At 51.6% G+C, this 56,409-nt stretch overlaps 1 protein-coding gene across 1 annotated transcript; it reads right to left on the reverse strand.

The window, feature by feature from the left end:
* Positions 1 to 6,983: 6,983 nt before the first annotated feature.
* Positions 6,984 to 49,264, reverse strand: RBBP8NL (RBBP8 N-terminal like). Its single transcript, XM_080403667.1, has 14 exons — positions 32,150 to 49,264; positions 22,780 to 26,576; positions 21,434 to 21,476; positions 20,824 to 20,919; positions 20,349 to 20,461; positions 19,155 to 19,227; positions 17,508 to 17,674; positions 16,938 to 17,020; positions 15,336 to 15,499; positions 13,454 to 14,273; positions 12,930 to 13,038; positions 10,758 to 10,819; positions 10,311 to 10,437; positions 6,984 to 9,122 (listed from the first exon to the last, which is right to left on the reverse strand). The coding sequence occupies exons 2-14, from the start codon at positions 22,844 to 22,846 to the stop codon at positions 9,004 to 9,006; spliced, it is 2,043 nt and encodes a 680-aa protein (XP_080259793.1). The 5' UTR covers positions 22,847 to 26,576; positions 32,150 to 49,264; the 3' UTR covers positions 6,984 to 9,003.
* Positions 49,265 to 56,409: the final 7,145 nt, after the last annotated feature.

The following is a 56,409-nucleotide window of genomic DNA, read 5'->3' on the forward strand; positions in this document are numbered from 1 at the left end:
GCATGGATCCCCACACATGGCCCTGAGACTCACCGGCAGCCCCTGAAACCCGTGCGGAGGGCTGAATCCCCATGCCTCCCAGCCGCTGAAGCAAAGCCGAGGCAGCACTGATCGTGGGCCGTATATGGGAAGACAGACCCGGATCTGGGAAAGCATAAACTTAGTATTTATCTCCACAAAGTGACTCAAGGCATTTCTGCGCAGCATGCTGCTTCCCAGGCTGGTTTGTTTATGCTGCACAGAATAAACATACCCCTTAGGCACTTGAACCAATGTCTGCTGCATCCCGGGATGATGCTCTGACTGCTTGCCAAGTAAGAAAGCTCTGCCCTTTCCATCATCCTCGGAAGATGCTGATGTGCACTGACGATGTCCGTACCACTGGGTCTGGCAGAAGAAGTTTGGGAGCTTTGCTGGGTGTGATGAAGCCTCTGGCACTGGGGACAGCAGCGTGTGGGTGCTGGTGGCCTCTGTGTTCCTCTGAAACAGAAATGGCCCTTGCAGACCCCCCTGCTTCCCACCTCATATGCTTGGAAGCATCTTGTGCTCCCAAGCAGGATTTTGCCCATAGACATGGACATATCAGTATGCTATTAATGAGAGACTACCAAGATATTTATAATTAAGCAGGTATTCATGTATTAGCAACAGTGGAGCCATAGAATGGTAAATGCTTTTGCTAAATACGTCCAAAGAAGCTACATGACAACTCTTAATATTGCTTGCAGCTTGTACCAGCAATGAAACTGATGTCTGATGACATGACCTGAGATAGGGGCACTGAATAAAAGGTAGATTATGAAACTGTCCTAACACATACAGGTTCTATGTCTTTTCATATGGCTTTTTCATAAGACACTTTTTGGTATACTGTTGCAAGTGGGACATCAACTCTTGTCTTACAGTATTAATCGTATTTAATAAAAATAATAATAGGATTAGGATAGAAATCATAAGACAATGATTTCTTGTAGGCTTCCATTAAAAAGCCTACAGTGAAATATAAACTCTTCCCTTAAAAACCCAAGAACAACCTCAGTATCTTATGCTATTCAATATAGGTCAGATTTTGAGTCTAAATGATTTGGCAGAATCATCTCATATCACAGCTGTGGAAAAAATAATTTGGGATAAAAAGGAATGAAAATCTTTCCTGCTGGCAAGCTCATCAAATAAGCCAAAGGATAGATGGGCACAGAAACCTAGCTAGGCTTGCTGCAAACAATTCTCTAGAACCCAAGATTGGATCTTCAAAAATATATTTTTTTTAATCCTTTCCTTGTAAAAACAGCTGCAGGATGTCTATCGTCCCACTGAGTCAGTGCAGGATGAAGCAGAACGACTCCAGCCTCCATTGCTTAGTGGGTTGCTAACTTCAAAGCTGAATTTAGCGGTTTGAATGTTGCTGCTGTTAATGCTGGGGAGCTTTCATCTACCTCTGACAAGTGAACTGGCTCACACTGCATGAGTACAGTGGGCAGATTGCTGTGTTTCAAGAAATCTGCCACTAAAACAGATGGGTGGCACATCAGCATTGTTTCCACAAATGGCAGCAACTGGGTACAAACACAAGCAACCTTTTCTCCCTGATTCCTGCAATGAGGGAACCCCCGCAGCGGGGGGGCAGAGGGAGCCTGAGCTCTGTTTTGACTGGAGATGCTCCTAATTCCTGCACAGGGATGCTGTTTTGGAGAAAGGCTGGACTCATCGTGGTGCTGCTGCGCAGCAGCTTCAGGTTCTGGGCTGAAGCATGCTCCAGTCTTAACCACTGCAAAACCTCTGGGCAAACAGGAATGCAGGTAGTTTTGCATTTACAACAGCTTTATTGCACAAATGTAAAGTCTTACTGTGAATCTCCAACGCTCAACTCAAGCTCATTATGCTCCTGAAGCTCCTGCTCTACCTTGAAGGAAGCCCTGGGCTGTGTGGATACATGTCTGAGCAGTCAGAGCTTGCTGGGATAAGAGCTTGTGTGGAGCCAGCCAAACCTGCAAATCCTTATTCCAATATTATATGGGGAGTAGAGTCACCAAAGTCACCAGGATTTTTCTACATGCAAGAACTGCAGAATTTGGTCTAAGCATCTGATATGAGGCAGCATTTTAAAGTACATACGTGGGCTGGGTGTTACATTTTTTGCAAAATCATGGCCCAAAATCAAGCAAAGATAAACAGGTCATAAATATATTCAGGCTGGGAACCACAAGAACAGCCTTCCAGTTGGAGGAACTGCTAGCATTGAGATAAGGCACCAGAAATTTCTATACCCATCTTTGCAGTCTAAGCAGGGTGTGGATGGGGATCCAAGAATCCTCATAGGGGACCAGGGTGGTCTCTGGAAGCCTGAGAGAATGATGTGTAAGTGCAGTGTGCATCCTGAGTTTACCATTCCCTCTCTCTTGAACAGGCTGTAATCCAAGGACCTTGCCCCAAGCATGCTATCACAGTTCACCCCTTTTAAATCCTTTTTTAAAATCAACTTACCCAGGGGGACCAGTGCTCCTTGGAGCTAAGCTTCACACTCACCACATCCATCTCAAGATCAGCCACTCTGTTTTTGGGATTATGTATTCTCCTGAGCTCGTCTTCCCCCTCCTATTTAGTATGTGTCAGAAAATGCCCAGAGGTACCATTCCCCACGTTATGTATGCCAGAAATTATGAAACCCTTCCTAACCGCCATCACATGTTGGACCACTCGTGCTCTCTGCTAACACATCTATCTCCATCGCTCTCCTCCCGCATCCCAAACCCATAAGCTGGGTTTGACTCAAGCTTTTGGCCCCACCAGTACATTAGCTGTGCGACTGACAATGGTTTTAATCTGCCTCCATTCCATTCCATTTGGGACTCCTGGTTCCCCTTGGCTGCTGCTGGAGTGGAGTAGCTGTGTCACCTGGATTTCTGGGTGCTCACCCACAGCGGGTGATGCAATCCTCTGCTCTCACTACAGATTTCCAGTTACAGCAAAATAACATGCCGAGCCTCAGGAGGCAAACGTTGCCAACAGACCTCTGGGCTGATAGCTGTGTGCCTGGGAAAATGACTCAGGCTCTCCTGTGAAGTATTATACACAAAGTACTCAAAAAACACGGAGCTGATTGATCAAATCATATAGCTTTGCACTCAGGAGGGCTGTGTGCTTGAGTCATGAAAAATGTATGTGGTGTTTACATGAGGATTTGTGAATGAATCAAACCCTCTCCCCTGAACCATGTGGTGCTGCACTACATGCTGTTATTAATAGATCAATAATTTTCATGGGAGGGTCTTGCAAAATGTTTTCTGTAGAGGTCCCACTGGAGATCAGCATATCTGGCAGCAAGTTTGGTAAGAACAGGGTGTGCAGCAGAGCCCTGCCAGAGCTGGGCAACTCTCGAAGGGTTGATGACACTGTTCAAGGCAGAGCAGAAAGCCATGATGCTCAAGGGATGCAGGAGGAACATGCACTTTGGCTCAAAAATTCCTACAGTAAACTTTGCTTGAGATAAAGGAGCAAAGAAACTCTCCAAATCTCCCTTCCAGGAGCCATCACTGCATGCTGGGTGTGCTAAACCTGCACAACTTCACAGCCTCCTTTCAAAAGTGCAAATGCTTGCCCTTGTGCTCGGTTCTGAACACCTGAGTTGTTACTGTCCCCTCTGAGCTGCCAGCTATGCACCGCAGGGCTGCATGCAAGGCTGCTTGGGTGCATGCTGCCTTCTTCACACATGCAGGGTGCATCTGACCTTGGGAAGGACCTACACAAAATACCCACTTATATCCCCAAAATAGGACTTAAGCAAGACTTCAGTAATGCCTAGAATGAGTTTTCCTGCAGGGAACTGAGAAGTAAAGCTGTGTTTCCAAAGCCAGCGCTGTAAATGGGCATTACTTACTGATCAGACCTAGGTTAAAAGCATTTCACTACAGAAAAGGTGGTACTCAGTCTCATGAAAAGGGCATGAATTAAGTCACCTTCAAAATATCTATTCCCATGGAGGCAATGCCATCGCAGAAGATTATAAGGGGGAAGAATTTGACATGCATTTCTCTATATTTGGTGCTTTTGGTTCCTGCATTGCAGCCAGCTGTGTTCCCAGCACAGTTCCCTTTTGCTTCAAGCTCGTTGGACTTCCTACTTCCCTGCCCAGCACCGTCTCCATTACACACGCAACAGAGGAACCTTTGTGTGGTGGCAATTTTTGTTTTTGTTTTTGTTTTTTTTTTTTTTTCCGAGCTGGAGATTTACGCTCACAGCTAGACTTGGACAAACTTATTTCTTATGAAATTTTACAAATGAAGTCTAGAGAGTAGCTGAAAATGTCAGTTTGCTGCTGAGTTTAGTGGGAGGCTGATGCACAGGGAGGACCAGGGGGGATCTGCAAGCTGAGAGCAGCGATCTGTGCTGCGAGAATGATTCAGCATGTACAGATGGTTAAGGATCAGGAAGCAAAAGAGTTGTGATGGTGTGTTATTGGAATTGTTTTGCATGACGGGCAGTAAGGGAACCAGTTGTTGCTATTTTGGATGGACTAAAAGCGAACAGAAATGCTTACACTGTTGCTCTTTCAGATTTGTGTGCAATTTCAAACCCAGCCCCTGACCTGAGCGAACCCAAGCTGTGCTCTGAACCCGTTCCTCTGGGAAACCAGTTCACTGGCCCAGCTGTCCTACCTACATTGCGTCACCGATGACATCAGAGCTATAATTTGTCTGAACAAAACAAACATGAGCTGCTGGTCTCCAGGAAGGACTGATCTGTTCATGGGACAGCCTCTCTTCTGCTTGATTGCTCTGTGGGTTGTAACTCTGAGGGTAATTTCAGTGGCTTTTTGGAGATCATTGTGTAAAACGCTCTTCTTGTGCTGAGCGGAAATGTGGCAACAAAAATAGTTTAACTCCACAAAAAGCATAGATTGCTGGGTCTGGTACACAGATGCCCCTTGGAGCCATTAGCCCAGCTCCAGTGAACTTATTAAAAGGCTGCCGGGCTCTCAGGAAGGCAGGATCAGCCTGGTGGGCTGAACGCTGCCCAGTGTGTTCCTGAAAACACGTTACCTGGAGCAGAGCTGGACCCAGGCACAGCAAACCTCTGCAAAGCTCCAGGGTTCCTTGCAGGGCTCAGATTTCTTCCTTACAGCAGAATAGTTCAAGTTTGAGTCTGCCTGCATGTCACCAAATCAATACATACATTTATCTGTCAGGAATGACTGGAACAGAAGACTGACAAGCATAATTATGAGAATTAATGGCCTTCAGCAGTTATCCATGTTTCTGCAAGGTGGTGGTGGGGTAACAGCAAGCCAGGGGCTGGGTAGGAGCGGAGTTTCCAGGGCTGGATCAAGTGCAGCATATAAAGTTTATTTCACTTCAGCTGCTTGCTCAGGGGAGCACTGCTCGGAGCTGACAAAACTGTTTTTTGTTTTTATGGTTATGGGATTGCCCTAACTATGAAATGTGTGTCCCTGCCAGTCCCTCAAACACACCCTGCATGGGGATATGGGGCATCAGCTGAAAATGACTGCTGGAAAAAGGCAGGAAGCAACATAAAAGAAAATAAAAGTCCAACAAATGAAGGTGAACTCTGTGGTGGTCTTGTGCAATGGGAGGAAAAAAGTCTCTGTAGAAAAAAAAAAAAAGAAATTGAGGAGTTCATTATTTTTGGCAGGTCTTCTACACATTGTGCTTATCAAGGGTTCGTCATAGGGAGGGGATTATTTTATAGTCCCATAAAAGTTCCCTCCCTCCTTCAGTTCTCTGGAACCCAGGCTGCCCCCCTGCAGTCTGAGGGGCCTCTTTATGGGATCACATTTCGACGACTTTTTTTTTTTTCCCCTGGATGGAGTATTTTTAAAAGACAGATTTATCCAGTCCACCAGGCATGTTCAGTGCTGCTCTGGGTATTGCTGCCCCCTGCAAGTCAGTCCGAGCAAGGGGCAAACACAACACTGGCTGCCCAGGACTGAAAGGGGAAGGTGAGGTGTCACTTGTGGCCCTGATCCACTTTCCGTGGCCATGATCTGATGAATCCTTTGAGCTGGGATAAATCAGCCCTGCACCCCTGCACCCCCCACCTGCCCATCCCCTCCTTGCGCCAGCTCCTGTGTGCTGTGGCCATATCACAGCACTGAGATGCAAAATGAGAGATGGATGTTACCTGGGCTGAGCTGGTCCCCAGGAGAAGGTGCTGTGCAAGAAGGTGCTGTGCGAGCTGGGGTCTGCCCATCAGGTGTCTGTGCCATGAGAGCCCTGGGCTCCCTCCTGCGCTGCCTGGAGCCTGGGGACACGGGGCTTCGCTGGTGCAGCTGGTGCTGGGGATGGAGGTGCTGTTTTCTCCATTAAACCATCACAACCTGGATGTCTCAAGCATTTCCAAGCACAGACCTCCAGGACATCAGTTCCCAGAATATCCACTGCCAATGGATAACTCAGAAGCTGGGAGTTTGCTCCTTGGTGCAGAGCACGACTAAAGGGTTGAGCCTAAAGGTGGTTCTCCGGCCGAGCACAGCCTCTACTGCATGGAGGTGTTTTTTGGGGGGAAGCAGTTGCCACAGCAGTGCCAGTGACACCCACGTTCCTGCCGTCCCCCAACCTGCCAACCCTCACTCTGTTTTTCGGGGTCTGGCCTGGTGGTAAGCAGAAGCTGCTGACAGTTGTGATTTAATGTGAAGAGGAAAACCCCATCAGGGACGTGATCTCTGGCAGAGGGATGTTGCCTGCCGGGGGGACGGGGAGGGTAGGAGCGTTAACCCACATGCTCTGCACAAGGTGCAACACCCCGTGCTCTGTCGAGGGTTGTCTGGGGGCTGCTGCGGGTACCCCGTGGCATCCAACAAGCTCTGCCGAACTGCGGAGCTGAGAGGAGGGTGAAAGCCGTCTAAATGCATTTTTCAGCTTGGGAGGTTTAACTGCTTTGCAGTATTCTGGCAGCAACAGCCCCCTCGGCCCGCCCCCCCCGTCCCCCGTCCCCCGCACGCTTCCTGCTCCTTCCCCGGTGCCGAAGCTAGCGGGGACCCCCGGTCCCCTCTCACTGGCTCCGCAGCAACCAGCAGCCCAGCCCGGGGCAAAGCCCGCGGCCCCCCCGCGGCCTGAGCCGGGAGCAGCCCCGGAGCGACGCAGCCCAGCAGGCGGCACTGCCCGCCCGCCGCACCGACTGCGCTGCCCGCGCTGCCCGCACTGCCCGTCCGCCGCACCGACTGCGCTGCCCGCACCGACTGCGCTGCCCGCACTGCCCGTCCGCCGCACCGACTGCGCTGCCCGCACTGCACGCCCGCCGCACCGACTGCGCTGCCCGCACTGCCCGCACTGTCCTCACTGCCCGCACTGCCCGTCCGCCGCACCGACTGCGCTGCCCGCACTGCTCGTACCGCCTTCACCGCTGCCGCTCCGGTGGGGCCGAGCCTGTCTCCCTCGGGAAAAACAGAATCACAGAATCCTTTAGGTTGGAAAAGACCCTTAAGATCACCGAGCCCAACCGTTAACCCGGCGCCGCCAAGCCCACCACCAACCCACGTCCCTGAGCGCCACATCTACGTGTCCTTTAACCCCCCCAGGGCTGGTGACTCCACCACGTCCCTGGGCAGCCTGTCCCAGTGCTGGGCCACCCTCTGGGGAAGGAATTTTCCCTAATATCCAACCTAAACCTCCCCTGGCGCAACTGGAGGCCGTGTCCTCTTGTCCTCAAACACCCTCTTCCCTCTTGGGGGCGTGGGGGGGCTGACAGCCCCCCACGCAGCAGCTGCCCGGGTCGAGGCTGAGCCCAGCTGCCCACCCCAGCTCCCTCACAGCGGGGGACCCTGGGGTGGCTTTCCTGCTGCCTGCTTGCCCTGGGGAGGTGGGAACGGGCTGTGGGGTGTGCAGAAGGGATGCTCTTGACAGGCTGGGTGCTGCGCTTGCTGCACTTTGCCCTTTATTCTTGTGAATGGGCAAACCAACCCACATTTAAATAGAAATAACTGCAGGTAAAGAAAATGATGGTGCACTAGGTGGGGCAGGCACCGTCTCTGGCACTTCTCCTCTGGTCTCCCTCCCTTTTGGCCCTGTTCTCCACATGTGTGCTAGGAAAATCCCAGCCTGACTCCCAGTGCACTGTTGTGGCTGCAGGGATGCTCATTGCAGCCTTTCTCATCCTATCCCAGGCTAGAATTGCTGCTTCATCACTGAATTAATCACTTCATGCTGAAGGAAAACTTCCCCATGCTCAATGCATCAGAAAAAAGTTGTTTAAGAACAGTTTACAGTTTATCCACATGAAAAGAAGATCCCAGCAATCCCACCAAGGTCAGTGTGAACTGCTGAGCTGTTGCTCTGCTGTGAGCCACAGCTGGGTCTCTCACACACACACCCCTGCCCCCCCACACCCTTTTCCAGGCATGCAGGACACCGTGGGGAGAAGGAGCACACAAGTCCTCCCTTCCAATGCTCTTCTCCCTGCCCTCTCCAGGGACATGTCCCACCTGCCTGCCCACATGCTGGCTCCTCACTTAACTAGAAAAGAAAACGTCAAACAAGATCCACACGTGTATGAAACCTGGGTAGGGATTTAATCAAAGCAGGTTTGTGCATGGGGCCCTGCGGCATCCAGCTTGGTCACCATCTTTCGGCCAGCCGCAGGGACATCGTACGTGGGGAGCAGGATCTGTTCTCCTTGCATGAAATCCCGGGGAAGAACATGGTCTTGACCCAGGGTGAGTGCTGTAAAGAGGGCATCTCCTCTTCCTCACAACCAGCCTGAGAGTCTGCTCTGGCACAGGGCTGGGGGTCACCGAGTGTGCTGCTCTACCAGCAGTGACCTGGCTGCTCCAGGTATCACCTGCACAGCTCTTCCTTGCCTAGGCTCTCCTGGGGCACTGAGTGAGGATTTGCAGGGTGCTCTACTCATTAATGAGTCCTTGTCAACTTCCCACTGCCTGGCCCAGCACAGCAGGAGGAGTTGCTCTCCCAGGCTGGGTGGGACACTGAGGTCTCCGAGCCCTCTCCTTCGACTTGCAGTGTCTGTGTTGCTTCTCATCCTGCCCTGCTGTTAGCTCTCTTCAGAGGTATCGTTGTGGGAAGTGGAGCAGTTCTCCGGTTCCTTCGTGAGCACTGCTGAGCACTGCTCTGCTTTGACTTTCTTTTTTCCTCTCACTGACTTCTTGGCTCCTGCAAACGGGAAGATGCCCGCAGGAGTTAACCATAGAGCAATGGATTTACATGTACAAGGTCAGCATGGGACAGCACAGGAGGAAGCAAAGCTCAGCAAAGGAAAGGTGAAGAGAAACCCGGGGCGGGGGGGGGGGGGGGGGCTGTTGTGACCCTGGAAACAGAAACAACTTGTGAAGCAGAAGTAGGCGAAGAACTGACCTGGGGCAGGAGTGTACCTGAGGGTACCCAGACCAGCAGGATGCACTTCTTGGATTTCTCCCCTTTCCAGTATGTTACATGGCACACACCACATGCTGAGAGAGGGGCTCTGCCTCTCCATCCCCCCATTCCTGCCACAGCTGCACCCAGCCCTCACTCGGGACATCCCCATGCAGCCCCAGAGGGTTGGATGCTCTCTGCCCTGGGCAGCGCAAGGACAGCTTCCTCCCTGTTGATCCCAGCAGCTGGTTTTGTAGAGCAAATCCTCTTCTCACTCAGCTGCAGCGGTGTCCCCTGAGTGAGCAGGCACCTCCGCAGGCTGGGCACAGCGCAAGGGGCCCTGATCGCCTCTGGAACAAGCTCCCTTCATGCTCAAGCAACAGCCGTCTCTGTGCTTGTAACTGGGTTAACACTTCCCTGTCTTTCCTGACGGTGCAAAGGGGGTTGCACGGGGTATTTCTGACAGAGCACTTGTTAAGGCTCGACAGCCACGCTGTCTTACCCTTGCCCTTATCAGGAGCAGTTTGATGCTCATTCACCTGTAGGAAACATGGGTACGACACGTTCCTTGGTCAGCAGGGAAACCTCCACAGCTGCACTGGAAGATCAACAGAGCTGGCAGAAACCTTTCTCTGAGTGTCAATAACTCACCCCTGGGAATTTGGCCTTCTCCAATCACCACCTCTCTGACTGGCTAAGCAAACACGAGGAACTTCGCCCTGTTATCTTAGGTGCTTGGGAGTGCTCCCCCAGCCACCATGTCCAGGCTCCCCTGGCTAACCATTAGCAGGGGCTCCTCTGGCTGGAGACACGACCGTTGCCAAAACATGGCACAGCGTGGCAGGGACTCAGCGGAGGATCACCCTGCTCTCTGCTGCAGGGAAGGCAGCTGGTGCCCTCAGGTGTTTCTCACAGGAGCCTCTCAGGAAGCAGCAGAAGTTGTAGCCCTGAGCTCATGCCATGAGGAATCCAGGAGGACCTCCCTACCTTTTGTCCAGGGATCCTGTCCTCTTTTTCTCTTCTTCTGCAGTGTGTGAGCTTTGTCTTTGATGCAAAAGTATTTCCCATCAGCCTGGGCTTCTTGTAGGATATCATCTTCATATGGGGCAGCCACCTGCCTCAATGAGAAAAGCAGTCAGTCTACAAACAACTGGCTTTCCCAGGGAGCTGATGGCCCGGCTGCACTGCTGGGGACCTTTGTGACCATTGCTATGGAGTGGTGACAGCTGCTGTTTTTCATAAACCCTCTTGACTAGTTGGAAAGGGTGATGTCTCTGACCCTCAGCAACGGGTTGGGTAACAGTGCGGGAATGAGGTTTGGCACCTCATGTAGGAAGAGCCATCACCTTCCGGAATGAGCTCGGGCAGGGACAACCTGTCTTACGCTTCTTGGACCTGACAGCCTAAGTTAATGGCTGAGGAGAGCAAACAAACCTCGCTGTCCGTCGTGTCTGGCTCATCGGATTCCTGCTTCCCAGAGTCAGCATCATTGTCATCTAAGGAGACACAAGAGGAAGGGGTTTTGGCTGGTGGGAGGCCCCACAAGCTCACGAGCAGATGCCACCAGCCCAGGCTCTGAGAGCCAGAGGCAAAGAACAGGTTCAGCACTGAATTGTGTGGCAAAGCAGAGGCACTGTGAGATCCGTGACCTGAAGTGAATGTTTATGGGAGATCCAGTGGGACTCTGTGGGGAAACAACCTCCCAATAAGGCTGTCTCTGTAGGACTTTGCTACCCTGCGGTCGCAAGCGCTGCCCCAAAGTCTGGCTACATGCAGGCTGAGAAACTGTGGGGTATTTACACCCCTAGACTGCACCCGCCCGGTTGAGACCCAGGTGGGGAGAAGCGTGTCTGGGAAAAGAGGCCAGAATGGGCAATCCTCAAGCGTGCTGCCGGAGCCAGTCAGCGGCTCTTGGCAGGGAACGTGCTGAGGAGCAGAGGAAGGAAAGGCAGGGGAGCTGTTTCCCTGCCCAGCAAAAGGACTTTGCTGCACACAGGCCCCAAGGCTACACAACCTCAGACACGTACCTGCACGCACCAGACACGCACCCGACCTTTGCACGGAGCAAAGCTGCCCAGGCCAGGGCCCGAGCCTTGCTGGCGGTGGCATCACCCCATCTGCACCCACAGCGGCACACCCCTGCTGGCCATGGAGGGGCAGAGAGGGCTGGGGATGGAGCTGAGCCCTCTTCCGAGGGGCAGGGGTGTTCCAGGACCTCAACACTTCTTGCTTCTGACTGACACCCAGGTCTAGCTGGGGTGGGACTGTTGGCAGGGCAGCCTCCCTTGCTGCCCCTGCCTGGGTAGGAGAGCAGACGGCGCTGCTTTTGGGCACTCCTGGAGCCCTTGTAGCCTGATCCCGTCCTCACTGTATCCTTCCGCAGGTTAAGGTTCGCTAGAAAGTGCAGAAGTATTTGTGTATTGTTTCCTGGGCTTTGTGTCAACCTTAAGGTGAGAACTGAAGAAAGTCCTGTATTCCCACACCCAGAATGTAATCAGCTGAAATTCTTCTGCTATGATGGTATCTCCTTAGTATGTAAATCACAGAGGACTTCCCCCCCCCCCCCCCCTTTTTTTTTTTCCACCCTGCAAAATCCTGCTCCAGTGTTCCCAAACCACTCCGACACGCCCAGACCAACTAATCCAGGTGAGCTCAACTTTCTGGCCAAGCCAGTAAGGCTGGTACGAAGCAGCTCTCTGTAGACGTGCTTCCTGCTCCACTCCCCATGGCTGCTGCCTCCCACCTGCCCGGGCAAACCGGGCACCCATGTCCTGAGGTGGTCAGGCAGGGAGAAAGCACCGCATGTCCCCAGACTAAGGACACTGCTGGTTTTGGGAATGGAAAGAACTCTTATGGGGGATGGAGCAGGGAAAGGGAGAAGAGCATCCTGTCCTACCTGCTGCTGGTACCAGCATCCCTCACTCCATGCTCAACCCTATGTGCTGTGACAGCACGGGGCATGCTTTGGAGCAAGGGGGCACACAGAGGGATGCTTTTTCCCCATGTAGTCCTGCAAACCTCTTGCATTTTTCCCATCTCTGCTGGGGCAACTTCTGAGCTTCTGCTTCCCTGAGAAGGGCAGGTAATGCTGGAGCAGCAACATTGTCTTGTCATGGCTCACCGTGGAGTGAGTTTTGTTAATGGGTCGGTGCTAAACTGACCTTTAGCTCCTGGAGAGCTCCATGGCACCCAGCAGCTGAGTTCAGGGTGCAGGGTGCGCTGCAGGGTGTGCAAGAGCACCCCATGGGTGGCACCTGGTTTGCACTGGGAGGTCAGACACTGACCTCTTCTCTGTAACAGCTGGGGTTATTTACTCCCTAGAGATACGGAGTCTGAATTTTGAGCATCCCTAGGGTTGAAAATTGAGCCTTCGAGGATGGAAATGTGAAACCTGAAGTGTCCCTGATGACCCAAAACTGCTGACAGCTGCAAGCACCTGGGTCCCTGGAAGGGTGTCCTGTGATGGTTAGTGACTGCTTTGCTCGGTGGGGAACGCAGGTGTGTGCAGAGCCCAGCACAGAGAGCTCCTGGATGTAAGATACTGTCACCAAAATGCACCTTTTGCTCTTGCCTTCTCAAATGTCATGTTTGCCTGCGGCTTTTTACCTGCTTCTCCCTTCTGTGCACTGACATCCAGTCTCACCCCGGTCTCTGGAAGGGCCTCTGGGTCGCTCAGCGTGGAGGTGTTTGTTGGATGTGCTCGTGAGAGCGTGAGCTGTAGGATGCAAGGAGCACAAATGCTGCTTTCACCAGGCAGGAGGAAAGGGCTGTCCCCAGCCCCTACACGGTGACCATGACACTCATGGGGAGCATTGCAGAGGCATTTCTATGCACTGGTGGTGCGTTGCAGGAAGCCCAGCACACCTCCTGCACCAACCTGCAGGACGGGGCACAGGCACTGCCTGTCCTTGGACATGGACAGAGACCCCGTGGGCACTGGAGAGGAGGGGAGGTGGGGAACGACAGCCAGGGCTGAGTAGCTGTGGCTTTGCCCTGTGTAAAGATGTCCCCATTGGCTTCAGATGCAGCAAAGCCATCCTCCCATGGGACATTAATGGTAGTCATAATGGTGCTGGACACCCTGGGGAGGGGAAGGGGCCACGGTTGATGCCAGCATGAGCTGTACTCACCACAGCTGCATCCTCCTCCTCTTCCTCCTCCTTGACAGCACCAGGCAGTGCCCGGGTGGCATTGGGCCAGTGGTAGGGGAAGAGCAAGTCGTCCCGCTCTGCCCCATGTCTCCCACAGGGGCCACGGGCTGCCGGCACAGCTGGGCTCTCCCTGGGGCTCAGGTGTGGGCTGCTGGACCCCCGCGGCTCCCGGCAGTTGTTCCAGCCTGTTTCCCTGCCACGGCCGGAGTCTGACAGATCCAGTGGCACGTCTGCACCATCGTCCCTTGCCGCCTTCACCTTTTCCTGGAGTTTGGAGCTGTCCCAGCTCAGCCAAACCTCCTTCTCTTCCTTCCCATCTGCAGCATCCTCCAGAAAGGACCTTTCCTCCTTGCATCCTGGCATCATGCTTGGCCATGGGGAGAGGGGCCGCTCCTCGGGCGTGAGCTTTGGGTCTCCCTCTGCCCGCTGGCCTGGCTGGCACTGCTGCATGAGGAAATGCTGCAGCCGCTCCCTGTGCTTGAGGAGGTGCAGCTTCTCCTCCAGGTGCTGATCCCTCACGTACACCATGGCGGCAGGGAGCTTCAGCAAGGCTGCGCGATCTTCCCAGCCATCATGTGACCATGTCCTGCCATCGCTATCAGTGTCTTTGGTCCGGAGCAAATGGTTGGAGAGGCTGCCACTGTCCCGGTCAGCTGAGGCATAGCTGCTTGCCAGCCCCAGCTGGTGCAGGGAAAGGTGCTTGTGAAGGAGGCAGAGCTGCTCTCTTCGGGCAGTCAGTTTTAGCTTTTCATAGGATGGAGAAATCTTGGGGGAGTCTGGTTTGCTTGCTGTTAAATAACTAAAAGAAGCAGGAAAAAAGTAATCATGTGAGTTAGAGAATTTTCATGTGATTTCCCAGCTCCTGCCGGTGATGTGCATGGTCTCTTCTGCTCTTTCTGTGCCCTGTTGCAGCTCTTGGCCTGTGCATCACACTTGCCTTCGGGTGCTGTGCTGGGGAGGAGGGCTGTGACGGCCACGGGGGTCAGGCAGCTGGCAGTGGGTCTCTGTGCTGTGCACACCGCAGAGAGCCATCACTATCCCACCACCCAACAGCACTCTCCTGTCCCTGGGCCACGGCAGTTCCAGGCAGGGCTTGAGCAAGTGGCAGGGTGCAGTGACCACCCACATCAGTGCTGCTGCTGAGAAGTCACTTGTCAAACCATGCCTTACAGCCAGAAGCACCCTAACTACGCATCACTGGGCTTTCTTAGTGCCTTGGTGGGCCTGAAGACCCCCAGGACAGAGGAAGAGCCCACCCTCCCCAAATCTCACTCAATGGGAGATTTTTACAGCCATGCTTAGAAGGTTGGTACGGTGCATGAACCTGCCCTGCAAACCGAGTCCCTGCTATCACTGGCTGTTTGGCAGCCTCTGTGTGTGTGAGCTGATCCCAGGAGCGCTTGGCAGATCTACTCCCACTCTGGGAAACTCGCTGCCTTTACAGGTGAACTCACTGGCTTTGCTCAGCCCTCTGCGCTGCTGAAATCAATGGGGAGGATAAGCTGGGGAAGTGCTGAGCCCTGCAGAAAAGCCCATTAGAACAGATAAGGAGGAGCAGGGATTGCTGCCTCCCGCAAGGCAGGTCCTTCTCCTCCTGGCTGCAGGTCGGGCACCCTGTTCTCTTTATGGGTCTGTCTGATGAAGCTGGAGTAATGAGAGCTGATCTCATCAGGCTGGATTCCAGCCATATTTTGCTGGTGTAAAGTGGGAGACCCCCCCACCCCCCGCCTCGCAAGGCTTCTGGAGAAGAAGGTGGGCAGCTACAGTGGCTACCGGCCACCTTGTCACAGCCTGCGCGGTGGGACAGCTGCCACGGGCCATGGGTCAGGCCCACGCCACGACCCACAAGCAGGTAACTCACGCCTCGAGGCTGGGGCTGTGCTCGCGCTCCGGAGGGAGAGGAGTCTTCCTGGCTGGTGGGGACACTGCTGCCCCAGAAGGACTTTTTTCCAGGAGGCAGGGTCTGGATCCGGGTCTCACCAGGGCAATGGTTCCGTGCAGCTGGTTGGCAATCCTCTGGGATGCCTGTGGCAGAGGGGACACGGTCCGGGTGAGCCGTCCTGCTGTGCAGCCCGGGCAGCGCGTGGCCAAGGGAGCCCCGCTGAGCCGAGGTGCAGCTCTTCGCCAGCATGAACAAGACAGGGAGCTCCTAAATCCTCTGTTTGATAAAATTCTGGTCAACAGCTCAACCGTATTCCCAGGAAATTTCCCCTTCAGGTTTTCTAGCAGGATCTACAGTACTCTGTTTCCTGGCTGCACTGATTTGTAGCCCAGGAGGGCTTGTGCCTCCTTTCAAGTCAAGCCAAGTGGCTTAACCAAGATAAGACCCTGCAAATTCCCGGACCCCTAGTCAGGCCACTAGACTTTATTCATGCAAGCTCCTGGCATGCACAGGTTTGATGGGTGTATTTCCAGTTGAGTACCCGGCTGTGAGGCCAGGACATCATCTCCTCCATCTGCTGTCATGAAAGGCTCTCCACATGTTCTGACTTGACTTTCCCCTGCCCACCTGGAAATGTCACCAACCCTTCCTGTGTTCCCTATTAATTATCCTCACAGCCTGCCTGCAGCCTTACCAAAACCCCTTTTCACCTGCTCTTTCAAGTTTTCTGTGGAGTTCAGGTAAACAAAGCCTGTGCCAAAACAGAAGCATCTATGTGGGTGTGTATGTGGGCCTGAGTTCCCACGACCAGGATCCAGGTCCTGCAGTCTCATCCCCCAGTGCCCAACATCACCATATCACTCAGCACCCCTCAGCTGACACACACACGCTGTGTTTTAAAGGCATGACAGGCTTGCATCAATGCACAAAATGGCAACCACTGAATGCCAGGCCCTCTGAAAATACCAATATTCATTATGCTGCAGATGGAGAGACATCTGCGATGCTCTTGGGCAGGGCTGCTGCGGTGTATTTGTTCTCAGTACCCACAACTCCCACAGTTTACATGTTCTCCAGGCTTTTCCAACACTCACAATGCTCCAGCTTCTTGCTCGCCCAGATAATGGAGAGCTAGGTCTATAACTCAGGACAAGCTACACTGAAATGTGGCTCAGCACAATCTCCCCAGGGCCTTCACTCCTCACAGCTTTCCTCAACAAGACATCTGAGAGAGGAACCAGGGCGATGGGCAGAGGAGTCAAAGATGCTAGACGTGTTGTCGTGGGGGATAAACGCAGGACCAAAGATGCACGTGCTTACAGCAGAGAGAGGAGCCTGTGCCAAACTCCGAATGCTTAGCTTGCAGTGAGTGGCAGTTTCTGCAGAGAGAGTGCATCTGGCATTTGGTAGGTGCCCTCCTCGGCTCTAGCAACTGCAATCTGCCTGAGTCTGGCTAATTGCTTCACCTCCTAAGTGTCTCCTACTCTTTCCCTACCCCAGTCTACCTCTCTTGATCCAGTTCAAATGACCACAGCGGTAGGGAAAAGGCCCAAGGACATCAGGCTGCCTCCAGCAACTCACCATTTCTGAGAGGCTGACTTCTTGGAGAACAGTGCCTGGGGAAGTCCTACTGCTTGGAGAGCTGCTCTGTCCTGCAGGTTTTTCTGCAAAAGAGATGCAACCAGACACTGTGATGGTCCTGCAGAGCTGTTGCAGGCTGCCCTGCCCTGCAGCGTGCTGGAGCCTCGCAGCCTCCCAGGGATGCCACTGGCTGACACCAACCACCTCCTACTGAAGATTTTGAGCCAAAATTTTGGTCTGGCTCAAGCCAGCACTGGATCGAATGTACCCTCCATCGCATGTGTGGGTGGTGGCAAGGCAATGACATGGTGGCGGGTCCACACCTGCACAGCACTTGTTTTACAGTGAGGGCACCCAAGCGCTCTTTTGCACTAATGCAGAGCAGCGTGTTTCTCTTTTGACATGCATTTTCCCTCCAGCAGCTATTCTGCCCATGGCAGCGTCCACCTGAACTGCCCACAGCTTGGTCTTTGCTCTCTAGACCCTTTCCCACAGCAGCTTTGCACCACGGCTCAGTCACTCTTCCCAATGCCAGGTCCCTCAAGGGTAGTGGGAGCCAGCAGCACTCACCTTCTCCCAGCTTGAGGACTGGCACGTCTTGGTGGGCTTCTTCTGCTCCCCTGTGAGCTGCTTTCTCATTGCTGGTGCTCCTGCTCACTGGGGACAGTAAAGCCAAGGGGGAGCTGGGGGTGGAGCTGCTTTCCCTGGAGGTGACTCCTGGGTGCTTTGTCCTGTCCCTATTGAAAGGAGAATCATAGAATCATTTACGTTGGAAAAGTCCTTTACAATTATGTTAAGATCCTTTAAGTCCTTTTAACCCAGGACTGCCAAGTCCACCATTAAACCATGTCCCTAAGCATCACATCTACGTGTTTTTTTAAACACTTCCAGGGATGGTGATTCCACTACATCCCTGGACAGCCTTCCTGAGGACAGAAATGGATGAGAAGGGGAGGAGAAGGAAGGTTTGAGAGTCACTGTACTGGGAGCTCTGGGTTAGAGAGACCAATATATAAATATTCATATTTATATATATGTGTATGTGGCTATACCGGATCCTCAGACTCACCTTCCATTGCAGCTTATCGCTAGCTCAGCTGCAGTGCGGAGCATGGGACAGAGCCAGCATGACAGCTCAAGGTGTGACTTCCCCACCTGGCTGTGGGTACCGTCGCAGGAAGCCGTGACGCTGGGTAAGCCAAAGCACAACTGCGGCTATTGCAAAAGGCTGTGAGAACCTGTGCGGCCCTGGCTGGGCTTTCAGCCTGATGCAGGGGTGGATTCAGCAGGGGGATGTGGGGCTGTCCCCCTCCACCACAACAAGCTTGTGGTGTTGATGCTCTTAGTCACTGCGAGGGAGCCACTGAGTCTTGGAGACCCCACACCTACGTCATGGACAGAGACCTGGCCGGACCCTGATGCTGGGACATGGGGATTTGGCTGGAAATGTTCCCAGGGAAAAGCAGAGCAGAGCAGAGCAGGAGCTCTCAGCGCTCAGCAAACCCAGCCCGACACACAGCTCTGAAACCCCACAGGCCTCGGGAAGCATTAGGGAGTAAAAACGAGAGTTTCTTTTTAAGCGGGTGGTGCTTCTGTGCTCCAAAGAAAACACATTTCTAAACTAATCCCTCCGTGCTAATTCCTCTGGAGTTTAAACCCTTGAGGAATGAGCTGATTTGTATATATTGGCCAGCCTGGCAGGTTACTTGGCTTTCAGCACACAGCTCTGCTGGGGTATGAACCTGTTGGTGCAGTTCGCTTCTCCCTCTTAACCCCGTCTTGGTCCCTTGCCTGTCATTCTCCTTCCCCCAAAACACAACCTACTCCCTGCAGACCCCCTCTGGCTGCTGCAGGAGGGGAGCTGGTGCCATGGGGGACCCGTGGAAGCCCAGGCTGAGGTCTGTGGCCAAGGCGAGCAGCCCAGGGCTTTGCTTCACATGAGCGGTCCCCCATGGGGGGAGATGTTGAACACCCTTGTTCCCCGCAAACTGAATCCTTGGATGCAGGTGAACAGGGAGTGAGCAAAGGTCGACAAGGACTTATATGCCGTTTACAGGTGTTTTGCTGTCTGACATCTACAGGAATCCATAGGAATTAGATGCTAAAATACCTCGGGGGTGCTGCAGTCTGGACGTAGCCCTGCTCCATCCCCATGTGGGGGTGCCTCAGTCCTTACCAACACCCCTTATAATGAATGAAACCCAAGAGAAAGCTTACTCCAGGCTCCGGAGCCTCTTCAGTTCTTCCTTGAGAGTTTTGTTCTCTTCCCTCAGGCGGTTCGTCTCATTAGCTGCAGGGACACAAGTCATGCTGTGAATTCAGATGCTGCAAGGAGAGAGCTGATGCTCCTCAGCACTTGCTGGGGTGCACGGGGGAGGAGGAGGGAATGGTTCCAGGTTTCGGAGGGATGCTGAATTCCCTTCCTTCTCTAAAAACATGCTGGGGGCTAAGGGATAAAAGGGAACAACTTTCCCATTCAGGTTTGGTCAGGCCTGGGGGACTGCTTGCAGCCTGTTCAGCTCAGGGGGGACTGTGACCCAGACGGGTCATCGTGGCACAGCAGGATGGACATGACCAACATTCTGCCTGTGAGCACCATGGCTGCCTCTGGCAAGCGGGTGCCGAGTCAGGGTGAGGGCTGGGGGCTTCGGGGGAGAGGGGGGGAAGGCCAGAGGGAGCTGGGAGCACCCGGCAGCTGGGCACCGCAGTGAGGAGGCAGTGGGGGAGAGCAGGCAGGCTCCCGAGCAGGGAGGGCTGCCACCTCGGCTTGCTTCTGCTTGAAAGCAGCTCTCAGGGAGCAATGGCATAGCAGGGGAGATAAACAAGGGCTGCTGGCACTTCTCCGTCCCTGCTAAATGCCTTATCTCCTTTACCCTCACGACCTTCCCTGGGACAGCCAGATCCCCAGGGAAAAACACTCCAAGCTGAGCGGTGCTGGGAGCTCTGCCAAAGGCTCGGGAGAAGATCCATCACACGTGTTGCTTGATTTCCATTTACCCATGCTGAGCTGCTGCTGTGACTTTCCTGTCTTTGCCAGAGTGTTGCTTCTGCGGTGCCAAATACATCTTTTTTCCAGGCAGCTGACACTGCCTGGCCAGCCTGGGGCTGCTCTTGGCATGAGCATCTCTCAATTTCCTAGAGGTGCGGAGGGCTGCGACCCCCAAGCTCTGCTGCTTCATGTGAGCAGTTACCTCTGCTTGTGGGGAACATGGGCTGCCATCCGCAGTCCTGGTCAGATCTGATTTTTCAAGACCCCCACACTTGCGTTGGCTCTCTCCCTTCTCCCCATCCCCAAACCCCTGCAGAGTGCCTGGTCACAGGGAGGGCTCATGCGCAAATCTCTGGGAGAGGCATTAACTGATCAAAGACTCAGCCAGCCAAAGCCGAGCTCACAGCAGGCATGGTACATACTGAGGATGAAGATGTGCTGCAGGCTCTGGAAATGGGAGGTCTCATACTCATTCTGCTTCTTTTTTGCCAGCTCCTGGGTGACCATGCATCTGTCACAGAGACCTGCTCGCAGCCTGGAGGAAAACCCACAGCCGGCAGCTTGTTACCACATAGTTCCCACGGGGGAAATAAGCTCCTGCCCTCCCCACAGAGAAGCATGAACACCCAGACCATCACCCAGAATTAATGAGGGGGGTTATCACCCGTGCAGCCCAGCCCTGGCCCTTCCACTCCCCAGATCCAGCCCCATCACCATCAGCTTAGGAAAGCTCCTCTGCATGTGCCTGGGCTCTTCCAGCTCTCCCAGAAGCTGAATATGAGCAAAAAAGATGATCATCTGTTACATCCTGCTTCTGGGAAGACAGCAGACCCCAAACTCCCCTCCTGGGAGGGTGCACAGCCACTGAGCAGCACCCAATTGAAAAATAAATCTTACCTGTTTTCTAGCACCTTCACATTTTCTTTAAGGACCTTCTGTTGTTCCCTTAATTGGTGATTTTTAGCAAACAACTCTTCAATTCTCTGAGCATCACTAATTGAAGAAACGGAACAAAGAGAAGAGGTTTATTAGATTTCTCTGCTAAATTTGTACCTTTATCTGCAGTGCCCTGTCAAGGGGAAGGATTTCTGCCCTGAGCCCGCTGTGCTGCTCACACTGCTACAGCTGAATTGCTTTTGTTTGTGTGGCAAGAGGGGGAAACTGATGTGTTAGAGCCCAGAGGTGCCCTGCGACACCCACCGTTGGAGTTAGCAGCTTTGCTTTGTCCCTGTTTATTCCTTCCCAAGAGAGCAAATGCCCATCGGCGTGAGCATCACTTGCTGGTGGGAAGGCAAACCGGAGCTGGGCTGTGATCACCCCAAGCCCTGCCTGTGCTGGGAACTTGCAGGGCAAAAGTCATCAAAAGGGTTGAATTTGGCAGAGCCAGAAAGGCGAACAGTGCTCTCTGAATCAGGCAGCCTCGGAGGAGTGCCCAGGAGGTCTGAAAATGAAGCGGTGTAACCTCCCCTCCGCCCCCCTGTCCCACCGCAGACACGGCATTGCTCACCGGCACTTCTCCGTCGTCAGCTCCGTCAGCTTGTTTTGCAGTCCTGGAAAAATTAACAGGGACAGAGAGGTGGGTATTTATTGCCAACTCCCTAGCACTCCGAAACAAAATGTAATGATGGAACTTCCTCAGGGTGCCTGACTTTGCAGAAGCTCATCAATTTATAAACCTTGTTTCCAAGAAGGAATAATACATTGCCTGTGTTAGTATCACAGTTTAATATAGCTGGAAAAGTTGCGCAAAATATGAGCACATTTTGTATTTCCACTATTTAATGACTCTGCATTTCCCTCCCACCCTCAAAAAGTCTGTTTCAGTTTTGTTTCTACTTATTTCTTGTTACAGCACGTATTTCCCAGGTGGGCAGTATTTTATAACTCTCAGGCTGCAAATCATCTTGGAGAATATTTACAGCTGAACAAGAATGGCTTTCGTTGACGGATCTGCAGACATTACATCTTGTCAAATCCATTTTATGCAAAGTAGATGCAAACATGTGGTTTAAATTGCTCAACTATTTCCTCTAACTCTCACACGGCTTGAAATTATACAAGAGAAGAATGATTTCATAAGCAGGAATCCTCCAAAAGCGCTGTTGTTTTGTTCATAATATTGATACTGGGAATTATTCTAATAAGAAAACAATTGGATTTGGCATTTGGTTGCTTAACCTAATGGTTCTTATTTTAATAAAGTATGACCTGAGGAATAATTTATTCCCTAGAGGAATAAACTATCCAAGCTAAGGTTTTCTCTAATGGAGCCTTATACTCCTGCTGCTTCTGCCTTATAGATTATTGCATCTTTCCCCTTTCTGCTTGATCCCTCAGTATCCAGTCTGTGTTGCTTGGAGAAGATGCCCAGCAGGTGTGCATGCCACTTCTGCAAACCTCCCCATTCACCTATATCACCAGCTTCGGCAGCAGCAGCAGGAAAGGAGCCAAATCCCCCCTGATTCATGCCTGGAGCAAGCAGCATTCCTGCAGGGGCTGAGCAGCTCGGTGGCTTGCTCTGAAGGGACTCTTCTGCTCTTCCTCATTGTTAAAAAGGTTACTGATTTTCTCATTAAACCTCATTCTCCACTGATGAGAGACACCAAGGTGCCATCGGAGGATGTGCTCCCCCCAGGGCCAGGCTCTGACCCCACATGCCCACCCATCCCCAGGGGTGACGCTTGCTGAGCTCTAATTCCCAAAGCTCCCTAACCCGCTGCTCCTCCCTTCAGGGTATTTGAAACCCAACAGATTCAGGTGGCATCACAAAGAAATGGCAGTTTATTTACAATTACAAAAAACCTGGGTTTTTTTAATAAAACTTTTGAAATAAGACTTTTTGTGTCTTCTTACCTTGGACTTCTTTCTCATGGAATTCCTTGAGCTTATTCAGGAGCTCTGCAAAACTCTCCATGGTCATGTTCAGGGCTGTGCCTCACACCCAGATGCTTCCAGTGTGAGAATCTCCTTTCGTTTCAAATTATTCGCGTTTCAGCCTAAAATAGAAAGAAAGAGTTCAATAAAAGAGAAGTGTCTTGTGCACGTGGTGTTCTGGGAAGTCTTAGCAACAGGAGAAAGCCCAGATCTAGAAAGCGAAATAATTTGCTAAACCAATGACGTGCACAAAGCAGCAGGCTCATCTGGGGATGCATTTTTGTCCACGCTGCCTCAGCCCCGGGCTGGGGACACAGGCAAAGAAGAAAATGGGAGAACTGAAAGCCCAGTTGAAAAATCAGGCTTTTCCTCTACATTTTGAGCTGGTGAAATTGCATTTCTCTGGGACGAGGTGGGGCAGGGCATCTTCTTGAGGAAGGGACTGCAGGGCTAGTGTCGGGACCACATTGCTGGGGACTGATGATGGGAAAACTTATGGCAGCTTTGGTGCTCAGGCCTGAGGGACCCATCTCCTGCTGGGTCCTGAGATGCTCCCCATGTGGACTCACTGTCTGCTGCCTCTTTGAACCTTTGGGGAGACACCAGTGTTATTCACCCCATTTTAAAGAGAAACCTGGAGGGGCAATGTGCAGAGCTGAGCCCCTCTGGAAGCCTGGTGGGTGTAGAGCCAGTGTGGGCACAGCACCCATGGGGCTGGACGTAAGCTGGGGCACCCCGGGGTGTGCTGGCTGCCCCCAGCCCCTCCGGACTGGGAGCAGTGTCACAGCTCCTGCCCCAGGCTCAGGTCTCTGCTCCCCTTGCCCCTGTCTCAGTTTCCCCATTGAGGTTATGGGCTTATTAATGCTCCATCATGCTGGGTGCCATCACTTAGTGCTGGCAGTTGTGTTCAATAATCCCCAAGAACAGATAAAGTGCTCTGCTTTCTAAAAAACTATTGCTTTCTTCCTTTTTAGAGCTGAAAAGACTCCCAAACACAGGAGAGTTGGAGGGCAACCCACAACAGCCACAGCTCAGTAAGCTGGGAAAAGCAGGAGTTAAACAGCCTGAAATTACAATGGTTGTTTTTTTAAGAGCGTTACCCAACATTTTAAGAATTTTTAAGAGTTTTTGCCATAACTTCTAGAATTTGCCCAAGTCTCTTAAATTTTGAAATTACTAGCAGGGATGGAAAGTGGAAACTTTGGAGATGAGAACTCATTACATCAGTGATGACCTCATTCCTCCCTGGGATGCTGATGTTGGGATACTCTTACCTTCCCAGCAGTCAAAGCCTTGGGGAGTTCCGGATCCCCTGAAATAGCTGTGGGACCGGGGAGAGCATGTGTCCGAGCATCCCAGCAAAGCATGACGGAGGGTCCCCTGGGGTTTGGGCAGGAGGGGTGTGCAACCTCCCTGCTGCCCCAAGCAGGTCAGCAAAGCCCTGCCGTGTCCTCTGGGACCACCAACAGTGCACCGGGAGAAGAGGGACTTCCACGTGAGGACATCCAGCATTGCCACATGGGAGTTTCCCCCCCAAAAGCCACATCGGGTTAGAGTCACAGCCAGTAATCCTGATCTCAACAAAGCACCTGGACACTCAGCCTGCAACCATGCAGGGATGGCCAGGGACAAAACCTGTTCGAAGGTGAAAGGCCAGGCTGGGACCTGGATTTGCAGCCCCACGGCAGCACAGGGAAGTTTCTGCTGGGCTCCAGCACGCTCCCAGCCCAGCTCCTTGCCAGCAGCCCGCCTGTGCCTTTATCTGCATGCAGAGCAGAGGTGTGCCAGATTGCCTGCATATGCAAGATGTGGGCACGCAGAGCTGGAAGAAGAAACTTTCCCCTAAAGCGTCTGATTTTCAAAAGAAACGAGGCACGCGCCGGCGAGCACAAGCAGTGAGCTCAGCTTGCATGCGCTTAGCGCGCTTGGATCCACGGAACAGCTGCCTGAACACAAACCATCTCGGGGGCACTTCGTTGGCCCTTGGAGCAAATCTGGTGCAAACAGAGCAGACATCTCACTCTCTGGGGAAATAATGAAAAAAATAATTGCTCCCATTTCCTTGGGCATAACCCACCCTTTCCCAGGGCTGGGTGATCTCTCCCAGCAAGTAAAAGCCCCCCGAGGCACGGTGCAGCTTGTCGCAGCTCAGGACCAGCTGCTGTGAAAGGGGATTCGGGACCACTCTCTGCTGCTCAGCCCCAAGAGCTGTAGCTGAATAACAAACCAGGGCAAATAATACCTGGTTTTACTCCAAAAAGAAGAAAAAAACCCAAACTCCTGATGTTAATGGGAAGCACTTCCCAGGGTTGCTGAGTCCTAAATTCAGCTTTGCCCTGGGCAAAGCACCACCCCAGGGGTCACGGGCTGAAACCCCGAGTGCTGAGTGCCGGCTGGGAAGGTTTTGAAATGCTCAGACACTAATTCCCATTGCATTCCCCAGTGCTGTAAACTGGGAAGGGATTGCAGCTGGGAGCAGAGCTCATGGCAGCTGCGTGGGCTCCCCATGATGCTTGCTGGTGGCCGGATCAGCCCTTGCCCACCTTGGTGCTGCCCCCTCCCCAAGGCTGGTGTCCCGGAGAGCTGACGAGCCCCTGGCATTTTGGGCCACAGGGCTCCACCTGGGACATCCCAGGAAGGTGACATTCAGGCTGGGGCTCGTGCCAGCCCTCTGTTCGGGGAGGCAGGGCTGGGCTTGGATGTGGTGGGAGGCGGAAGGCGCGGGGGCAGCCCAGGTGCTCAGCACCAGATCCGGATCCCTGCTGCTGTGACTCAGTGCCGCGGGCAGAGCCTGGCAGATCAGGATTTGGGGCTGGGGTGTGGGCAGCAGCTTTGCCTTCCCTGCATGGCTGTGGCTGCGGTGCCACCAGGGTTGGGGCTCACTCCTGATTTTCTTTTCCTCAGAGCCCTCAGGTCGGCAGGGATCTGTGACCTGCTGAGGATCCCATCAGCAGGGAAAAGCTATTGCCGTTTGCGGTGCCTTTTGAGACGCCAGCATCCATCCCTGCCTGCAGCTGGGACTGCCACTGCAGCAAACCTGGTGAGGGCTTTGGGTCTCCGGTCTGTGCACACACATGGTTACACAGATGTTGCAGGAGCATCACCCCCTGTGTATCCGTACCAGGGTTCAGCCCTTGGCTGCAGCAGGGCGATGCCGCAGGCAGCCCAGGCTCCCCCAGGGTTCGGCTTTGCTCCTTTCACGCGCAGCGTGGACCGCTCAAGGTGTGAAGCCGCAGCCCCCCTGCTCCTCCGCCCCACTCCAGAGGATTTATTGAGGGAGATTCATTGATGAAGACCAGACCACAATGTCCCTCAGTGTGGAGCTTGCTCCTTGAGACAGGGATTTCATTTACAGCCTTGAGCCCTTTCCAGAGCTGTCACTGTAATATACACCCGGCGGTGCCAGATGCGGCCCCGCAGCAGGGCTGGGAGCAGTCCCTTTGGTGTGCTGGCAGGGCTGGGCATATTTCAAAGTGACGGGTGTCCTCCACAAACACAGCCCCAGTGTTGGGGACCAAAGGCAAACTCCTCATCCACCCCTAAATCCGGTAGGTTTGGAAAGCCCAAGCCCCCGGGACAGGGCGGTTTGCTGACGGCTGTGGCTTTGCTCACCTGCTCTCTGCGTTCTGATGCTCAGCTGAGGGTGGGACAAGGGGTCCAGGTTGGGGCGCAGGGTCCCCAGCACGCTGGCTCTCACGCATGGGGCTGAGGCAGCCCCCAGTATTGCCTGGGTACCGATGGCATTGCTCCTCAGGGCTGGATGCTCCTGACTGCTGCTGTGGAAAGGAAAAGGGGCAGGGAGGTTATTTTCTAACCCATGCGAGGGGCCTTGGGAAGGGATGGACTCAGACAGCTGGCTCTGATAGCACAGCCACCCCCCATGCCCTGGTCCCCAGGGGGTTTCTGGCCTCTCTTTACCACCCCTAGCACTGCCTGCCATGCTCACAGTGAGCCACAGCGCATTCTCACCCTCAGCACTGTTTCCTTTCAGAAGAATAAAGCAGCTCATTAGCTAAATGATCTTAAATCATTTTAAAAAAAATAATTAAATAAACCAGCAGGACTCTGAAGTTCTGACACTGTCGGATCAGTGAAGCTTAATGGATTTACAACCAGATATTTCCCCATCAGCAGCGCTGGAGTTGTTCAGCTTCAGGCTGAATTTATGTAATATGCCTTTCACTGGGCAATTGTTGAGCAGGCCTGTTTCAACCAGACAAACTTTCTTTTCTTGGCTACTTTACTATGTTCCTGGTCTAATTTTAGCATTATAAATTGAATTTATACTTAGAAAAGCTGCCTGATCACTTATGGAAAATCTCCAGTGCCAGGAGTATTTCACAGGCCAGCATGAAGCTGATCTGTTTTGCTGATGTACTATGCACTTGGCAGGTTGGAGAGGGTTTTTTTGTGTGTGTTGGGGATTTTTTTTTTTTTGCTGGGCACTTATTTATTTGTATGACTTAAAGTGGCACAGGCTGTCCTAAAATGGAGCCTAGCACGCTTTCTCCACTGCACTGGTTTTGCGTGTGGTTGTTGGAAAGGGGCTGGCAGATTGCAAAATCACCCCCCAACAAGTGAGACTGGAGGAGCAGCTTTGGCTCTTGCCTGGCTAGGGAGGAGGATTCGGTGCCTTTCTCTGCCTCGCACAACCCGAAAATCCTCCTCAAAGCAGGGCAGCCACTCTGTGCTGCTCTGCCAGCCCAGGGGCTGGTTTACAGCAAGCCCTTGCTGCACCCACCCTGAGCCAGGGTTGCCTCTACCAGCCTTAGGATGGGGATCCCACCTGGGTGGCGTGGAACTGCAGCAGGGTTACGATCCGCCTCACCGGCCCTTCGGGTTTGCTGGGGACCAACGCTGGTTGCAGCTCCCTGAACAAGCTAAACAGAACCAGCAGCACCAGGGAGATGCTGGCCCTGCTCACGTGTGTGCAGACATGCCCCGTTGCAGGGAAAGGAGAACAAGAGTGAATCCTCCAAGATGAAGTTCCAGCCTCAAGTCCCAACCTGCACACCTATTTACTTCAACCCTACAAAGTCTGTGTTGCCATAATACAGCACAGGCCCGGCTATCACAAAACCAGCAGCTCAATTTCTCCCCCACCACCCCAGCCCTTTGGAAGCGGCTTTGGTAGCAATCAGGAAAGCAATAGGGATGTTCTTCCATTACCTTATTTCTGCTTCAGGGCCCCTAGCTGGGGAGCGTCCCTGTGTCCCCTAGGGACAGGGACAACCCTCCTCCTGGCATACAGTCTTTGCTGCCCCAGGGTTGCAGGATCGCTAAAGCAGGAGAAGGTCCTCTGCAATACTTGAATATACCCAGGAACTGGGCTTTGGCTTTTCTGCAGCGGGGTGAGCAGTTAAGGGGTCGCTTCTTGCGCCGTCCCCAGCTGGGAGGGAGGCTTTGTCCTCCTGTTCCTCAGCTCTTTGCTGCTTTGCTGAGGTTTAGCAGTAAATACTTGTTCTGCTCCCCACTTGAGGAGGAATGGCATTTGGACCTGCCAGCCGTGCCACGGTGCTCCCCAGCATGCGATGGGCTTTGGCCAGCTCTGTGAGCAGGTCTGTGTGCCCGCACAAGGATTCAGAAGATGATTAAAAGTAGCCACTTATCTGCCTGTGCATCTCAGGGTAACCACAGCTTCTATAAACATTACTTAATTAACACCTCAAAATGCTCTGGGAAATGGGTAATGAAGCATTATCGCATTTTTCAGGTGTTTTAATTGAGAAGCGGTGAGGCTCAGGGAATAGCTCAAGGCCCCGTTGGGAGCGGAGGCGCACGGCCGCTGCCTCCACCCAGCCCAGCCAGCATGCTCCCACTGCCTCCCCTGTCCCCAGAGCCCTTGGCTGGGGAAAGCAGGTGGTAAATACCCTGGGAAGCTCTGATAGGCAGCGGTATCACCCCACGCTCCACCTGTGATCCCGTTACGCTGCACACAGTGCTTGGAGAGCATCTCGGTCTCGCCGTCTCCTCCTCCATGGCAGGAGACCTCAACAACAGCATGCCTCTGTGACCACGCTGCTCCTGACAGATGGAGAATCCATCATTCCTGGCATTCCTGGTCCCGCATGGGCAAGCAGGTCTTGCATGGGGTAATGGGGGTGAAGATCCATCATAACCATGCCCACATAAACTGGCACCTCTGCTCCTGCTGTGTTAGGGTGTGCGTAGGCATCCTGAGGTCAAGCTAATGACCAGGCAAATGAAAAGAATAAATCTCTCTCCCCTGGATACAGTTCAGGTAATGAAGTCTTTAACTGAATCAGCTTTTCTCTTCGGCACTATTTAAAAAAGCGGTATGTGCTAGGAAGATTCAGTTCTGCAAAACCATCCTGGGTGTTTGGGCCCTGCTGGTTGAATCAGATCAGCTGGATGGGGGTGGGATGGCCTGCAGCACTTCTCCTCCATGGAGTTTGCAGGACCTCGGGGTGCTGGATCTGGCCCTGTCCCAGTGGCCAGGGCAGTTTAAAGCCTCTGGTGGTGCAGGTTCAAAAGCTGAATCAGGTGGCTGGGATCCCTTGCTGACAGGGATGCCCCAGTGGGGGATGCCTGGGGACCCCTTGCTGATAGGGATGCCTCAGCTCTCAGGGTGCTGGGAGATCACGTCAGGCTTTTAGCCACCGATGTAAGGCCAGAGGCTCGGTGGGCAGGCAATATCTCTCTTCTATAATAGCAGGAGCTGCAGGAAAGGCTCCACATGCTTTGAAGACCTGAGGCAAGATCGCTGTGTTTGCTGTTATTCCGCAAAACAAGCTCCCCACACACCCACAGGACACCTGCATGGGCCACAGGCCCCTTGGCTGTCGGTGGCTGCGAGCTGCTGGGACCATGGTGGTACCAGGTTTGCTGCGTGGGCAGGTTGGGGGGCTGTGAGGAGCCCTTTCCTTCATGGAGATCTGCTCCATTTCAGCCCCACGTGGTGCTCGGGGCTTGGGCAAGACCTCATGCTTTGGGTTTCCCCGTACATCCCACGTGGCTATTCTAAGGCAGTGCCGGAGAACATCGCTGGATGCTGCTTCTCTGTTTTCAAGGCTCCTTTTGGGCAATTTGAGCAATGACAGGGTTGCAGGTGTCACGTAGTTGGTGTCTCCCCAGATGGAGCACAAGCAGGGCAGGAAGGGTGGATGCTCTTCCCAGCCTCAGCATCTGCTCCTGGTGATGTTTGGCAGCCAGGTTCCCCTTGCTGAGGTGGTACAGGAATGTGCTCATGCTGTTGGGCAGCAGGAACGAATAATGTGCCTCCAAAAGCCCCAGAGAAGCTCTAACAAAAGGTGCCAATGACTAATTCCACCAAATCTTCATCCGTTGGGAATTCCTGCAGCTCATATCGAAACAGGTGGGAAGTCCCACTTACCTCCCTGCTTACGGGGAGGGAAAGTGCCCAGCACTTCTAATTTGGAAGAAATACCCATTCAGCGTGGCTTTGCCTTCCCCGCAGCCGTACATCAGTCCAGCCAGCTGCAGGCACATCTGCCAAGCAGGGCTAGTCCCCCCCTGAGTGCAGCCCCTAACACAGCGCGTATTTGCAGGCCAGCCGGGACATGCGCACCCTCTCACTGCTCCCGCGTGGATGGAGGGCAGAGCACAGCGGGAGATGCCGTATTTGGGAAATACCTGCTTCTTCGGCAGGCTTGCACAGGACCACGCTTCCCCATCTTGCTGGGTAGAGCCCTGCCGGCTCTGTCCTGCCTTTGATCCTCTCCAGAACAGTTCTGCTCTACCTGGGCTTTAGCCCTGCTGCAGCATCGTGGATGGATCCTCTCCTACCAGCTCAGTCCCACATTGTGCTGTCCAACAAGTGGGACAGCCACAGTCAGGCATTTTTATGGGCTGAGGCATCTCTGCTTGTCCCAAATGCTTGGTGACACATTGGTGCTGGGGACACTGTGCTGCCCAGGCTGGGTTTTGAATCAATACCAGCATCAGTGTCCTGTGTCCTCCACTGAAGCTATGGAAGTGTCTGTGGCCATCTCCCCTATAAGTGCTTTTCAGCGCATTCCCCATAGTGGGGCTGTCCCAGCAGAGGGGACAAGGAGCAGGTGACGGGGACAGTTCAACCCACAGCAACAAAATCCCTGTGCAGGGAGGCAGCGTGTGTGAACACAGCTTCTCCCCTGCAGCAATCCCACCATCGCTTCCTTCGACCCAGATTTGAAGTCGGGAAGAGGGATGACAGCCCCCAGTAGCATCAAACCTCGTGCCTGGGGCAAGCTCCAGCATTGCTGAATATTTGCACTGCCTGCAGGAGCGAATCTGCACACCCCAGGAGGGCACCAGCAGGGTGTCCCACGGGAACGCAATAGGGACAGAGAGTTTGAAGGCGGGCGAACAGAGGGTCACCTCACGCAGCTAGCAGGGATCACTGCAACCCAGCTTCCACAGAGAGAAAAAGGGAGCAAATTTCTTCCTAGCCCTGGCAACAGAGATGCGGTCAATTGAGGGTGGGAAAGCAGGGGCGAGAAGGCAGGCCCGTAACCCTGCTGAAAGTTATTTACTGCTGAGCATGCAAGTGGTTCGGCACAGGCCAGTGTTGCCCGAGATGCTGCATGGGAGGCAGATCAGGGGTGAGAGGGGGCGATGCCCCCCCCCCTGGTGCCAGGCACTAATGCCCAGGCGAGCAGTGCTGCCTGCCTGGGGTGGCACCGCTGCCAGCCCACAGGCTCCCACAGCACATCCTGACGTGGCCATGGACCCAGCTCTGCTTGCACCATGGCTGTTGAGCAGCTTGGATGTTTGCTCAGAGAAAGCTTTGGTGTTTGCTGCCTCTGGTCCCTGCTCTCTAGGTGCTGCCGTGACCAGACTCCCCCGTACTCACACAAACTCTAACACTCACAAACTGCTCTGACCCTCGCACGGCTATTTCACTTCGACTAAGCTAGAGCTGGATGCCATTTCTTTGCGTTTCAGATTCCAGTGATAGCTCATTACCTTTCATGCTCAAATGGAAAATGCCAGAGGAAAAGTTTTTGTTAGAGGAGAGGAGAGCCCCGGGTCCCGGCTGGGCAGCCCGGGCTGGCTTATCTCTGCTCCTTGACGACCCCGCATGCCCACAAAGGCAGAGCTGCTGCTTTGCAACAAGCCATCAGCTCCCCAGCTGCTAGAAAAATCCAAATTTCCTCCTTGAACGCCAAGAGGGGACAGAAAAACACATACACCCATAACACAGCAGCCTTTGCCCATCAGGCCAGGCTCTGGCTGCCAGCACCAAGTGACAGCTCGCCCCAGCGCACCACTGTGCTGATTTTGGGCAATTCTCCACGCATGGCTCACGTCAGCTCCCTTCCCAGCTATGTAACACTGCCCGAGATGCCCAGGAAGAGATAAAAATCGGTGCAGGCACAATACTCACATTGGGGGACTGTCTCTCTCCCTCGACTCCTCTGGCTTAGTTAAGTTGTGATCAAGAGACGGTCATCTGCGACACGGGAGACAGGAGTGAGCAGTGTGGGTGAACTTGCACAGACAATAAGCCATAATTTTTCTTTGCAGTCTGACCGGCTCTACTGGTTTGCATTTCTTTGCCCCAGCAGCAGAAAGGAGGCTCAGCTTAACTAAAGCTGCCCAACAGGTTCTGCTATAATACAAAAAAAGTGGCAAGACCAGTATGGTGTGAACCCAGATAGAGATTTGATTGTTTTCCCATAATTACAGCTCAACCTGTGCTGTTCGTTGAAGTCAATCACATTAGCAAACAGACCCTTTTAAATAATTCATCCACCATTAAGATGGGAATTTTTTTGTTTTATATAACTTTGTTCTTTCCGAGAGGAAGAGAAAGAAGAAAAATTGAATGTGACAGCAGCAGCATCCTACTGAACTAGAGTGGCACGTCCCAGGGCACACAGCAGCTCCCAGCCCAAACAGCTCAGGAGAGGGGAAGGAACGTGCCCAAATTGACACAAACAGCTACTTGCAAGTGCAGGATGAAAGCCCGTGGTCCTGGACTGTCTTGGGGGCACTTGGCAGCAGCTGGGGATGCATTGGGGACCAGTGGGGAAAGGCTGGGTGACTTGGGTGCTGAGAACGGGCTGCTAAATCTTGTAAATAATTATGATCTCTTAACAATTGACATTTTTTTATACCTTAATTGTTTGCAGCTAGTCTTCGTATACTTGTAAGCAATGAATGCAGGTTCTAACAAAGAGGTAGTCCTGGATGATGAAGGAAAACCAGCCCAAGGCCAGCAATTCCAGGCCATGAAAGAGTAAGAGACTTAAATGACCTGATTTAAGACCACACACAGGGACTACAAAGGAGAACTCTGGCCAGCTGAATAGAGGAGTAGGCAGATTTGCAGACCCTCAAGCCCACCAAAGACCCCTGCTCTGGACATCTGGGCATGTGCAAGTGGGAGGGCAAATACTATAATTAGTATTGGCTAATCTCATGAACATGTGCATCTTCTCTGGGAAATTTGTTGAATATGGACACATGTACTGCAAAAAAAGGGCTACCTGAGTGAAGGAAGCTCTGCACGTTAGGTGGAGCTATCCCCCGTGCATCCAGCGCTGTTAATAACGAATACCTGCTTAACAGTAATAAACTTGCTGTTGAGTGATTTTCCTTTGTTTCAGTGCCGATCCTGGCTGGCAGCCCTGGCTCAGCCTGGGTTGCTTCCTGGCTCCAGCTGCTGACACAAGCAACTTCCACCCCGAACTGTGGGCTGGTGGAGCTGAAGGCAACGTGGACACATCCTGAGCCTTTGAAGTGCAGCTACTTCAGCATCCCCCAAGAAAATGCTGGCATGGATTCCCCTGCCCAGGCTGGGCAGGGACAGCCTTCCCTGCATCGCTGCAGACAGTGGCAGCATGCAGGGGCTGGGAAAGCAAGAGATGCATTGGTTCACTATCAGCATGGCACCAATAAAAAAAGGATAAAAGATTGTTTCTTACTTGTCTGAGACCCAGACAGCACGTCCTGCTCAGCTGAGAGCTGCCCGGCCGGCCCAGGGCCCTGCTGTGCTGGCACAGACACCTCTGAGCATGGCTCTCTGCTCGGGAGGGACGCGTCTGTGTTGCTTAACAGGACACGTAAGCTGGGGAGGGTGGTTTCCCTGTGATATTTCCAGAGCCAGTGGATAGGGAAAGCCTCCTGTGGAATGGGATTTGGAGCAGTGAGGCTGAGCTACTCTTCTGAGTCATCTTGTGCTGTGCATCCCCAGAACTTGGTCCCCAGCCAACAGCTCAGACCCTCAGCAAGTGTAAAGTCACATCCATCTGCTGACAGCAATATCACCATCCTGATTTACACCCCAGCTGCTGAGCTGGCTCCTGAAGCAAGCCCAGCACAGCACTGAGCATCCTTGGCAGCGTTCCCCCGCAGCAATCGCATCACCCATCTGCAGCTCTGCTGCCAAACGGTGGCTTTGAGCTTTGTTACCCGCGCACGGACAGGTCGGGCAGGCAGGGAGCAGCCGGGGCTCCCAGGAATGTGGCTGCACGCCCACGCCATGGAAATGGTTGGCAGGTAAACAAGCAGCCGCTCGGTGAGCAGTGGTCCTCGGCAGACCTGTAGGGACTGTTTGGTGGTTGCTCTACGTGCATGAAATTCCTGGCTCATTCCTCTGCAAGGGGGACACAGCATGAGGCTGAAGGGGGTTATTTTCCACCTGAGGCTCCCCATGAGCCATCTGCAATGGGCAGAGGGAAGCTCTTGGCCTCTTTATCCCCTTTCTCTTTCCTTTTGGGCTTTTTGTTTTACTGAGGGATATGGCAATTACAGATTGATTGCTCGATATGGGCCGGTACCTCAGGCTGATGTTTGCAGTGGTGGAATTAATGACAACCACATAGAAGAGAGATCCTTGCTCAGACCAGCCCTGCGATATCCTGGGAGTGGCAGCAGGGTGAGAGGGAGGTGCGGAGCTCGGGGAGATAACCGGCAGCAGCCAGAACTCCAAGCAGCCGTGGTGGGACATGTAGCACGAGCAGTGGGACACCACCATCATCCCTCGCCTGCCTCCGATGGTTCAGCGACTGCTCTATCTGCAGCATCTCCCACAGGGGCACTGGGAAAGGAAACACTAAAAAGAGAGCTTAATGGTAGTGGCTGCATGTGGGGAGTGAGGAGACTCGAGGCAGGAGCGGCTGCCTAGAAGTGTGGTGCTGGTGCAGGAAAAGGCAGCATGGACATTTCTGGGAAGCAGAACGTGATGCACTTGGAAATAATCCTCACCTTGTCTTGTAGGTATTTATGGGGATCACCCAGACTGCTCACAGGAACCACGCTCACACCAAAGGTTGCTCTGCTTCCAGGCTGAAAAGCCAGAAGATCTGGACAGGACATCCATTTCTTTACAATTGGCACCTTAATTAGAAAGAAAGAAATAATTTCAAACCCTTTTTCTGGAAGAAAAAAAATATTGAAATCTTCTAAGCAAAGGGACACAAACCCACTAATGCAACCCAGAGGTATTTGATCAAGACAGGCATATGGTTGCAGCTGCACGGGCAGGTGGGGAGCTCTGCACCACCAGGGCTGTGGTGGGCAGTGTGGAAGATGGGGCCACCAGATAATTGCATCTGGGAAAAAACAATCCAGTTCAGAGCCAGAGCTGTCAGAGGCTGCTGCCAAAATATATCAGCCATTGAAAAAGATGGTCACTAGCTGGACTCGGGGTAGAAACCGCTCCATAGTCACTGTAGGTATGTGCTGCAGGGAAAGCACCATGGACTTGTAAAAAAACTTGGAGGAGTGTATTTTCCAGGAGTGGATGTCCAGAGCAGACTCTAGGCATTAAGCTGAATGCTTATTTTAGAAAAAATAATACAGGTCCTCCCCTGAATTGATTCTTTCTGTAAGTTCAGGCACATTTTTCCCTTTGTAAGCACACTTCTCACCCTGCAAATTCCAGCTGTTACCTTTACTGTGCAAGAAAAGGACCCTCAATAGGTTTCAACCTATTTGCTGGATGGAAATGACATGACAGAAATGACAGAGGGAGCCCTGTGCTCCTGAGGCAGGGCTGGGAGGTCTGAGCTGGGCAGCTGCCTGCTCCATCCACCGCCGCAACCCACCCGAGCCAGCACGCAAACAGCCGATATTCCCAAAGCTGGTTGCTCTTTGCCCATAGCATTGAAGTCTTTCTAAATAAGACCCAAAGTCGGGGGAAAAACCCCGTCTTCTCCTGCTAACAGAGAAAGCAACCTTCATAGTTATCCCTCCACCTTTTTGTACCTGAGTGCTTGATAGCACATTAGAGAAGAACAAGTTAATTGGTCTGAGAAAGGAGCTCAGTTTGTGTGACAGGGAAAATGTTTTGATGGTGAGAAAACCCACCCTCTGAGCTGATTTGTACTGAGCCCACCCAAACTCAGAGGATAAGAGTGAGTTAGGCTTTCAGGGAAAACTGGTCACCAAAAATAACATCTGTTACAGATACAGGCTATCCTTCACTCCACAGGTTTCAATAGAATAGGAAAAATTCCTGTTTCATGAAAGAAAGCACATTATTTGTTCCCTCTGAAGGGGCCACTGCAGGGGAATCTTCCCCATGGGCTGGGCTGCAGTACCTGAGCAAGGAGCCGGGCAGAGCTGGAGATCACAAGGAGGTTCATCCAGGAGCCCAGGGGAGTTCATGGTGACAAGGCCAGAGCTGGAGACCAGCATCCTGCAGCATCACTGGGACTGCAACGAGCTCCTGGGCCATGGATGTGGGTGGAGACCCCAGGTGAGGCTGCTCAGGGCTGTGAAAGCCCGTTACTGCCCTCAGGGCCCTGACAAAAGCATCCCTACATCATTAGCAGTCACTTATAGACACAAAGAATCAGGCAAACAGGAGGCAGAGCCCAATGCCTAATTTTAGGATATAACCCTGGTGCCAGCTGCAGCATGTCAGGGCCAACATCACCTGCCAGCATCCTGAGAGCCTGTGGCCTCACAGTGTGCATCTCCCTGCATACCAATATAATTCCGTGGGCCCCATTGCTATTGATGAGTATTTTGAGGCCAAAAAAAATGAAATAGAAACCCAGGTTGGCACAAGGAGCTGGAAATGTCTGCCAGCTCCAGGGCAGGGTGAGCAGCAGGAGTACCCACAACCATTCCCAGTTGCATCGCAATGATCTGCCCCAAGCTTTCCTGCTGGTCCTCACTTCCCTTTAGACATTAAGCGAGGCCAGTTTCTATCCTCCACCTGCCTTGCCAACAGCTGCCTTTTTGCAAGAAGCGCAGTCCTTATCCCTGTTACAGTGTAAGTAAATAATAAACTGTGATGAGGCTGAAATCAGGACCTACCAGTGCAGCTTCAGTGGGGCAGGCGGTGCAATGAAGGACCAGAGCTCCAGATGTCTTTGGAGGTCTCAGGTTGGACATCCAGCACAAAAAATGTCCATGTACAGTTTCTTTCCACTTCCTGTGTTTTGCTCTTGTTAACCTTCATCTCAGTGCAGATTTAAGAAATGTTTTTCTAGGCTTCCAATCCTCGTTGCCTTGTCAGCAGGGCTCTGGCACTTTTGCAGCCCTACCAAGCACAATTTCTCTGAAGGAATCGTTAGAGTGTCATGTGAACAGGAATTTTTTGGTTACACCTCTCTGTCATTTAAGGCAAGTGATATGAGCACTGTACACAGAAACCTTGCTGAGAAGCGGCTGCTCCATCGGCACGAGTTTCCTGGGAAGCAAAGGGTTGAACGCGGTTGTCGATGCCATGAATGAACCCAACCCATACTAATAGGGGAATAAAATCTTCCTGTGGACTATGCAAGACTTTTCAACTTGGTCCAGGAGGGACCCCCATCCATGGGTCCCTGCCGATAAGATGAGCGTGCAGGTGAGGTGTGGAACATCCCTCTTACTCAGGGCTTCAGTGGGGTTTGCGTTGGCGAGGATGAGTCTGTTTCTCCATTTCTGGCCCTAACTGACTGATGTCAGTACTGGCCATTCGATACAAGCCTGAAGGCACTTCAGAGCCTGATCCTCTTGAGCCTTCATAACCCCATAAGAGCAAACCCACCGGGTGATGCCCAGAGCTCCCTGCAGCAGCAACAAGCAGATGGGAGCAGCATCACGGGGCTTGTTTTGGTAGGATGCTGCTCTGCGGCAGACGGGGAGAAGCAACGGCAGAAAACACAGCAGGGAGCTGTAGCAACGCAACCAGACAGGAGCTGCAAGGAGATAATGAAATTTCCCCTGGTTAAAGCCGCTGCTGGTGTTTTTTTCCCTGGTTAAAAGGGGCTGCCCGCGGGCTGTGCAGGGCACACACATGGCAGGCAGCATCCACCAGAGGCTGCTCACCGGCTGCGGAAACGCTGCTGCTGCCTGCACTGCCTGCTACTGCCTGTGCTGCCTGCTGCTGCTTGCGCTGCCTGCACTGCCTGCGCTGCCTGCACAGGGCATGGCTTCTGGCCTTGCCTGGGGCAGGATCGATGGGCCCGCAGGCCTGGAGGGGGTCCCAGCAGACCCCAGGAAGCGCTGGATGCTGGACCCAAGGGATGGATGCATGATCTCCTGGAAGACCTGGGCAAGGAGGCTGCCAGTTGCTTTTCCTGCCTTGCAAAGGTGGAAATGCCCTGTAATAGTGGGATAAAGAGATGCCAAGTTAACCAGTTATTTGCTGGTGCTGTAAGCATTTAAATAACACTAAAACCCAAAGGCATCCTGCCTCTGTGTGCTGTGGTTGCACCACTTCACCCTGGATTTGCATGGGGTGGCACTGGATGACACAGGGCGCAGGTGAGAGGGAGCTGCTTTAAGCCTGGAGGACACCCACAGATTTCAGAAATCCGCTCTGAAAAACCTTGTTTTAAGACATTACCTACCTTAAATTTCCATTACTAAAAGGTATAAAAACAGATCAGCTGGAAGCGTGGCAGCCAGTGCAATTGTACTGATGGCACAGAGTAAATTCTGTTTTTACACAGGTTTTCCTCCTGCCATCTGCTCCTGGAGAGTGTAACTCAGCTTCTCTGAGTCATCTCACTGATTTCAAAGCCAGGAGCTACCTGCTTGCAAACCTCCTGTCATAATCAGTGAACTGGAGCAAAACATACACCAAGGCGGAGGATGAACTTTGGGAAACCTCTGAACACTTAGAACCACAGCGAAGGGTATCGCCTCCCAGACCTCAGAGTGTCACGCTGTTGCAGCAGCACTGTGGGCAGGGAAAGGCTATTTCTGGAAGTGATGTTTGGGGTAAGGTCTTTCCCGGATCAAAGAACACACCTGCATGAGATGCAGCCATGGAGACTGCAAGTAAATGGTGATAGCACATACATGCGCAGTGCTTACGCAGCCCTGCTCTCCTGCAGATTGCCCAGCTCTGCCCTCCAAAGCGGGTAAATATCATTATGTCCCCTTGCAGATGAAGCAGCTGCCAGTTTGAGAGATCAGAGCGACTTGTTCAAGACAGCGGAGCTCACTCTTGGCCCTGGAAACTGTGCCTGATGCTTTGTGGGAGGGTGGCTGTCGTGCTGCAGGGTCCTTTGTGCAGGAGGGACGGTTCCAGCCCACAGCCAGTGTCACTCCAGTGATGCCAGCACTGGCAAACGTGCTATGCAAAACCAGCAGCACATCTTCGAGTCGCTCAGAATTGAGGAGTCAGCCAATTTTTATCCTTTTACCTCTCAAAATGGCCATATATTGTCCAGACCCATGCAGAAAGTGGGGAAATTTCCTGCAAAACTCCCTCTTTTCCTTCTCTTTTGACCATGCTGCCAGCTCTGGCCCTGGGCACATGCCAATGAGCTGCACCCGTGCCCCAGACCTCATCCCACTGATGATGCTTTGCCCTTTAGCTGGATTTTTTTTTTCCTTGATTGGAAGGAGAAGCAGATGAGCCCTTTCCACTCTGGCTCAGTTTTCCTTCACCTTCTTGAACCTGCACCATCTGGGCTGCAAACACCCCAGGCGCGTGGCTCTTGCCTTCCAAGGTGCTGCAAACATGCAGGAGAGTACAAAGACATCAGCAAACTGGGTGACAGCTGTTCCCAATGAAGTGCAAAAAGGATGATAGAAATGTAGCTGCCGATGTTAGGCTTTGGCACAACTTGTCTAGTCAGGAAACACGTTGTAAGTTTTCGTGATCCCACCTAAATTCACCTGTTTCTATCGCTGTCGCTCAGATTTTCCTGATAGCCCAATGTATGAACATTTTATACCATAAAAAAAGTAATCCAGCTCCGTGGATGGCGTGGTTTGCAGAGCACATGGTGCCTGGCTCCATGCTGAGGATGCTGAGCGCCAGGTGGGCTGTGCCAGAAGTTATCCCCCTCTCTCCCAGTGAATCAGCCAGCTGAAACAAGCATTTCTTGGGCTTTACAAAAAAGCCCTGGTTTTGGCTCATCCATCGTCATGCAACCCCTCGGCTGGCAGCAGCTCTGCGCAGGCTGGGGAAATGAGAAGGGGCTGCACATGCTGGCGTTCCCCTCCCCTCCCCCTCTGCCTTTCCCTCCGTCTGCAAGGAGGATATTAATGCAATTAGATGGGTTTTTAACTGCTTCCTCACTAGAACACGTGCAGGCAGTGTTCACAGCTGGCTCCCACCTCGCAGGGATGGAGGATGGCCGGCTGCCCCTCTTCCAGCCTGCACTCCCATCCAAGCTGGACCCAGATGCTGATCTTGCCCAAAATTAATCTTTTTTTTTCTGCAGGGAGTGGGTAGCCAGGTCTGTTTTCAGCTGGTTTCTGCTCAGCTGAACCGGGGAGGACCCTGCTGTCCTCTGACATGTCTTGGCTCTCCTTTAAGTGGTCATGACCCATAGTTTGAGAAACTCTGCACTTAACAGTCCTTTCTATCTCTTACTCCTCCATCTCTGCCCTGTCTCCTACAGTATCCATTTTCCCTTGCCCCTCCCTACTCCCCTGGCCAAAAAGAAGTAAAAAATTAAGTGTGAATTTCAGAGCCAAAGATGCTTTTGTGTTGTTTTTTTTTTTTTTTTTCAAGCAGACACCAAGAAGTGAACAAAACCCCCTTCCTGTAAATTATAGTCCCATGAAAATGGCTCCAATTGCACAGAGAGTTTGGCAAAATACAGAAGATGCAAATGTCAATCGAAGAAACTCTGGCAGGAAATATTTTTCACAACTGCTTTGTTAGCAAAGCTTTTCATTGGAAAAGCTCCTGCTCTTGAGAGCTTGGAAGGGTGACGGCTCTATTTTTTGGTGCACTTTAAATGGTTTACCCATAACACACAACTATGTCATTTATCCTTCTGTAATTAATTCATCAATAATATCTCAGTCGTAAAGACAAGAAAGCTTATTTTGAACGTAATTTCAGGTGCAGAGCCTTGGAAAGAAAGACGCTTCATTGCTCTCCTCGATGTTTTATCTCCAGCGGGGTAGCACCTGAATACCCAATGTATGAACCCTGAAAGTGCCAAAGTCGGGTTTTTTCTCATTCTGTTTCCATCTCCTCTTCCCTGTGATGGAAAATCAGCAGCAAAGTGGTCACACCACAATAAGAAGCAGGAACAGATGATTTGCTGGAGTCCAGCTGAAGTGGAAAGAGTGGAAGTCAAACCAGCTGTGGAGCATGCAGTGCTGCTAACCCATCACTGGTTTCTCACCGGTCTCCTGGTGTCTAATGATTTTCTTTAGAAAAAAACATAGAAAACCTAATTCTTCAGTTTACAACAGTGGCTGACCAACTCTTAGGCAAGAAAAAGCCCCTAGAAGACGTTTCCCATAGCTTGAAAAGCCAGAAAGTGAGTAAAAGGACTGAAATGAGCACTGTACTTACAAATTGCTAAGTTGGTGTTAGTGGCATTATGTTCTCCTCCTGGGGCCAAAACCTTTGGAGATGTAAGACTTGCCCTGGGGCCTCCCTGCTGATCGGCTGTTTGCGGGGTGTAACACTGGCAGAGTGGCGGAGGCTGCTGTGCAATGTCACAGCTCGAGCGGCATGAGCCCATGATTTATGTCCCTTTCTCCTGAGCACAAATAAAAGATGATGTTGTCTGATGCACTTGCAAGGATCTCTGCGAAATTTCCTTCTCCAAGTGCGAAAGCTCCTTTGGGAATGTGGTTTGTTTGGGCCAGCTCTCCCCCGACCCGCGCCAAGGGCTGCGTCCAAATCATGGCTCTCCAGCTGCGGTCTTCGCAGCGCCCGCTTGCCCAGCTCGCTGCCTTTCCCTGGCGTGGGAAGATGCTGAGCAAGCACGCTGGGCACACGGGGTGGGACAGGGGTGCCACTCCTGCAGACCCTCCCCCTCCCCTTCATCTACCTGGGGGGCCCCAAGCGCACCCACCCCAGCAAAACCCCCGCAGCCACGTGCTGCTGGGTGTCCCCCCCCAGGAACCCGGTCCTTGTGCAATTCCTTTTGGGAAGGATTTTAGCAAGTTCCTCTCCATCGCCTGGTAAAAGCAACACCCTCTCTGTGCTTTTTGCAGAAAAGATCATGCAAATAAAACCTGAAGGTGCAGGGCTTTGCCGCTTGCCTCCGTGCCTGCCCTGGCTGCTCCCAGCTCCATGATTTATGCTTTGATTTGCAAATGCCTCTTCCTGCCAGGTGATCACATGGGCCCTCGCCTGCACATTATTTTCGCATTTGCTTTTGCTTCCCTTCTCTCCCTGCCCACCTCCCACCCCCATCCCAAAATGGTTTTCATTTTTATTAAAGCAATTTATTCTTGTGGTTGCCAAAGTCTTATCAGGTTCAGCATACATTCAGACAAGTCGTGCCTGGTGATTTCTGAGGGGGGGTTATGTTTGAGGGGAAGAAAATGAATGAAAGCCACTCCAAAAGGGCGGCCGAGCGGGGCTGGAGTGAGCATGGCCGGGCTCCAGCGCCGAGATTTCAGCTCCAGGCAAGAGTGGAGGTCAGGAGCGAGACAGCCTGCATGGAGCTGCGGAGGAGCAGAAAAGGGGCAAAGGGGATGGGGAGAGATATTTACACCCCCTCGAGCGATTTGCAATACGGCCGCTGCCAGTCCGGAGCTGTTGGTATTTAAAATGGCACGTAGAGAGGCGTCTCTCCTCCCACGAAGGTATGTTAATGAGTACCCCGCTCAGAAACTCCTTGGAAACTTCAAGGGAAGACAAATCCTCTTGGTTGATGAATTAGTTTTCTCCCTTTGCTTGACCCGTCAGCCTGTGCTGCCAGCAACGTTCCCATTAGCTTCGGCAGAGTTTGCCAACATTTGCTGAGATCCAAGACCCATAGAAATCCACTGGAGCCTTTCCATGGATCTCAAGGAGCTTTGGGTCAAGTCTTCTGCCTGCGGGATGGGGCTCGGAGTATGCACGTTGGCTGCCTGCTCGGAGCCTGCCGGTGAGTGATGAGCTGTTGAACAATGTCTTCATCTCTGGGCAGGGCTGGGAGGAGGGATGGGGATGCTAACTGGAACCAGCCTGGAGTGAAGTCATTCGTTTCGCCGTACTGTTTCCCTTCTCCTGAAGGCTCCCAGGGAGGGAAGCAGAGCTCGCAGGCGATGCTGTCTGCAAAGGCCCAGGGCTCTTGATTCATTGTGTTAAAGCTTCCCAGCCCTGGAAGAGCTGCTCAGACCCCGAGGATGTCACCCATCTCCAGAAATCAACCCAGCACATCAGTCCCACCATGGCAGACCTCCCACCACTGCTTTCCTGCAAACACTGTGGCTCTGCTGGGAAAGGGCTGTGGCAAACGCCAGAAGCACAGGGTGAAGCGAGTCCGCTGTGTCCCTGGCCAAAGAGAGTGAAACATCTCTGAACTGACAGTTTTCGAGCGCTCCTTGCGAGGCATGAGCCTGAACACGGGTTTTATCAGTGTATGAGAGCTTGCAAAGATAACACTTCAAAGAAAACACATTCTAAATACACCTTTAAAAGCCTTAAAATGTAATTCCATAAATGTTTGTGTTACTCGGGCAAGAGATAAAGCCAAGTGGTATTACTGAATCGTAGTGGGGTTGAATACCTGCAAACTTCCCTTGTGTCCCTATCAGATGAATGGTTCACTTATTAATCCATACCTGGATACAGCAGAGCCCTTTCCTTTCTCAATAATCTTTTGCCCCCACCTCTGTGTGCCGGCTGCTTTGCTGCTCCGGCAGGACCCCGGTGTGGGTGCAAACCCCAGCAGGATAGTGGCAGCTGCACAGGCTCTGGTTCAATGCAGAGACCCTGTCCCTGCAGCTTTTCCCTGCTCCTGAAAATTAACAGAAAAGTAAGGTTATAGAGAAATAATTAAAGGCCATTCTTGCTTAATTGCTGATGCTGGTCCCACTGGTTCAGAAGCAGTTGATCCCTTTTTCTCCTGCTGTTAGTGGATCAGGACCATGGTATCTCCCTGTCCCAAAGGATGGACTGCAGTGGCCATATTTCAGCATTATAAAAATGCTAAAAGAGATTATAAAAGTGCTAAAAGGACCAGGACCACAGAGCTGTGCGATACAAATATGCCATTTCAGTTTTGTCTTTTGTGAGTATTAAAGAAATGAGGAAAATAAAAAAGGCAGGAATGAAGTAGTCTGTGCAAAATCCTGAGTTTAAATCCCTCGCAGTACTGCAGTCAAATGAGAACGACTCACAGTAACACTTGCCCAGTGAGACTCTGCCCTGCCTGCGGCAGGAGTGGAGGAAATCCCTGAAATCTCTGCTTTTCTGTGAGAGCTCTGTTCTGCTGTCGCTCCAGGCAGCCAGTGACCTTACGGTGGGTATGTGTTTACACGGGTTTGTGAGTCTGGGGAGAGACCAATGTGGTTTTCCAGTTAATTTCCCTGCAGCTTGTTTAGTCCCCGTGATGCTTATCAGGGAAGACGGCATGCTGCTTAACGGCCCAACATGGCGCATCATAACAGAGCATCACACCGACACCTTTGGAAATGCTGAGCCCTGTGAGCATCGACCCCAAAAAGCTATTTTTAGGAAGCGAGTCTGCCCACACTACCACATGTGCAGCCCTCCAGGTGTCTGGGCTGGCAGCAGGATTTGGCCATTAGTGGAAGATTTTGTGCCTATTCACCCAATCCGTCCTTGACTTACACTCAGCAGCTTTCCTGAAGCTCAGTATGGGGGAATATGGCTGGGGTCCCAACGCCCACCACCAGTGAGTGCTGGCAAGTACGAGCCAGGCAAAGGGACTTGTCTCTGAGGGGCTGCACAGCTTCTGAGGTTTTTTTCCTCTATGAAGAGTGGAGATGAGGCCAGAAGTTTTCCGGCAGAGCTTGCAGCCCCCACCCACAGGCAGATCCCCCTGGTAGCACTAATGGTCCAGGAGTGGAAATTGATGGTGGTGCAAAGGCAGCACAAATTGATCCAAACTTTGTCTGATGGACAAAATATTCCCGGCATACTGTTCAGTGCACTTAGTCTTAAATAATTAACATTATTCTTAAGGTGCTTTCTTCTTTAAACCCCTACATGCACCTTTCTCTGTAACCTGTGCAGACCCCTTTTCAATCTCTAGCATTTTCTTTCTCCCCAAACAAAACCCTCTGGATTTCTTTTGGATGCCAGAAAGCAAGGATTTGAATATTTGGTTCAGATCCAGAAATGCTTCACTCTCTCTAAGCCAAAGAAAAGGCATTTCCAATTTTTTTTGTACTGCATAGTGCAGAAAGATGCTTAGAGAAAGGGGAGGCGAGGGGTGGTCAAGGCCATGCTACGTTGCCAGGACTTTGTCCTATTGGAGCCACCACCGGCACCCAACAACCCCAGCAAAGACTGCAGGGAATCAGTGCTCCCCCCTAAACCCCTCACAGTCTATAGGGAACCTCGATGATGAGATGGTTTGCAGGGAAGGTGACCCTACCCTGCAGAAAGTGGCTCTGAAAGCCCCGTGGCCAAGAGGTGGCAGCTGGGAGCTGCCTGCCCGGTGGGCTGGGAGATTGACATCAGGAGGCAACAAAGATGTAGAACGGCAGAGGGAGAAATCCTGTGTTTTCTCTCAAGGAGATGTTTTCTCCCCTTTATCTAGTGCACAAGCTCGCTAGGCTGTGTGTACATTTAGCTGTCAGTGCCTGAGATGCTTAACATATTCCCTTCTGCTCCGCATCCAGGACAAAGCCAGAAAAGGCAATGGCTGCAGCAGCACCATCAACATCTCAAGAGCTTTAGAGAGCCAGGGTGGTAAGCACTCAACCTTCTCCAAAAGTCCCTTTTGAAGCCAAATTCTGCGCTTGCCCAAGGGTTCCTCTGGCTCCTGGTGCTCAGGATGAGTGTCCAGCACGTGGGGCTGACACAGCAGTGCTCTGGCTTGGTAGATGCAAGTCACTGATGGTAAATAAGGGTTTAATCATTTGCGTAATCTTTCCTAATTACCAAAGAAAAGCAGCTACTCTGAGCTTATGCAGAGGCTCCGTGACAAACACTTCTCCCCATGGTGATTGATGCTGGGTCCCCAAAATTCAAACTGATAGGAGTGTGTTGAATGAATGCTGATGGGCAGGAGAAGGCACCCTGGAGGATACATGTTAACCTGGGGCTTTATTTTCAGCCCAAAGTTCTTTTGGCCCATGGCTGGGAGTGCTTTTTACCAGGGCAGTCAATCATGCTTGCTGGGAGTGGCCACTCAAGAGAAGAAAAGATGTTAGAACACCACCTCTATCATTTTTGCATGTAAAACAAGACTATCTGTGGCTGTGGGTAACCTGCTTTCGGTGCAGCTTTGGGGAAGGGGCTAGGTGCATCCCTAGGGCATGCTGGCCTTTCTTCAAGTGTGGCAGCACCCATGGGATGCTCCAGCTGGACAGAGATCCCACTACAGCAAAGACGTGAGTGTTTCCCAACAGGTTACGTGACCACATCAACACCTGCTTTTACGACGCAATATCAAGAATGCAAAGGACTAGTACAAAGGGTTAACTAATTAGGAATTGATGACCTCTTTTGATGGGGTTGCAGAGCAGAGAGGTGCCTAAGATGTATTCAAGGTGTCTGGAAGGGCTGGGCATGGCTCCACTTCTGGAAAACTCCTTCTAAGGCCACCCCAGCCCTGCTGCTGAACAGCCAAACTGCCAACAAATGTCCCCTGTCCCCAGCAGCTGCAGAGCTCAGCCACAGGTCCCCAGTGTTTTGGCATTCAGGGCTCCTAGACCCTCTCTTACCACTGTATTTGATTCAGACCATTGAACCAGGGTGTCTGAGGTAGGATGGATGGAAACCATTAGACCAGAGAGTAAATGACCAACAGCTCTCCTGAAACCTGCGCTGGCGAGGAAAACGCGATACCTCCTGTTGGCAGATCAGATGGGCTGTTCTCAGAGGCAGACCCGCAGGGGAAAGCCAGCAAGGTCAGTCACAAACTGTCTGGAGCCACGTTTACGCTTCTCGTGCTTCAAATGTAATGTGGCTTGTACAGGGCTTGCTGCTCCTCAACACAAATGCAACGATAAGAAATTATTATCCAAAATGCCAGCCCTGGGAGGTGATGCTCCTCTTCCTTCTGGACAGGATACCCAGTTTTATTGCAAAGAAGCTGCTTTTTCTTTCATTTTACCTGGCTGTTACATGCTTTTCTTCCTACAAGAGTCAAGTGCTATCCACCGCTGGTGCCCAGGTTTTCAGGTCTGTGTGCCACTGAGACCTCAGTGGAAACAAGGGAGGTATTTCTTTAGTTGTGTGACATCTTTGCAGCATGAATTGCCTCATGTTTTACAACGCTTACTCGCAGTCTACTGTGCACGCACGTTAGCACTGATGATTTTTTGGCTAACGGTGGTATTAAATCATCAAATAAAAACTAATGAAGGAGAGAGCCAAAAGATGTGATGATGACGAGGGGGAGGAATTCATAGTAGCAGAGGGGCCAGCCATCATCCAGGCAAGGCTGCTGAATTTATGTGTGTGTTAATTAACATTTTGATTCATTAAGCATGGCTCATTGAGGGATTTGTTGATGAGAAGGCGATTTGGGAGCTGGTGCCAAGCAGAAGGAAGTTTCTCCAGGTCTCATCCTGCCCTTGTCGTGCTGGTGCAGGAAAGCAGTGGCTTTAATCTTAAATGCAAATAAGAAGAGAGTGTAAATGGAGCATGTTTGAGGGGGCAAAGAGCAGAGGCACTTGCCCTGGCAGCTCCCTGTCCACGTCAAGTTTCCCAGGGCATTGCAACAGTGAAGAGGGCTTGCCAAAACCTGGCGTCTGGATCCCCCAGCCTTCACCTGTAGATGTAGAAAACACTGTACATCCTCTCCTCGATGGCATTACATGGCATAAAGAGATTACTGCGATAGAGATAGGGATGGTCACATTACTCATGTGCAGCCAAGTGCTGAATCATCTGGGTCACCTTATGAGATGTCGTCTATACTTGTCATATATATTTTACAGAAGGAATATTTCCAGGATGTTTTAGAGAGCATTAATATAATTTATATGTATTGCTTCTTTTATCCCTTTGCATAAAAAAACAGGTGTATTTTTTTGCTGTGAATCCAGCCACCCGGGACTTGTAAAGAGAAAAGAGTTATAGTTCAAACATTTCAGAAATCTCTAAAATGCACCTGCAATAGTTTCCACATCTATCACTGTGTTGTTATTTTAAGCTTCAGCATCCTGGGACTTCCCAAGCCTCCAAGTAAGCATTGCATCTCTGCACTCCACACCCTCCTGGAAATTAACTACAATTAAGAAGGTGGACCGGCTTCTCCATGGGTGGGAATCAGCCCAGCACCAGTCCAAGCCACCAAGCCTTGCTCTCATACACTGGTAGAAGAGCTGGCCCTAAGCTCTGCACCGGGAAATACTGATCCAAGAACCAGAGGGACATGAATGATTCTCCTTGAAGAACTTTGATATCTTCTCCTCTAGCTTTTAGAGTAGGAGTTACAGGGATGCATAAACATGGAAAATAGCCTTATTAATTCTGTCTGAACATCAAGAAACGAGGGAGTCAAGATCAGAGATCAGTACTTACTGTGTCCACTCTGTTTTGCTCAGTGCCTGATGCCCAGCTTTTCTACTGATATTGCTTTTTCTTCAGAAAAAAAACAGCCAAGTTGCTCAGCTGGCTCACTGTACTTTTAAGAAGTGCATTTGGCCTCATGAGAATGCATCAAAATTTTGATGCTTAGCAGAAAATAAAAATATTTGCACTCAGTTCATTTCTAGAGCTGCACATAAAATGCTCCCCCTCAGGGCATATCCAAGGAAAAGACTAGAAATAAAATATAAATTCTAAACAGCAGTAAAATGTTTATCGCTTTGGGGGTTATGAGTGTTCAGCTTTTATTACTACGAAAATCAATTTACTGAACTTGGGTTTACTGCAAAATCACAAAAGTGAAAACCTGAATTCATTTGGCATCTGCGACTCTGCTGCTTCTCCCTTCCCGTGCCCAGGAAGAGACATGTTCCACCTGGACCCCTCCCTGCCTCCTGCCCACCATGGCTCCGATCCCAGCCACAGCCAAGCCACCCTCCGCAGCTGGCAGCCTACCTACCGTCCCTTTTGCTGGACCTCTCCAAGGAGACCAAGAGTCCAACCTGAAAAAACAAACTCCAAAAAAACAAAAAAAGAGGAAATGATCCATTTCCTCTGCCAGGATCTTTGGTTGTGCTTATGACCCCATCAGGAGCCATGGTTTGGGATGGGGATGCAGGGTACGGCTGAGAAGGGTACCAAGTGTGAAAACCCTCATGTGAACTTCACGGTAGTGGAACTGGATGATTTGCTAGAAAGTGCATGTTCAAAATAATATTAGGATATTGTAACAGCAATTCCAATGGTCAATATAATAAAAAAAATATATAGAAGTCACTTCACTGTGGTTGGGTATCATTCAGTGCAACCTAACCCACCAACAAATCCCGTGTAGCCACTCCTCTATTTTAATTTCTGGGATTTTTAAGGCTAGAATCGATGCATGTCTGAACAGAGCTGGTGGAAAGCAGTGTAGAGATCGGCCAAAGAGCCCGAGGCTTGCTGTCCCTTAGCAGTAGCCAGATGAGTCCCATGGCCAGGCTGCCATGACAGAAAAATGTGGCAAATCCTTCACAGTCCAGCACATTGACCCTCCAGAATCCCATTTCTCAGTAAATGCAAATATTTCATATAAAGAGAATTTCAGCCCTGCCGATAATTTCTGGAAAAATTGTACCAGAAAAATCATAATTTTTTTCCAAATTAAAAAAAAAAGTTGGAAGAAGGTTAGGTCAGTTCTACAAATAGTCAAAGCAAATGTTTCGGGAGTGATGAGGAGGATGAAAGCTGCCGAACCGAGCGAGTCAGCAAATAGCTGGGGATAACAGCGAATTCCGCGAAGGAGTGGAGAAGCTCGGGAGAGTGTGTTTGGGGTGGGAGGTGAAACTCCTACCCGATATTAATAAGTTTGGCTGCTCTCTGTGCTGCAACGTGGTCAGAAACACGTGAAAACAAGGTGTGTAAGGAGGAAAGGCTGCAAAGCCTGGTGTGCCAGCCAGGCAGGGTATGGGTTGCCACGCCAGCTGTGTCCCTGTCACCTGTGATATCGGCATTTGGGGCCAGTGCCACTGACCACCCTGGGGTCTGCATGGGGAGTTTCTCTTTGGGTACAGGAGACCTGGCAGCCAGCACACACCTCTTTCCTCTTTTGCCCCCCAACAGACGGTGAGGTGCCCAGATTTTGGGGTGAGTGGGGCTGTCTGTCTGAGGTGGCCAGCTGGCACCCCAAGCGTGGTCCCTGGCTCTGAAAGTGGGGGTCTTTGTGTAAGCAAAGTGCTTCTGGAGCAACCCTCAGCATCTCCCTGCAGAGAGCCAGTGGCACTTGCCATTGATGGGGGAGCCATGGATAGCACAACGTAAACAGCCATGGCCCCGTGTGCAGCACCCAGCCCTGCCACCTCAATGCCAGCTGGACCGAGGGCTGTCGGGCACCCCAAAAATAATAGCAAGGGCCAGGGACCACTGCGTTCATCCCCTCCTTGGGAGCACACAGGCTGGAAGCTATGGGCGCAGGGGAGGTTTGGACATGCAGTGCTGGCACTGAGGGTGGGTTAGGTTTTTTAAGCCCTATTTTGCCCCCACAGTGCCCCCCATTCTGTGGCCAGCAGCATCCCTTAGCATTTTAGGGCCACACAGCACAAACAGCCTTTGCATTGCACTTTTTTTAAGCTCAACACAGTTTGCTTCCATCCTTGCTAAGGGCATGGAACCCACGAGACATCCTGGATGGTTATGAAAGGGGTGCCGTCCCTTGCCACACTCTGGCAGCACGAACACCACCCACTCCAAATGCAGATGGGAGCTCTGCCCTTTCCCTTACGCCTTGAACTTGGTGGGACCTCTCCAGCAGTCCCACCCCAACTGAATTTTTCAGCTCTTGCACCAAAGCAGCCCCTCAAGCTTTATCTATCTATCTTGCAAAAGATGGAAAGTGCTTTACAATTTTTGCAGAGGTCATCTGATAACCCTGTCAGGCTTAATTGTGCCATAATCAAATCCCGCCCCCCCCCAACATGGGGCAGGATGATCAATTGCGAGCAAACACCGCTGACAGACCCCACCAACATGAAAGGCGTGAGCTCACAAATAATTTATTAAAAATGTGTGCGTTGGAGAGGATTCGTTTTCATTTCCTAAAGGGAAAAAAAAAAAAAAAAAAAAAGGTTTTCTTGGCTTGGCAAGGGAGCAAACAAGAGATGGGGGGCGGGGAAGAGGGACTGGAGGGCAATGAATCACGGAGGCAGGGCGGGTGGGGATGCAGGAGGACAGGCTGCGCTGTCTCCACCACAGGCACTCGGCCCCGAGCATCGCGTCGTGCTGGGACCCTGGGACCCTTTGCCCCCTGCGGGGCGGCGGGGGGGTGGGTGGGGTGGTGGACACGGGGACGGACGATGACCCACCGGGGATGTGCAGCCACGCTGGGCTGGGGCAATGCCTCCTCCCTGAGCACAGTGATGGGGACATGGGCTTTTGTCAGCCATCCCCTTCCAGCTAACAGCTCTGCATTTTGGGTCACCGTGTCCTGCCTGCTCTGTACTTTTCAGGATGGTTAGTTGCCTGTCTTGAATACACGAAGTAGTTACTTCTTGGCATGGAGGTTAGCACAAACCCACTTGGCTGATCCCTATTTTTCCAAGAAAAGGAGCTTCAACTTGCCAGGTGACGGTGTAACTGGCTTAACTGCATCCTGACACCCTTCCTTCGGGTGCCCAGACTGTGTGCCCCAATGTAGAGCCACAGGCTACCTATAAAGCCATTGCAAACCCATCACCAAGGGGAGGTTCCCCCTGAGGATCCACTGCTGGGCAGACACACAGGGCTGGGGGAACTGTGGGGTGCCTCCAAGCATCATTAGCAATTTCCAGGGATCGCATCCTGCTCTGAAGACTTTGCTGTGACGCTGTCTGTGTGAGCAGGATCAAAAAGACTCGAAAGTTAATTGTTAGAGCAGCATTAGTCTCGCCACTTGAATTTTCCTCTGCACCAGATTTATTTTCCAACAAAGCAGACTTCCCTCCTCCAAAAAATCCTGGTGAAACAGCACACATGAGCAAGGTTTAAGTCATAAAGGTGCTGAGTTTTGCATCCCTTGAATAATCTTCAGTTGGCATCACTGGGAAGAGAAAAGACACACGTGAAAAATAACCTGAATTTTCTCCCAGACTCAGACTGCTTTCCCTGGAGAGGTTTGGGAGCCCCTGATGAGCATTTGCCTCTCTACAAAACCAAGCCCTGAAGCTCCTGTGTGACACCTTTCCACCTTTTTTGCAAATGACCGACAGTCCAAGAGGCGATGCTGATCTCGATTCAGCACTGTTTGGATGATTCTCCCAGGGATGCTGATGCAGGTTCCCTGGGCAGGGCTGTGGTTCCAGCACCAACTCTGCCCCTGTGATGGGAAGCACGCAGACATGCTCCTTTTGGCTCTGGAGTGCTCAGAGCACATATGTTCCAGGTCCTACACAAGCAACCCCTCTGCTGTAGGCTGATGGAAGAAGGGGGACAGCTTTCCTTGCTGCTACCACCATGCCAATCCACCGCAGTGTGAGCAACATCTCTATTTCCAAAATCCTTTGACCATTAACACATGAAAAGTTTATTTATCGGCAAAGATTTCACTGTAAATACCCCTATTAACCCAGCTTTCCAAGCCAACAAGGTTTCCACAATAAATATCCCTGTTAATCAACATTTCAAACGACTGATTTCCAAAAAGAAAATTATAGATTAGATGTGGATTATTTAACAGACTTCCCCAGCACAAAGCAAAGCCCCCAGCCACTCCCTGTTCCCTCAAGCCATGATGATGACCACAGTAGCACCAAGGTGACTATTTTTTCCCCATTGCAGCAGGGCCATCGGGAGAGCCCTGCAGAAGCAGCTCACATTAAATATGGGAAATGACTGCCACCTCCAGCCCTCTGCCTGCTACTGGAGCCAGCAGCTCCCCTCCTTGGGTGACTCAGGGAACCTGGAAACTTGTTTTACCACTTGCATGTACCCAAGATATAAACAGTGGGGCTGGGAGAGCAGAAACACGAGATGGCAATTAGCCCAGAGCTATTAGCTGTGCCTGAATATCATATACTCCAAGCTTCCTTGATCCACTGGAATTTATATGACTGTTAATGGGGACTGTAAATTGCTGTCAGCGGGAATAACTCGATCCATGTTTTTGGGAGAGGTGGAGGGACTGGGGGACTGGGGAGGAAGAGGGGAAGGTGCCCTGAGATGGACATGAGGAGCTGTACAACAGCTTTAAGGCACTGCTGTCTGCTGGCATATAACAGATAATAAAAATATGGTTTAATTTAGAATGTAAGGATATGGTGTCAAAATAAAATGGCTCAAGGACAAGCAGGGAACATAAAAAAGTCAAAGCCCATGCTGTGAGCATCAGCTGCACATCATAAAGATACATTAATGGTATATTTCTTTAAAAGAAATTTTCATACTTGGGAGTTTTATGAGAAATAAGAGTTTAAAATATTAAAAGTGGATATTTTATGGTTGGAGAGGAAAAAATGTTCAGATGAAGGTGACGGGAAGAGCAAGAGCACAGAAGTAAAGCGCTGGAACCGTTGGTGATGCCAGCAGCAACCCAGGGCAGTGACCCTGCTGTGCTGAGCCAGGGGCACCCACCCACCCTTCGTGTCAGTCCTGTCCTCTGCCCATTCTGTATCCCTGGAAACGAGTGGGATTTTTTTATTAAATGGGAAGAGTCAGGCCTCCCAGGTCACAGATACAGGCACAAAGTATCGTAGTATTGTAAAACAACAGACAAGCAAAGCTACTTAAACCAGAGCCACCTGTGTGCCAATTGTCCAAGATAAAATCAAGGAAAGAAACGACACTTTGCTGTCAAATTCAACTCTTCGAGACAAAAGCAAATAATCTGGGTGCAGATCATCCCTTTTTGATTCTGGGCTTGGAGAAATGTCCTAGGAAGACCTCACAGCATCAGAGCATCTTTGCAGAACTGATGGCTTAAAGCGACAGAATAAAGACCTCTGAGTCTGTGGCCAGCTCTCCTGAGTTCATCTGGGCCCAGGAACAATCGAGAGACCCACAAGTTCATTTTTATCAAGAGAAAAAAGCCGTTTAACCCAATGACTGAAATATCCCTTCCTATTGTTCCAATTCTCTGTCAGCCGCTGGGAAGAATAACCTGGCATTTCCTTCCCCTGTCCTGCTGCTAAAACCGCAGGTTTCAAAGGAAAGTTCACAAAAATGGGAAATTTCTAAAATTTGATCTTCCATATGTAATGACCAATGGAAGCAGCTCTGGATGGTCACTGCTTGTACAGATGGTTCTACTATATATTTCACTGACATTAACATCCAGGGGTCCTGAATGGAATCAGGGTCCTGGGATGCTCCTGAGCTGGCTTGCAGTCATTTGCTGGTTTCATACTTAATACACCTCATCTGATTCCTTAAAGGTGAAGAGACTTTGCTACAGAGCAGCAGGGTCCAAAAAGGATGGGCATTGCTTGCGCAGGCTGCATTTGGCATCTCACACTGGGAGGACGCTGCCTGTCCAGCTCCAGCCAAACACAAAGGACCACCTGAAGAGTTTAGCTGCGCAGTGAGTTGCCAGCACACCCCCAGGCTGGAAATTATACCTCTGGAGGAAGGACTAAAATTTCATCCAAACCTGTTAGAAAGATATCTTTTTCCCAAATATAAAGCCAAATTTGCAGTATCTTGGACACCATAAATATTAATGCAGAGTATATTATGCTTGTGTAGTGTACCTATTCATGATGTATGAATATTAATGCCCTGCATCTGAAATCTCTCTCAGGGCACTCAGTGCCCATCAGCAAACCTTCATGGCTCACAAGAAGAGATCCCTCCCTCCCTGGATTTAAAATCTATGCTCAATCCAGTTGTGCAAAAAATTGTGCTTATGAACATTGCTCTGGTAAAGTCTGTAGGAGGAATGTCTTTAAAATAAACCATAACCCTGTTCTCTTGGTCTCTGGATGCTGCAACAGCATACCCAGAGACCATTTTACACAACTGGACTCTCCATGAGGCTGAAGGTGGCATTGCTCTTCCTCGTGGTCCTTAAAACGTGCCTACCATGATTAGGCTGCTTGGAGCCTTGTGTGGTCCATTATATTTTATGCTGGTTTCCTAAACATTCACAGTTAAATAAACTATGATAACACTTCATAAACATTTTTCTAACATGCGGAATGTTTGACATGAATTTCAGCTATTTTAAAACTAATAAACAATTGTCAATCGGACGTTGGAGACTAAGCAGAAGCCACAACTGTTCTTATGGAACATCAAAGGCATAATAAATATCTGATTTTTTTTTAAGCATGGCTTTTTTACTTCTGCCTATGAGCCTCTGTCAGAGCACGGAGGGACAAGCGCTGGGGCTGTGTGTTATTGTCTGCCACGCTGTGGGTTCTCAGCGAGAAATAGGAGGCGTTACTCTTCATAGGCTCAGACTGCACTTAAGAAATCTCCCAGTATTTAAAAAAACCCAAAGCCGAGCAGATGCCAGGTTCCTGCTCTGCCCACCATCTGCAGATGCACTTTTTTCTCCCCGGTGACAGGCACCTCGTGGAGCTGTTTGCAGCCACAGTGTTCTGCCATCCCTCCGGCATTGCTCCTGGGGGGAGTGTGTCCCGTAACCCTGCCCGGTCCCCGTGCCACCACAATGCTGAGGGGCTGAGGAGCTGCCTTTGGGATGTGGGTCACTGGGGAGCCATGCAGCGAGCCTGGCTGACTTACAGGGAAGCAGTGGTGGCCTGAAGGATGGAGTCTCTCTGCACCAGCTCCCCAAGCCACTACACATCTGCAAGCAGGAGCAGCGTAGGGGACCAATAGCACCGTGATGGCCACACAACTCCCTCCCCACAAAGCATCTCCACAGGGTTTTACATTGCTGCAATGTCAGAGCACGTGTGGGGTCCCTCAGCATTTGGGACAGTGCCACCAGGCAGAGATGGAAGCACAGGACCAGGGCCCCAAAGCCACCCTAAGCACTCGCAGCTCCTCCCTAGCACAGGACCAGCCCTCTGATCATGCCCTGCTAGGTGGGAAGAGGAGCCAGCTCAGAAAAAATATGTCAAGAGAAATACAATGTCAATGGAATATTTTTCCTGAGGAGTGCCCTGGGTTGGAAAAAAACCCCCACCCAACTAATTTAGGATAACAGCTCATTTAGCAAGAGATAGTCCGTCTGCTTTAATCTATTGTTCGCAGCATCCCAGCTGGTTAAAGGTTGCCTGGCCTGACAACAGGAGTTTGTGAGCTTCAGAGAGGAAACTACCATGGCTTAACATTTATCTCTGGGCACATACATCAGG

The sequence above is a fragment of the Falco punctatus genome, assembly GCF_963210335.1.
Source record: "Falco punctatus genome assembly, chromosome: 10".
Lineage (NCBI taxonomy): Eukaryota > Metazoa > Chordata > Aves > Falconiformes > Falconidae > Falco > Falco punctatus.

Coding starts and splice junctions, on each gene's coding strand:
- RBBP8NL (XM_080403667.1), bottom strand. CDS start 22,846: ATGACCATGGAGAGTTTTGCAGAGCTCCTGAATAAGCTCAAGGAATTC. Junction 20,462..20,823: donor GTGAAGGTGCTAGAAAACAG/GTAAGATTTATT, acceptor GTTTTCCTCCAG/GCTGCGAGCAGGTCTCTGTG. Junction 15,500..16,937: donor AAGTCAGCCTCTCAGAAATG/GTGAGTTGCTGG, acceptor CCTCTGCCACAG/GCATCCCAGAGGATTGCCAA.